The sequence below is a fragment of the Anomaloglossus baeobatrachus genome, chromosome 2 (genome assembly GCF_048569485.1).
Source record: "Anomaloglossus baeobatrachus isolate aAnoBae1 chromosome 2, aAnoBae1.hap1, whole genome shotgun sequence".
In the NCBI taxonomy this organism is placed as follows: Eukaryota; Metazoa; Chordata; class Amphibia; order Anura; family Aromobatidae; genus Anomaloglossus; species Anomaloglossus baeobatrachus.
In genome coordinates, this window is record NC_134354.1 from 4,529,946 (window position 1) to 4,602,034 (window position 72,089).

The following is a 72,089-nucleotide window of genomic DNA, read 5'->3' on the forward strand; positions in this document are numbered from 1 at the left end:
GTATGTGAACCCCTTAAAGATTCACAGATAATTTAACCCATTCACGACCTTTTATTTAAACTACCATGATGTCAGATAGGGGTTCACGACTTATGACGTAAACTTATGTCATGGTGATCGCGCAGGCACGGGAGCAGCACACACGCAATGGCCGCTGGGAGCTCAGCGTAAGTGATCATCAAGCTCCTGCTGTCACAGCCAGGAATGGTCCCCGGGCTGCCTCTGGCTGTTTAACACCCTGAATGCCGAAATCAATAGCGATCACAGCATTTGGGGGCTGGGAGAGGGAGTGAAAGACCTGATCACGGGAGCCCGATCATTGCCATGGTAACATGAGGTCAAATAACAACCTCTGGGTCAGGCAGCTATGGCAAGCCTGTTATACCATGTCAGGAGCAGGGTCTAAGAAGCTTCTGATAGGTATACTGTACTGCAATGAATTATACCAGCGATAAGACTAAAGGGCCATTTACACACTGCGACATCGCTAACGATATATCGTCGGGGTCACGGTGTCTGTGACGCACATCCGGCGTCGTTAGCAACATCGCAGCATGTAACACCTATGAGCGACCTTAAACGATCGCAAAAGAGACAAAAACCGTTGGTCTGTGACACGTCGTTCATTTATCAAAAATCGTTGTCTGGTCAGTAGCGAGGTTGTTTGTCATTCCTGCAGCTCCACACATCGCTACGTGTGACACCGCAGGAGCGACGAACATCTCCTTACCTGCGTACACCGTCAATGAGGAAGGAAGGAGGTGGGCGACATATTCCGGCCGCTCATCTCCGCCCCTCCTCTTCTATTGGACGACCGTTTTGTGATGTCATTGTGACGCCGAACGCACCTCCCCCTTGAAGGAGAGATTGTTCGGCATCAACAGCGACGTCGCAGGACAGGTAAGTACGTGTGACGCTGCCGTAGCGATAATGTTCGCTACAATATCGCACCACCGACGGTGGCGGGTGCTATCGCTCGCGACATCGCTAGTGATGTCACAGCGTGTACAGCACCCTTAATGCTAGAGTCACACTTGAGTGGTAATCCTCGGATCGTCCGCCGGCTCTCCTGACCGGAGCGGATCAGCTGCATAGAAATACATGCTCCTGCCTGAAGGGCCACCGGTTAAAACAAACATAAACAAAAAAAGTACAAATATTTGGTATCGCTGCATCCATAACAACCCGATCAGTAGTTACCCCTGTCAGTGAAAACCGTTAAAAAAATGTAGCAAAAACTCTGTCTTTTCATCATACAGCTGACAAAAAAGTGGAATAAAATGCAATAAAAAAGTCATATAGTATGTAAATAAAAATTATACCCCTGAAAACATCACCTTGTCCCACAAAAAAACAAATTACCATACAGCTGCATCATTGAAAAAATAAAAAGGCTATAGCTCTCAGAACACAGCAATGCAAAAACTACAGGATTTTCTTTCTATAAAATTGTTTTTATGGCGTAAAAATGACAAAACATAAAAAACAATATCAATCTGGTATTGCTGTAATCGTACTGACCTGAAGAATAAAACCACCTCATTTATTATCCTGCACAGTGAACGGCGTAAAAAATTAACAAATAAAGCCAATTCTTTACTTACTGTTGATCGGTTCATTCTGCCTCCCACAGATCGCAGTACGGTGCGGCTCACATTTATCCTGCGCTCTACACTGAGCACTTACACAAATTACATTGGCGGGCAACAGCTAATATTAGGGATCACCTTCACTTACCATAAAGAAATCAATATAATATAAAGAAAAGGTGGTTTGTATATATCAAAGGGATCACCATAGAAATATATTTGTTATTAGAAAAACAACATGTAAAGAAACAGAAGCTAAAAACAATTAATAGGGCACACAGGCTGTATAATAGATCAGGCCTAATCTGTATATGAAATGCCCTTCCCCCCTTCATGTCTAGACCCTGGAAGAGGGGGCTGAAAATACAGAGGACATCATGTAGGTACAAGGTTGTTAGCCATAAAGTGCAGATGATGCTAGATGCAAATTACACCTACAAAACAGGAAAAGAAATGATAAGGTGTCCAGAGGAATCCATAGAGAGCACAGCGCCAAGACGAGACTAGGGAGCCAAGATGAGGGAGCCGAGACGAGGGAGATGAGAAGAGGGAGAAGAGACAAGGGAGATGAGAAGAGGGGGAAGAGATGAGGGAGCCAAGATGAGGGAGATGAGAAGGAGAAGAAATGAGGGAGACGAGACGAGGGAGACGAGACGAGGGAGACGAGACAAGGGAGACAAGACGAGGGAGACGAGACGAGGGAGAGGAGGGAGCCAAGACAAGGGAGACGAAACGAGGGAGATGAGAAGAGGGAGAAGAGACGAGGGAGAGGAGAAGAGGGAGAAGAGATGAGGGAGCCAAGATGAGGGAGATGAGAAGGAGAAGAGATGAGGGAGACGTGACGAGGGAGATGAGACGAGGGAGCCGAGACAAGGGAGACGGGACGAGGGAGCCGAGACGAGGGAGCCGAGACGAGGGAGACGAGACGAGGGAGATGAGAAGAGGGAGAAGAGACGAGGGAGCCAAGATGAGGGAGATGAGAAGAGGGAGAAGAGACGAGGGAGAAGAAACGAGGAAGACAAGATGAGGGAGATGAGAAGGAGATGAGACGAGGGAGATGAGGGAGCCGAGATGAGGGAGCCGAGATGATGCAGACGAGACGAGGCAGACGAGACGAGGGAGACAAGATGAGAGAGACGATACGAGGGAGACGGGACGAAGGAGAAGAAACGAGAGAGACGAGATGAGGGAGTCAAGATGAGGAAGATGAGAAGGAGAAGAGATGAGGGAGATGTGACGAGGGAGACGAGACGAGGGAGACAAGACAAGGGAGCCGAGACGAGGGAGATGAGAAGAGGGAGATTAGACGAGGGAGATGAGAAGAGGGGGAAGAAACAAGGGACCCAAGATGAGGGAGATGAGAAGGAGAAGAGACGAGATAGACGAGACGAGGGAGACGAGACGAGGGAGCTGAGACGAGGGAGATGAAAAGAGGGAGAAGAAACAAGGGAGATGAGGAGAGGGAGAAGAAGCGAGGAAGCCAAGATGAGGGAGATGAGAAGGAGACGAGACAAAGGAGACGAGACGAGGGAGATGAGACAAGGGAGAGGAGGGAGCCAAGACGAGGGAGACGAGACGAGGGAGATGAGAAGAGGGAGAAGAGACGAGGGAGATGAGAAGATAGAAAAGAGATGAGGGAGCCAAGATGAGGGAGATGAGAAGGAGAAGAAATGAGGGAGACGTGATGAGGGAGATGAGATGAGGGAGCCGAGACAAGGGAGACGGGACGAGGGAGCCGAGACGAGGGAGCCGAGACGAGGGAGACGAGACAAGGGAGATGAGAAGAGGGAGAAGAGACGAGGGAGCCAAGATGAGGGAGATGAGAAGAGGGAGAAGAGAAAAGGGAGAAGAGACGAGGAAGCCAAGATGAGGGAGATGAAAAGGAGAAGAGACGAAGGAGATGAGACAAGGGAAACGAGATGAGGGAGATGAGACGAGGGAGATGAGGGAGCCGAGATGATGCAGACGAGACGAGATGAGGGAGACAAGACGAGGGAGACGATACGAGGGAGACGGGACGAAGGATAAGAGACGAGGGAGACGAGACAAGGGAGTCAAGATGAGGAAGATGAGAAGGAAAAGAGATGAGGGAGATGTGATGAGGGAGACAAGATGAGGGAGACAAGACAAAGGAGACGAGACGAGGGAGCCGAGACGAGGGAGGGAGATGAGAAGAGGGAGATTAGACGAGGGAGATGAGAAGAGGGGGAAGAAACGAGGGAGCCAAGATGAGGGAGATGAGAAGGAGAAGAGACGAGATAGACGAGACGAGGGAGACAAGATGAGGGAGCTGAGACGAGGGAGCTGAGACGAGGGAGATGAGAAAAGGGAGAAGAGACGAGGGAGATGAGGAGAGGGAGAGGAGGCAAGGAAGCCAAGATGAGGGAGATGAGAAGGAGACGAGACGAGGGAGACGTGACGAGGGAGAAGAGACGAGGGAGCTGAGACAAGGGAGCTGAGACGAGGCAGACGAGACGAGGCAGACGAGACAAGGGAGACAAGGCGAGGAAGACGAGATGAGGGAGACGAGACGAGGGAGTCAAGATGAGGGAGATGAGGAGAAGAGATAAGGAAGACATGATGAGGGAGACGAGACAAGGGAAACGTGACGAGGGAGACGAGACAAGGGAGACAAGACGAGGGAGATGAGACGAGAGAGACGAGACAACTGAGAGGAGGGAGATGGAGACATGTTATTTCATGAAGCCTAATATTGATAAAATGTAGAAAAAGTTAAAACCAACATCTTCATATAATGAGTTAAATAAAAAAAAATCCAGCAGCTCACCGATATAGTGCAAGCGAGTAGATAAATCGGGCCGTGCAAGGTCAGCTGTCCAGGTTGTAAGATTTGTAGAAGGAGATCCAGTAACATGCTCTGGTGGATTTAAAAATTCACCTTATTAGAATGATTTAAAACATGGTGAAAACAATGTATCTGGGGCTGGGGCTCCTCCTGCCTCATATTGCGGAGGATACAAACAGAGGCTCCATTAAAGGGCACCAACCACCAGGGTTTTCCCTTATAACTTATGGCCAGTGCTATACTGGCACTATCAGGCTGAATCTATACATAAATTTAGTTGTTAACTTGGATGTATAGTTTTTGAAACGAAAGCAAGTAAAGTGTGTGAAATGAGCAGCTTTTTGATTGGCAGCAGCTACCAAGCAGCTCATAGCTGGGGTGGGTTTTGATAGTGATTCCCGTCCCCCTGCCTGTCCATCCTCCCCCTATCTTTTATTTATGCTAATTCCATTATAGAGGCATTTTACTAATGATTGTGACCAAATCAAAGTGACTAAAAGAATCTTACTGATATCATAACCATGTGACCAGATGGGGCGGGGAATCAGTCAACAGTAAAATAATGTGGCTTCCTAGTATCAGCTATGTTGGCTGAGGCCCTGCCCCTTCCAGTTTATCCTTGTGCTCTTGAAGTAATGTTCCTATCCTTGTCGCCTTGCAGTAATGGGCCCATCCTTATCCTCATCCAGTACTAATATGCCCAACTTTGTCCTCATCTTGTACTAATTTACCCATCCTTGTCCTCATCCTGTAGTAATGTGTCAATCCTTGTCCTCATCCTGTACTAATGTTCCCATCCTTGTCCCCATCTTGTAGTAATGTGCCCATCCTTGTCCCCATCTTGTAGTAATGTGCCCATCCTTGTCCCCATCTTGTAGTAATGTGCCCATCTTTGTCCCCATCCTGTAGTAATGTGCCCATCTTTGTCCTCATCTTGTAGTAATGTGCCCATCTTTGTCCTCATCTTGTAGTAATGTACCCATCTTTGTCCTCATCTTGTAGTAATGTGCCCATCCTTGTCCACTTCTTCTAGTAATGTGCCCATCCTTGTTCCCATTTGGTAGTAATATGCCTATCCTTGTCCCCATTCTGTAGTAATGTGCCCATCTTTGTCCTCATCTTGTAGTTATGTGCCCATCTTTGTCCACATCTTGTAGAAATGTGCCCATCCTTGTCCACTTCTTGTAGTATTGTGCCCATCCTTGTCCCCATTCTTTAGTAATGTGCCCATCTTTGTCATCATCCTATACGAATGTGCCCATCCTTGTTCCCATTCTGTAGTAATGTGCCCATCTTTGTCCTCATCTTGTAGTAATGTGCCCATCTTTGTCCTCATCTTGTAGTAATGTGCCCATCTTTGTCCCCATCCTGTAGTAACGTGCCCATCTGTCATGATTGACTCCTGGCTCAGCTGGAGCTGAGCCTTTTTTTTTAGTTTCACTTCTGATGCAGGTCACGTTAGGGGTTAATCCTTTCTGCCTCGTTCTGGAGGTCAGGCTGCTTTATTAGGGCACTGTTTCTCTTGGACTTCGCCAGTGATACTTCTGGCTCTGCTGTGTTCTGCTCTTGAGTGACCTGTTGTCTGCCCTGCCCCCTCCTGACCTCCATGTTCACCTGACCTGTTAACCTCCTCTGTTGTCTGTCTCCATCAGTGTCTCTCCCACTGTCTCCCTGTTCGTTCCTTATCTGTTTACCTTAATTCTGTCTTGTCTTCCCACTCCCCCTCGCTTCTAGGCTCTGATTTCCCGGCTACTGACTATTTGCTTCCCTCTGACTACGTTTAGACTTTGCCCTTGTGTACTTACAAGACCTCATGTTGTGACATGGCTTTCTGACGATTCTACTGCCATCTGGTGGGCTTGACTAGTATTACCTCTGCTAGGGAATTCCCTGCTCATTCGTTTCCTCCACTTTTACGCCCCCTAGTGGTTTACCAGCTAACTACCTTCTCAGATAGTTTCAGGAATCCTCTCAGTCACACATTACTGCGCTGTACTGCTATTGTACATCTTAGAGTACAGCGTGACACCATCTTTGTCCTCATCTTGTAGTAATGTGCCCATCTTTGTCCTCATCTTGTAGTAATGTGCCCATCTTTGTCCTGAGTTTGGAGTTGTGCGCATGCGTGGGACACCGTTCACGATTACACGCTTCCTGGTATTGCTGCATGTGGGGGCTGGGGCATTTTCATTCCTCCATGCACCTCCACAGTGATTGGGAAGTGATGTTTGGTTCCCACCTCCTTCCACTGTGCATGTGTGGGTTACCTTTCATGATTGCACACTTCCCGTATGCACAGAACGCTTCATACATGTGTTGTACCGGTGGACCTACTGTTACCAACATTTCCCTGGACCTCCATCTCACCACACACAGGTGATTCTTATAATTGATTTTAACACAGTTACTGAAACATTATAAAGAGCACATATAGGCTCATTGGCACACACCCCATCCCCCTGAGGAAGCCGCCATTGTGCGTGGTGATACGCGTAGGGACGCTTTCTTCCATCCTGCATGGTCATATAGATTCATTCTCTGTGGTTGGTGTCGGGCACGGGATATATTATCTGTGTTCATGTCTGACATGGTTTTGCATGACGTATTACTAATCCTGCTATTTTGAAGTGGTTCTCACAGCTTTCTATTTATTGCCTGTTATTACCACCTAGACGTTGCTTATTATTTTTTGTATTGCTGGAGAAGGGATTAGGGGTCACATTTTTATTAAATGTAACCCCTGGTATTTGTATACAGTGAGGCCGGGCTGGGCTGGACACTGAGGCCAGGTGAGGCTGGACGCTGAGGCCTGGTGATGCTGGACACTGAAACCGGACAGGGCTGAATATTGAGGCCGGGCAGGGCTGCACACTAAAGCCGGGCGGTGCTGCACACTGAGGCCGGGCGGGGCTGCACACTGAGGCCGGGCGGTGCTACACACTGAGGCCGGTCGGGGACGCACATTGAGGCCGGGCGAGGCCGCACACTGAGGCTGGACGGGGCTGGACACTGAGGCTTGGCGGGGCTGCACACTGAGGCCGGGCGGGGCAAGACACTGAGGCCGGGCGGGGCTGCACACTGAGGCCGGGCGGTGCTACACACTGAGGCCGGTCGGGGACGCACATTGAGGCCGGGCGAGGCCGCACACTGAGGCTGGACGGGGCTGGACACTGAGGCTTGGCGGGGCTGCACACTGAGGCCGGGCGGGGCAAGACACTGAGGCCGGGCGGGGCTGCACACTGAGGCTGGGCAAGGCTGCACACTGAGGCCGGGCGGGGCTGGACACAGAGGCCGGGGCGGGGCTGGACACTGAGGCCGGGCAGGGTAGGACACTGAGGCTAGGCGGGGCTGGACACTGAGGCCGGACGGGGCTGGACACTGAGGCCGGGCGGAGCTGCACACAGAGGCCGGGCGGGGCTGCACACTGAGGCCGGGTGAGGCTGCACACTGAGGCCGGGTGGGGCTAGACACTGAGGTCGGGCGGGGCTGGACACCGAGGCCAGGCGGTGCTGGACACTGAGGCCGGGTGGGGCAGGACACTGAGGCTGGGCAAGGCTGCACACTGAGGCCGGGCGGGGCTGGACACAGAGGCCGGGGCGGGGCTGGAAACTGAGGCCGGACGGGGCTGGACACTGAGGCCGGGCGGGGCTGCACACAGAGGCCGGGCGGGGCTGCACACTGAGGCCGGGTGAGGCTGCACACTGAGGCCGGGTGGGGCTAGACACTGAGGTCGGGCGGGGCTGGACACCAAGGCCAGGCGGTGCTGGACACTGAGGCCGGGTGGGGCAGGACACTGAGGCTAGGCAGGGCTGGACACTGAGGCCGGGCGGGGCTGCACACTGAGGCCGGGCGGGGCTGGATACTGAGGCTGGGCAGTGCCAGCTCTGACTGTGAAGTTCGGCAAAAAAGCACAGGAAGATGTCAAGTTTAGTTGAGCCGCAGGTAAATAAAGTGCGTGCAGAGAATAAAGTGATAACTTGAGAAAAAAAGTTAGAACCCCCTGTGGCGACATGGACTCTCATGGGTTAAAGTTTCTTAAAATTCAGCCAGACAGTGGGATAGATTGTTTATAGACGGGGGGGGGGGGGGGGGGGAGAGAGAAGTCCCTCACTCATTGGTATTACAAGACTCTTGTTGACTCAATGTAATTGTGTTGGCCACTGAAAGCCAGACTATTGTTCTTATGTGTGCTAAGTCATGTTTGCTTAGCTATTGCTCTCCAGACTCTTCCAGTAATCATTGTATTGTAGTTGTGTATTGATAATGTAATTACCTTAGTAGCCATTGTCTAGTCGGTGACTTGCCGACTCGATGTAGATATACTGAGTCTTTCTATGCACATCATTTAAATGAACATTATCCATGCAGCTTGAAATTCATCCAATGGGAGAAGCAATCTTGTCCAACCAATCGATGAGGACGCAGTGTATCCTAAGGGAAGGTTATGGCTATAAAAGGGACTTCTTTAAGCCACCAGGGTTGATGAAGGTTGATGGATGCTGATGGATCCAGTCTAAGCTCTTTGGAGCTGACTAGAGGATCAGGATATCTTATGGCTTCAATCTAGGGACCCCGGTTCCGGTTGGAGACCATATCCACAGCCTAGGGATTTCAACTGCGGCTGCCAGGATTGTAACATCAAACCAGGACTACCTAAGGAGGACACTCAGGTTGGGACAGTTCAGTCACCTGTTACAGACTTTGCAGACCTCACACAGCTTCCTGAATCTGGCATTATTCCTTTCTCAGTGGGTGCCCGCCAAAAGCGGGGTGCTGCTGGACTGGAGTAAGCGGCCCTGGAAGCTCTGAGGCATGGAAATTCTAAATCCCTGGTGAGCCAGCGGAAGGGTGAGACTCTGTTGCCTGTTACATTTGTGTTTTGCTGGTTATGTGTTATGTGCCGTTAATTGTTTGGGGATCCAATAAAGTCTAATTATTGTGGTTCCCTCATCCTGTGTTGTCTGAGTAGTGTTACGCCCACGGTTAAGGAGGCCGGCGTTCAGTTGGGATGAGCCCTGAGCCACGCTGTGTTTCTAAAGGCGGCGGGTTTTAGTGGACGAGAGCACCCACTGAGCCCCGTGTCTCCACAATTGGTGGCAGCGGTGGGATACTACTCAGCCTGGTTTACCCAGGGGAGCTGCAGCGGACTGTATTTTTCGGACACCGTCCAGGGCTCAACAACCAGGGAGCCACATAAGCACACCCAGCAGGCCATAGGGGAGACATTCAGGTTTCAGACGCTGCCATGTCCAACCCCACCAGCTCAGCCATGGGACAAGGACAAGAGAGGAGTTACGACCGCTGCAGTAAATGGATGCTACAGGATCTGTGCCAGAGGCGAAAGATTATCTACTGGAACGCTGAGACTCGGTCAGCCTTGATCCAGAAATTAGTCCGTTGGGATACCCAGAATGATGCAGGGGACGATGAGGATCCCGCCGATATTGACCCAGAGGATTTAAACTATGTGCCACATTATGGATCTAGTGACAATCGGGAATCAACTGTGTCCAAAATGGCCCAAGCCTCAGCATTGTTGGATGCATTGGGGCCTAGATCCTCAAGAGAAGAGAGGGCTTATGTTCTGGAATATGTTTATGGGATTCCAGCTGCCGTACTGCTAGCACCAGCCGGTCGAGAAGGATGGTCCCGCTACCCAGCAGAAGCTGCACCAAAACAAAGGACTACAAACAGGGCCTGTGACTCGCCCAATCTATGGCGCTGTTATACATGTGGGCGCCATGGACATATAGATAAAGATTGTCTCCAAAACCGAGGCCGCATGCTTGGAGCACGTCTGCCACTCCAACCAGTCAACATATGCCGTGATGAACCAACGAGACCTGAGGAATGCTACTCCCAAGAAACACCAACAGCTGAGGAAGTGGTTTATCCAGTCCACACCCTACGGCAGGCCGGACACCGTACACCAGCCAACCTCCATCCCCACATCCAGACGGTCAAGGTCGGTGCTATACAAGCTCTGGGACTTCGAGACATTGGATCTTCCATCACTCTGGTAAGCCCAGTTATTGTTTCCCCAGAAGACCCTGTACCAGATTCCCAATTATCCATCTCCCTGACTGAGGGCCAGTGCTCAGACGTCCCTCTGGCATGTGTGCAGTTGGACCTAAGGACCGACCAGGGAGAGGTCGAGGTGGAGCTTGTGGACAGCCTCCCCACACCTGGTATTTTGGGGACCAACCAGGAAGTGATCGATGTGGGGATTGTGAACAGCCTCCCCATACCTGACATTGTGGAGACTGACCAGAGCAAGGCTGATGTGGAGCTTATGGACACCATCCCCACACCAGTTATTTCGGGAAAGGACCAGGGAGAGGTTGATGTGAGACTTGTGAACAGCCTCCCCACACCTGTCATTGTGGAGACTAATCAGAGCAAGGCTGATGTGGAGCTTATGGACACCGTCCCCACACCAGTTATTTCGGGAAAGGACCAGGGAGAGGTTGATGTGAGACTTGTGAACAGCCTCCCCACACCTGTCATTGTGGAGACTAATCAGAGCAAGGCTGATGTGGAGCTTATGGACACCGTCCCCACACCAGTTATTTTGGGGTCTGACCAGAAAGAGGTCCATATGGAGTTTATGGACAGCCTCCCCACACCTGTTGTTTCAGGGACTAGCCAGGAGGAAGTTGAAGTGGGGTTCATAGATGGCCCCACCAAGCCTGTTGTTTCGATTACGACTCAAAGGGAAGTGAAAGTGGGGCTTGTGAATTACCTGCTCACACCAGTCATTTTGGAGAATGACCTAGGACAAGGACTATCCAGTCAGTTTGAAGCAGCCATCACCCACCTCCATGCCAAGCAGGACCCTGATGTGGATCTTTCTAACATCTTTTCCAGGGATGGTTTGCATTCCCGGTCTCCATCATCCACTTCTGAGCCAAGAACCGTGAGTAAGCCTAACCACACTGTGGCTATTGACTGGGGAGGGATTGATAGTGGGAGATTTGTACAGGCCTTACTCATGGACCCCACCTTAGGGCTTCTCCGCAATATGGCTGCTCAACTTGGGGGAGGTAATCAGGGGGAGGTGTATAGATGCAAGCCTCTGTTGCTGACCTCACCATTAAAAAGGACAATCCCGACAAGAGGAGAAGGATGATCGGAAGCCTATCATGTCTGGCTAATATTAAGAAGGGGGAGGAATGTGACGACATGGACTCTCATGGGTTAAAGTTTCTTAAAATTTAGCCAGACAGCAGGATAGATTGTTTATAGATGGGGGGGGGGGGGGGGGAGAAGTCCCTCATTGTTTTTACAAGACTCTTGTTGACTCAATGTAATTGTGTTGGCCACTGAAAGCCAGACTATTGTTCTTATGTGTGCTATGTCATGTTTGCTTAGCTATTGCTCTCCAGACTTTTCCAGTAATCATTGTATTGTAGTTGTGTACTGATAATGTAATTACCTTAGTAGCCATTGTCTAGTCGGTGACTTGCCGACTCCATGAAGATATACTGAGTCTTTCTATGCACATCATTTAAATGAACATTATCCATGCAGCTTGAAATTCATCCAATGGGAGAAGCAATCTTGTCCAACCAATCGATGAGGACGCAGTGTATCCTAAGGGAAGGTTATGGCTATAAAAGGGACTTCTTTAAGCCACCAGGGTTGATGAAGGTTGATGGATGCTGATGGATCCAGTCTAAGCTCTTTGGAGCTGACTAGAGGATCAGGATATCTTATGGCTTCAATCTAGGGACCCCGGTTCCGGTTGGAGACCATATCCACAGCCTAGGGATTTCGACTCCGGCTGCCAGGATTGTAACATCAAACCAGGACTACCTAAGGAGGACACTCAGGTTGGGACAGTTCAGTCACCTGTTACAGACTTTGCAGACCTCACACAGCTTCCTGAATCTGGCATTATTCCTTTCTCGGTGGGTGCCCGCCAAAAGTGGGGTGCTGCTGGACTGGAGTAAGCGGCCCTGGAAGCTCTGAGGCATGGACATTCTAAATCCTTGGTGAGCCAGCGGAAGGGTGAGACTCTGTTGCCCGTTACATTTGTGTTTTGCTGGTTATGTGTTATGTGCCGTTAATTGTTTGGGGATCCAATAAAGTCTAATTATTGTGGTTCCCTCACCCTGTGTTGTCTGAGTAGTGTTATGCCCACGGTTAAGGAGGCCGGTGTTCAGTTGGGATGAGCCCTGAGCCACGCTGTCTTTCTAAAGGCGGCGGGTTTTAGTGGACGAGAGCACCCACTGAGCCCCGTGTCTCCACACCCCCCCAAAAAAATATAATATAGGGGTGTTCTAGGGAACAATATAGCACAGATTAGCTTAAAATCAAATCAAAAGCAATATAGCTCAGTATTTTACCTCAGTATTTGTAGCCAAAACCAGGAGTGGGTAAAGAATGCAGACATGGTGCCCTTGTTTCTATTATACTAATCCTCTGATTGTTCCTCTCCTGGTTTTGGCTACAAATACTGCTGTAAAATAGTCACAAAATACTCAACTTGTGCACATGGCCTTATGGGACCTTTTATACCTATTCCCCTTGTGAAAATTGAAACTCTGGGGCTAAAACGGCATACAGCATTTCATGATCGAAATAGGGATTGCTACTTGTAGTGCCTGATAAAGATTTGCCAGTGAAGCATGTAAATAGGTATTGCTACGTATTGCTGCCTGCTCAAAAGTATGCAAACACATGTATAGGTATTGGTAGTTAGCCGTGCGTGGCCTAGTTGCTAGGGAAGTATCTAAAAAGTGGTTCTTGGCAATTTTAATTGCCTGCTGAAAATTCTGCAGGGAAATACATGTATAGGTATTGTTAGTGGTGCTTACTGAATATTGGCTATTGAACAAGCTAAAAAGGTCTTCTTGGCACTTTTCCGTGTCTGTTCCAAATTACGCAGTGAAATACATTTCTAGGTAGTTGAACTTTTTAGAGCCTTCACAATATTGCCAACTCAGGCAGGAAATAAATTATTTATCTTTTGTGTCAGGTGTCTGAAAGGTGTGGTCGCAGGGTTGTGAAACATCTGTTTGAAAGGGGTAGGGCACATTAACAATGATATGCAGGTCAAACACCCCCCAAAAAAGAACCCCCAAAGATTCAAATGAAAGGGATAGTGACAAATTAATAATAAAAAATATACATTTTTATTAATTTTTAACATGAAAAATATCACGTGCAGAATAAAAAAACATAAATACTGGACTGGATAAATTTCCCAAATATTAGCCGCGGATTAACAGGTTTTGTAAAGTGCCTAGTACAGTGACCAGATGGTAAAAGTTATGTATATCTTAGATGTAAATATGATTAAAAGTCATCCCCAAGCTTAACAAGTGGCAAAAATATATGGATAAGTCCAAATTATATAAATCATTATAGGGGCTCAATACCTTAGGATGGTCACAAGTCCTGAATACCGCTATACCCCGACGCGTGTTTCAAGCAATGTTTTCCTCAGGGGCGCTTTTTTAATGAATTTAATTTAATCGTCTTCATTTTTAAAATTGAAATGCCGGGCCACAGCCTGTGTGTTGCATGGACCGTACCTCCCTGCTCTTTTAAAGCCCTATGGGGAGGGGGGAAATTGATGCTACAGTACTGCTGTCTACCTGAAAGGTTTTTAAATCTCAACACTCTAAGTCGGTTTTCAACATTCTCTTTTGACTGCAGTTTCAGAGGTCGGGGAGGAAGAGGCCTACGCCTTTCTTTTATCTTGCTGTCTTTGGTGAAGGCAAAAATGTTGGTTTAGGCCTTGTTACAGTGCCGGTCCCACGCAACCAGGTTGCTTAGTTGGCCTATTTGTAGAGTGCACCAATTGTTGCCACTTTTCCTCTTGCCTGACTTTAATTTTTAGAAATGTGGAGACTCCAAGTAGGGTTTCCAAGTTGGTTGTTGTCTGTAGTGCCAGGGGTATGAGAGCACCAGCCCTACACCTGTCACTCATTCATCTCTTAATTTTTAAAATGAAAAAGCCAGGCCACATTCTGTGTAAAAGTCAATGCTATCAGGCAGTGCTTAAATGACTATGCATTGGAGAACGCGGTGACACAGCTGCAGAGTTGTGACCCACTGTCCAGGCCGAGTTTGATCAATAGCTGTCTCCACTGAACCTGGAGCCAGGGAAGGCCATGTGCAATAATGGTGCAAACCTGGTGCTTACACTATGCTTGGGTGACATTACATGTGCATTGCATGGCTCACATGCTCAACCTGGTTGCACAGAAACTTCTAGGGCACTATTCCAGCCTGGATGTGCTGCTGCAGAAAGCACGGTTGCTGTGTGCTCACTTTTTAAAATGGAAATGCCAGGCCACATCCTGTGTGTTGCATGGACCACACCTCCCTGCTGTGCAAAAACACTATGGGGAAATGGGGTAGGGGTAATTGATGCTACTGTCCTGCTGTCTGCCTGAAAGGTTTATAAATCTCTAGACTCCAGGATAGGTCTCCAAGTTGTGTCTTGTCTGTACTGGCAGGGGTTTGGGAGCACCAGCCCTACACCTGTCTCTCATCCACCTCCCGAGACAGAGACAAGAGGCAGAGAGACAGAGACAAGCAGTTGACTCATTGCAGACAGAGACAAGCAGCAGACCCCCCATATATCTAGAGACAAGCGGCTGACCCTCCCGAGACTGAGACAAGCAGCAGACCCTCCTGAGACAGAGATAAGCAGCTGACTTATTGCAGACTGAGACAAATAGCAGACCCTCCTGAGACAGAGACAAGCAGCTGACCCTCCCGAGACAGAGACAAGCAGCTGACTTATTGCAGACTGAGACAAGCAGCAGACCCTCCTGAGAAAGAGACAAGCAGCTGCAGATCACAACAGCCTCCAGCACCCGTAAAATAAAATAAATTACATTTTATTAGTGATGAGCTAGAATAACAGGACTTCTCTGTACCCATCAGATCTTCCATATGTCGGATTATCCCTCTCACTGAATGACGGGACCTCCCTGCAGATACCACTTGGTTTTCAGACCCAGGACCCTCCATTTCTGGTGCTGTGGAAAAAAGAGGGGGCGCTGAAAGGCAGAATCCGCAGGGGACAATGTACATATGGCTGCAGTGAGACGTCCTACGTGTTCTCCAATGGGAGTCTCTTCCTGGAGCGTGTACGGAGAGATGATGAGGGCACATACATGGCTGATGTGTATGACAAGTCTGGAGTCCTCGTCCACCATGCTGAGATCCTGCTGCAAGTTGTAGGTAGGTACCTGAGGGGTCTACTGGCCATGGACCTCGGAGGGCACTGCGCCATGACCACAGAGACAGACCAGATCGGCTCATGCTGTGCAAGATACAAATATATGTGTCGACTGTCCTCATCCTCGGGGTCCATCACAATGTGTCAGAGTAGTGTGGCCCCGCAGGAGCTGAGACATTGGCCCCATGCACAAGAACCCTGAAATCTCCCATCATTGACTTATGCATTATGTTTAGATGTCTTTACAGATCATGTGATTGACCTCAACCTGGAGAGCACGTCCTCGGATCACCCAAAACAGGTTGTGTGGAGCAAGGGAGAAGAGGAGGTGGGCTATGTGTCCATGGGGGTGTGCATCCTCGGCTGCACCAGGCGATCTCATGTCTTCAGTAATGGCAGCCTCTTCTTACGGCATATACAGAAAGCAGATGAAGGGATATACTCAGCGCGGACCCTCAACTCTTCCCTGTCCCCCATCCTCTACAGCGGTATCTTCTTGTACGTCAATGGTAAGATTTACAGACCGCTCTACAATGTCATCCGGTGAGGTACGAACCCCTAAAGTGACCATAAGAGGCACCCAGTCACCGCCCCCTCTACAGTGTGACCCCACAGGGCACACAGTCACTGCCTCCTCCACAATGTGACCCCGCGTGGCACCCAGTCACTGCCCCCTCTACAATGTGACCCCGCGTGGCACCCAGTCACTGCCCCCTCTACAAGGTGACCCCGCAGGGCACACAGTCACTGCCGCTCTACAATGCGACCCTGCGAGGTACACCGTCACTGCCTCCTCTACAATGTGAGCCTGCGGGCCCCACAGTCACTGTCCCCTTTACAATGTGACTCCGCGGGACACACAGTCACTGTCCCCTCTATAATGTGACCCCGCAGGGCACACAGTCACTGCCGCTCTACAATGTGACCCCGCGTGGCACCCAGTCATCGCCCCCTCTATAATGTGACCCCGCAGGGCACACAGTCACTGCCGCTCTACAATGTGACCCCGCGTGGCACCCAGTCATCGCTCCCTCTACAATGTGACCCCGCGAGGCACACAGTCACTGCCCCCTCTACAATGTGACCCCGTGTGGCACACAGTCACTGCCCCCTCTACAATGTGACCCCGCGAGGCACACAGTCACTGCCTCCTCTACAATGTGAGCCTGCCGGGCACACAGTCACTGCCTCCTCTACAATGTGACCCCGCGAGGCACACAGTCACTGCCCCCTCTACAATGTGACCCCGCGTGGCACACAGTCACTGCCCCCTCTACAATGTGACCCCGCAGGGCACACAGTCACTGCCGCTATACAATGTGACCCCGCGTGGCACCCAGTCATCGCCCCCTCTACAATGTGACCCCGCGAGGCACACAGTCACTGCCTCCTCTACAATGTGAGCCTGCAAGGCACACAGTCACTGTTCCCTCTACAATGTTACTCCGCGGGACACACAGTCACTGCCCCCTCCACAATGTGACCCCACCGAGCACACAGTTACTGCCTCTTCCACAATCTGACCTCCCTGCGGCACACAGTCACTGCCTCCTCTACAATGTGACCCCGCGAGGCACACAGTCACTGCCTCCTCTACAATGTGAGCCTGCCGGGCACACAGTCACTGCCCCCTCTACAATGTGACCCCGCGAGGCACACAGTCACTGCCCCCTCTACAATGTGACCCTGCGTGGCACACAGTCACTGCCCCCTCTACAATGTGACCCCGCAGGGCACACAGTCACTGCCGCTCTACAATGTGACCCCGCGTGGCACCCAGTCATCGCCCCCTCTACAATGTGACCCCGCGAGGCACACAGTCACTGCCTCCTCTACAATGTGAGCCTGCAAGGCACACAGTCACTGTTCCCTCTACAATGTTACTCCGCGGGACACACAGTCACTGCCCCCTCCACAATGTGACCCCACCGAGCACACAGTTACTGCCTCTTCCACAATCTGACCTCCCTGCGGCACACAGTCACTGCCTCCTCTACAATGTGACCCCGCGAGGCACACAGTCACTGCCTCCTCTACAATGTTAGCCTGCCGGGCACACAGTCACTGCCTCCTCTACAAAGTGAGCCTGCGGGGCACACAGTCACTGCCGCTCTACAATGTGACCCCCGAACACACGGTCACTGCTGCCTCCACAATGAGACCCCCCCGGGGCACACAGTCACTGTCCCCTCTACAATGTGACTCCGCGGGACACACAGTCACTGCCCCCTCCACAATGTGACCCCCTCTCCGAGCACACAGTTACTGCCCCCTCCACAATGTGACCCCCTCCGGGGCACACAGTCACCGCCTCCTCTACAATGTGAGCCTGCGGGGCACACAGTCACTGCCTCCTCTACAATGTGACCCCGCGAGGCACACAGTCACTGCCCCCTCTACAATGTGACCCCGCGTGGCACACAGTCACTGCCCCCTCTACAATGTGACCCCGCAGGGCACACAGTCACTGCCGCTCTACAATGTGACCCCGCGTGGCACCCAGTCATCGCCCCCTCTACAATGTGACCCCGCGAGGCACACAGTCACTGCCTCCTCTACAATGTGAGCCTGCAAGGCACACAGTCACTGTTCCCTCTACAATGTTACTCCGCGGGACACACAGTCACTGCCCCCTCCACAATGTGACCCCACCGAGCACACAGTTACTGCCTCTTCCACAATCTGACCTCCCTGCGGCACACAGTCACTGCCTCCTCTACAATGTGACCCCGCGAGGCACACAGTCACTGCCTCCTCTACAATGTGAGCCTGCCGGGCACACAGTCACTGCCCCCTCTACAATGTGACCCCGCGAGGCACACAGTCACTGCCCCCTCTACAATGTGACCCTGCGTGGCACACAGTCACTGCCCCCTCTACAATGTGACCCCGCAGGGCACACAGTCACTGCCGCTCTACAATGTGACCCCGCGTGGCACCCAGTCATCGCCCCCTCTACAATGTGACCCCGCGAGGCACACAGTCACTGCCTCCTCTACAATGTGAGCCTGCAAGGCACACAGTCACTGTTCCCTCTACAATGTTACTCCGCGGGACACACAGTCACTGCCCCCTCCACAATGTGACCCCACCGAGCACACAGTTACTGCCTCTTCCACAATCTGACCTCCCTGCGGCACACAGTCACTGCCTCCTCTACAATGTGACCCCGCGAGGCACACAGTCACTGCCTCCTATACAATGTTAGCCTGCCGGGCACACAGTCACTGCCTCCTCTACAAAGTGAGCCTGCGGGGCACACAGTCACTGCCGCTCTACAATGTGACCCCCGAACACACGGTCACTGCTGCCTCCACAATGAGACCCCCCCGGGGCACACAGTCACTGTCCCCTCTACAATGTGACTCCGCGGGACACACAGTCACTGCCCCCTCCACAATGTGACCCCCTCTCCGAGCACACAGTTACTGCCCCCTCCACAATGTGACCCCCTCCGGGGCACACAGTCACCGCCTCCTCTACAATGTGAGCCTGCGGGGCACACAGTCACTGCCTACTCTACAATCTCACCCCGCGAGGCACACAGTCACTGCCTCTTCTACAAATTGACCCCACAGGGCCCACAGTCATCGCCCCCTCCAAAATCTGATCCCGCATGGCACACAGGCACTGTCCCCTCCACAAACTGACCCCGCAGGGCACACTGGCACTGTCCCCTCTACAATGTGACTCCGCGGGACACACAATCACGTCACTGCCCCCTCCACAATGTGACACCCCCCCCCCCAGGGCACAGAGTCACTGCCTCCTCTACAATCTGACCCAACGGGGCACACAGTCACTGCCTCCTCTACAATGTAACTCAACAGGGCACTGTCCCCTCTACAATGTGACGCCGCAGGGCACACAGTCACTGCCTCCTCTACAATATGACCCCGCAGAACACACAGTCACTGCCTCCTCTACAATATGACCCCGCAGAACACACAGTCACTGCCTCCTCTACAATGTGACGCCGCAGGACACACAGTCACTGCCTTCTCTACAATGTGACTTCACGAGGAACACAGTCACTGCCTCCTCTACAATGTGACACCGTGAGGCACACAGTCACTGCCTCCTCTACAATGTGACTCCGCAGGACACACAGTCACTGCCTCCTCTACAATGTGACTCCACGAGGAACACAGTCACTGCCTCCTCTACAATGTGACACCGTGAGGCTCACAGTCACTGCCTCCTCTACAATGTGACCCCGCAGGACATAGTCACTGCCTCCTCTACAATGTGACGCCGCAGGACACACAGTCACTGCCTCCTCTACAATGTGACCCCGCAGGACACACAGTCACTGCCTCCTCTAAAATGTGACCCCGCAAGGCACACAGTCACTGCCTCCTCTACAATGTGACCCCGCGAGGCACACAGTCACTGCCCCCTCTACAATCTGACCCCACAGGGCACACAGTCACTGCCTCCTCTACAATGTAACTCCACGAGACACACAGTCACTGCCTCCTCTACAATGTGACTCCACAGGGCACACAGTCATCGCCCCCTCCACAATCTGACCCCGCAGGACACACAATCACAGCCCCTTCACAATCTGACACCTTAGAGCACCCAGTCTTCGCCCTCTCTACAATGTGACCCTGCAGGATACACAGTCACTGCCTCCTCTACAATGTGACCCTGCAGGACACACAGTCACCGCCTCCTCTACAATGTGACCCCGCAGGACACACAGTCACTGCCTCCTCTACAATGTGACCCCGCAGGATACACAGTCACCGCCTCCTCTACAATGTGACTCCACGAGGAACACAGTCACTGCCTCCTCTACAATGTGACCCCGCAAGACATACAGTCACTGCCTCCTCTACAATGTGACCCCGCAAGACATACAGTCACTGCCTCCTCTACAATGTGACCACGCAGGACACACAGTCGCTGCCTCCTCTAAAATGTGACCCCGCAAGGCACAGTCACTGCCTCCTCTACAATGTGACCCCGCAAGACATACAGTCACTGCCTCCTCTACAATGTGACCCCGCAAGACATACAGTCACTGCCTCCTCTACAATGTGACCACGCAGGACACACAGTCGCTGCCTCCTCTAAAATGTGACTCCGCAAGGCACAGTCACTGCCTCCTCTACAATGTGACCCCGCGAGGCACACAGTCACTGCCTCTTCTACAATCTGACCCCACAGGGCACACAGTCACTGCCTCCTCTACAATGTGACCCCGCAAGACATACAGTCACTGCCTCCTCTACAATGTGACCCCGCAAGACATACAGTCACTGCCTCCTCTACAATGTGACCACGCAGGACACACAGTCGCTGCCTCCTCTAAAATGTGACCCCGCAAGGCACAGTCACTGCCTCCTCTACAATGTGACCCCGCGAGGCACACAGTCACTGCCTCTTCTACAATCTGACCCCACAGGGCACATAGTCACTGCCTCCTCTACAATGTGACTCCACAGGGCACACAGTCATCGCCCCCTCCACAATCTGACCCCGCAGGGCACACAGTCACAGCCCCTTCACAATCTGACCCCGCAGGGCACACATGCACTGTCCCCTCTAAAATGGGACACCTTAGAGCACCCAGTCTTCGCCCCCTCTACAATGTGACCCCGCAGGATACACAGTCACTGCCTCCTCTACAATGTGACCCTGCAGGACACACAGTCACCGCCTCCTCTACAATGTGACTCTGCAGGACACACAGTCACCGCCTCCTCTACAATGTGACCCCGCAGGATACACAGTCACTGCCTCCTCTACAATGTGACCCCGCAGGATACACAGTCACTGCCTCCTCTACAATGTGACCCCGCAGGACACACAGTCACTGCCTCCTCTACAATGTGACCCCGCAGGATACACAGTCACTGCCTCCTCTACAATGTGACACCGCAGGGCACACAGTCATCACCCCTCCATAATGTGACTCTGCAGGGGGACACACAGTCACCTTCGCCTCTACAATCTGACCCCATGGGGCACACAGTCACCGCCCCTCCACAATCTGACAGCGGGGAACACACAGTCATTGCCCCTCCACAATCTGGCCCCACGGGTACACAGTCACTGCTCCTCTACAATCTGACCCCATGGGGCACACAGTCACCGCCCCTCCACAATCTGACAGCGGGGGCACACAGTCATTGCCCCTCCACAATCTGACCCCAAGGGCACACAGTCACTGCTCCTCTACAATGTGACCCCACGGGGCACACATATATACATGACACTGACTGCAAAACCAAATAAATGAGCTGCGGTTAATATCTGTGCAGGTGCTCATTCACACTGTGACAAACAGAACCTAACAATGAGCAGAGACAGTGCAGTAAATAACATCGGGGTCTTCGCTGACAGTATTATGATGAAAAGAGTGTAAAATCCAACACCCCCCCACAACAAGGAGCCCCCATCAGAATGGACCCTCAATCTTGTACCTCCCCATGCTGTGTACATAGATAAGAGTCAAGGGGATTTGTTTATCTTGTCTGTTAGTGTCCGCAGTGTGAATCTACTCCTACACTCTGCACTTACAGCTTCTTGTGCTCTGGCCAGTGTGAACGCGTTCCTACACTGTGCACTTCCAGCTTCTTGTGCTCCGGCCAGTGTGAACGCGCTCCTACACTCTGCACTTACAGCTTCTTGTGCTCTGGCCAGTGTGAACGCGCTCCTACACTCTGCACTTACAGCTTCTTGTGCTCTGGCCAGTGTGAACGCGCTCCTACACTCTGCACTTACAGCTTCTTGTGCTCTGGCCAGTGTGAACGCGCTCCTACACTCTGCACTTCCAGCTTCTTGTGCTCCGGCCAGTGTGAATGCACTCCTACACTCTGCACTTACAGCTTCTTGTGCTCCGGCCAGTGTGAACGCGCTCCTACACTCTGCACTTACAGCTTCTTGTGCTTCGGCCAGTGTGAACGCGCTCCCACACTCTGCACTTACAGCTTCTTGTGATCTGGCCAGTGTGAACGCGCTCCCACACTCTGCACTTAGGGTATGTGCGCACGTTGCTTTTTACCTGCTTTTTACCTGCTTTTTTGCTGCTTTTTCTTCTGCGCTGTTTAATGCCAAAATGGATGTGTTCTTCTATTCAAGCAAAGTCTATGGGAATTTGGGTTTCTTGTTCACACTATGTTGTTCAAAATGCTGCCTTTTTGAGGCAGAACTTTGGTCAAAAACTCAGCTTTTCAAAGAAGCAACATGTCAATTGTTTTTGCCATTTGGGTTTTGCACTGCAAAGCTGAGTTTTTGACCAAAGTTCTGCCACTAAAAGGCAGCATTTTGAACAACATAGTGTGAACAAGAAACCCAAATTCCCATAGACTTTGCTTGAATAGAAGAACACATCCATTTTGGCATTAAACAGCGCAGAAGAAAAAGCAGCAAAAAAGCAGGTAAAAAGCAGGTAAAAAGCAACGTGCGCACATACCCTTACAGCTTCTTGTGCTCCGGCCAGTGTGAACGCGCTTCTACACTCTGCTCTTACAGCTTCTTGTGCTCTGGCCAGTGTGAACGCGCTCCTACACTCTGCACTTTCAGCTTCTTGTGCTCCGGCCAGTGTGAACGCACTCCTACACTCTGCACTTACAGCTTCTTGTGCTCCGGCCAGTGTGAACGCACTCCTACACTCTGCACTTACAGCTTCTTGTGCTCTGGCCAGTGTGAACGCGCTCCTACACTCTGCACTTACAGCTTCTTGTGCTCCGGCCAGTGTGAACGCGCTCCTACACTCTGCACTTACAGCTTCTTGTGCTTCGGCCAGTGTGAACGCGCTCCCACACTCTGCACTTACAGCTTCTTGTGATCTGGCCAGTGTGAACGCGCTCCCACACTCTGCACTTACAGCTTCTTGTGCTCTGGCCAGTGTGAATGCGCTCCTACACTCTGCACTTACAGCTTCTTGTGCTCTGGCCAGTGTGAACGCGCTTCTACATTCTGCACTTACAGTTTCTTGTGCTCTGGCCAGTGTGAACGCGCTCCTACACTCTGCACTTACAGCTTCTTGTGCTTCAGCCAGTGTGAACGCGCTCCTACACTCTGCACTTACAGTTTCTTGTGCTCTGGCCAGTGTGAACGCGCTCCTACACTCTGCACTTACAGTTTCTTGTGCTCTGGCCAGTGTGAACGCGCTTCTACACTCTGCACTTACAGCTTCTTGTGCTCTGGCCAGTGTGAACGCGCTCCTACACTCTGCACTTACAGCTTCTTGTGCTCTGGCCAGTGTGAATGCGCTTCTACACTCTGCACTTACAGCTTCTTGTGCTCCGGCCAGTGTGAATGCGCTCCTACACTCTGCACTTACAGTTTCTTGTGCTCTGGCCAGTGTGAACGCGCTCCTACACTCTGCACTTACAGTTTCTTGTGCTCCGGCCAGTGTGAACGCGTTCCTACACTGTGCACTTCCAGCTTCTTGTGCTCTGGCCAGTGTGAACGCGCTTCTACACTCTGCACTTACAGCTTCTTGTGCTCTGGCCAGTGTGAACGCGCTTCAACACTCTGCACTTACAGCTTCTTGTGCTCTGGCCAGTGTGAACGCGCTCCCACACTCTGCACTTACAGCTTCTTGTGCTCTGGCCAGTGTGAACGCGATTCTACACTCTGCACTTACAGCTTCTTGTGCTCTGGCCAGTGTGAACGCGCTTCAACACTCTGCACTTACAGCTTCTTGTGTTCTGGGCAGTGTGAACGCGCTCCTACACTCTGCACTTACAGCTTCTTGTGCTCTGGCCAGTGTGAATGCACTCCTACACTCTGCACTTACAGCTTCTTGTGGTCCGGCCAGTGTGAACGCGCTCCCACACTCTGCACTTACAGCTTCTTGTGCTCCGGCCAGTGTAAATGTACTCCTACACTCTGCACTTACAGCTTCTTGTGCTCCGGCCAGTGTGAACGCGCTCCTACACTCTGCACTTACAGTTTCTTGTGCTCTGGCCAGTGTGAACGCACTCCTACACTCTGCACTTACAGCTTCTTGTGCTCTGGCCAGTGTGAACGCGCTCCCACACTCTGCACTTACAGCTTCTTGTGCTCCGGCCAGTGTAAATGTACTCCTACACTCTGCACTTACAGCTTCTTGTGCTCCGGCCAGTGTGAACGCGCTCCTACACTCTGCACTTACAGTTTCTTGTGCTCTGGCCAGTGTGAACGCGCTCCCACACTCTGCACTTACAGCTTCTTGTGCTCCGGCCAGTGTAAATGTACTCCTACACTCTGCACTTACAGCTTCTTGTGCTCCGGCCAGTGTGAACGCGCTCCTACACTCTGCACTTACAGTTTCTTGTGCTCCGGCCAGTGTGAACGCGTTCCTACACTGTGCACTTCCAGCTTCTTGTGCTCTGGCCAGTGTGAACGCGCTTCTACACTCTGCACTTACAGCTTCTTGTGCTCCGGCCACTGTGAACGCACTCCTACACTCTGCACTTACAGCTTCTTGTGCTCTGGCCAGTGTGAACGCGCTTCAACACTCTGCACTTACAGCTTCTTGTGCTCTGGCCAGTGTGAACGCGCTCCCACACTCTGCACTTACAGCTTCTTGTGCTCTGGCCAGTGTGAACGCGCTTCTACACTCTGCACTTACAGCTTCTTGTGCTCTGGCCAGTGTGAACGCGCTTCAACACTCTGCACTCACAGCTTCTTGTGTTCTGGGCAGTGTGAACGCGCTCCTACACTCTGCACTTACAGCTTCTTGTGCTCTGGCCAGTGTGAACGCACTCCTACACTCTGCACTTACAGCTTCTTGTGCTCCGGCCAGTGTGAACGCGCTCCCACACTCTGCACTTACAGCTTCTTGTGCTCCGGCCAGTGTAAATGTACTCCTACACTCTGCACTTACAGCTTCTTGTGCTCCGGCCAGTGTGAACGCGCTCCTACACTCTGCACTTACAGTTTCTTGTGCTCTGGCCAGTGTGAACGCACTCCTACACTCTGCACTTACAGCTTCTTGTGCTCTGGCCAGTGTGAACGCGCTCCCACACTCTGCACTTACAGCTTCTTGTGCTCTGGCCAGTGTGAACGCGCTCCCACACTCTGCACTTACAGCTTCTTGTGCTCCGGCCAGTGTAAATGTACTCCTACACTCTGCACTTACAGCTTCTTGTGCTCCGGCCAGTGTGAACGCGCTCCTACACTCTGCACTTACAGTTTCTTGTGCTCTGGCCAGTGTGAACGCGCTCCCACACTCTGCACTTACAGCTTCTTGTGCTCCGGCCAGTGTAAATGTACTCCTACACTCTGCACTTACAGCTTCTTGTGCTCCGGCCAGTGTGAACGCGCTCCTACACTCTGCACTTACAGTTTCTTGTGCTCTGGCCAGTGTGAACGCGCTCCCACACTCTGTGTGATGCCCTGGCAAAACCAGGTAGTCACAAAAAAGGGGTCCACCCTCCTTGATACCACCAAAAACCCACACCCAGGTACAACACACAGCCATTAAAGCCTAGCCACCCCCTCATGATAATAAGAAGACACTAGTGGGTGGGATCAGGCGGATGAGAATGCCCACCATGGGGTCCTGAGATGTCAGGGGCGGGAACACAGTAGATGAAGTTTGAGTTTGAACGGTGGAGGAGTTGTAGGGGAGTGGAAGTGAAGTGCAGGCATAGAATTGTAGTCAGGGGTAGGGGCCCTTGGACTACCCGGCTAGGTGGCAGACAGTAAAGGGCCACAGGCGACGGAGATCCGGTCGCGAGAGACCTTAAGTGGACCGGGGCATGGTTGTAGCCCGTCGGTGCCGACAGCGGGAATCCGGTCCGCAGGCTATGCACAGACGGGGTACCTGGACCCTAGGACAAGGAAGATTGCATGCCCCTTGTTAATCTACCAGCAGAGGACTAGGTTTCAGGCCTTGTTCTCCAGAAGCCCAGAGAGCGAAACGGAAGCCCAACGCGGGGGATAGGGTGTCCGCCAGAACCCACAGAAATCCCAAGGGTCAGATTTCGCGGGCCACAGCTCCCAAACATACACAGTACTGGGAGTGGACTTCCCCGTTCCATGCGGAGTCATCCCACAGAAGAGACAAACACAGAGTGCAGGAGGAAGGGACACCTGTTTACTACATCCGGGTGTGGGATCCGAATACACCCAAAAAAAGGCGACCGGTCACTGGCAACTTGGTTTACCACTGGACTCGTGTGTGATTACTGAACTGTGAGTGCACCATTGATCCCCGGTCCAACCCGGCACGCCACCTCCAGCAGCCATTACTCCTGGGTACAGACAACGGGCCCCGGGACTACACCTCCCCTACCCGTGGAGGGGATTCCATCTTGATGCCCCGCTCCATCAGCCCCGGGCGCCCCATCACCAGGCAGCGGCGGTGTCACCATTCCTCATCGCAACCCACAGGTGGCGTCAAAGACACATCAAATCCTCTGTAAATATTTCCCCTTCCGACGGTTGTGAGGATGGACGGCCGTGCGAACCCGGATCCAAGCGGAACCAGAAGCGGCAGCGGCCCCCACCCGCAACAACCCGAACCTGGCATCACGAACAGGATTCCTACCCCATCTATAGACTTGGATGACGTGCGCCTTCTTTTGAATCGTAGACCGTGAACCGTTGCCAAATTTTGAACCGCCGCCATCTTGCCCGCCATCTTTGTCACCAAGAACAACAACATTGTCAACTTCTTCTTTGAAAAAGGCGCGAAGTTGAACCCCGCCCCCTAAGAACGCGGGGCGGAACCCGGTGACTCCCAAAGCAGGAAGTTGAAAAGGACAGTGGGTCCCGAGAGACTACTGTCGAAAACCAAGGGGGAGGGCAGGAAGGAGCGGCTTGTGATCCGAGAGGATAAAGGGCAGGGACACCACGATTCTGCAAAATTCCGTTCCTGGACACCAAAGTGGCAGGATGTCTCAGCGGTCCGGCAACCAGCATGTGGAGTGTCCCGATCCCGGGACTGCCGACTGGATTGAGGAGCAGACGGAGAAGATGTGCTGAAGGATCCAGGCCCAAGCTCACTTCATCCTGACGAGTTGGATGACTGAGATGAAGGGCCTGGCTGCAGCTGTCCGGGCACGCAAGATGGAGATGGCCTCGGAGGAGTGGGTAAGCAATGACCCTCACACCTATGTTCCTCAGGAACCGGACGTCCCGGCTGAGGGGTCCGGCCTGCCCATGTTCGCCACATCGCCTCCCTCGTCACCTGTGTCCACGGCCAGTGCCCCAATCGCTCTGCTATCCCAACTTGCGGTGGCGGAACCCGACTTGTCTGCGGAGGAGGACCCAACAGCAGGGACCTCGGGCCTCGCTTGTACCACCGATCCGGCACCTGTTCCGGCCCCGAGCCAGGCCGCAACCCTGATGACATTCCATCTGGCCTGAGCCAGGCCGCAACCCCGAGGATGTCTTCCCCAGCCCCGGCAGTCTGCCGGCGCAACAGTGATGACGTCGGCTTCAGCAGTCCGCCCGGCCGCAACAGTGATGACGTCGGCTCCGGCAGTCCGCCCGGCCGCGACATTGATGACGTTGGCTCTGGCAGTCCGCCCGGCCGCAACAGAGGCGGCACCCGACCGGAAGTCTAACCCAGCTGCGGCGCCAGCCACTCCCAGGCTGTGGAGCAGCCGGAATGTACCTGCAGAGAGGCGGAGCAGGCCACCGATCGATGGGGCCCACGGCAATGTGAAAGGCTGGTCGTCACCGGCGCCGAGGGCATCCGAGTGGGCCTGGCTCCTGAGCAGGAGGCGGAGCACGGAACCCGTGCCCCGTACTGGGAGCGGCAACAGCATCTGCGCAGGGAGATCGCTGTCAGGGAAAAGCATAAAGCGGATGTGCTTGCCCGCACTTATAAGGAGAAAGACCACTTGCCTGGACCCTAGGATGAGGAAAGTTGCATGCCCCTTGTTAATCTACCAGCAGAGGACGAGGTTTCAGGCCTTGTTCTCCAGAAGCCCAGAGAGCGAAACGGAAGCCCAATGTGGGGGATAGGGTGTCCGTCAGAACCCACAGAAATCCCAAGGGTCAGATTCGCGGGCCACAGCTCCCAAACATGCACAGCATTGGGAGTGGACTTCCCCGTTCCATGCGGAGTCGTCCCACAGAAGAGACAAACACAGAGTGCAGGAGGAAGGGACACCTGTTTACTACACCCGTGTGTGGGACCTGAATACACCCACCAAAGTCGACCGGTCACTGGCAACTTGGTTTACCACTGGACTCGTGTGTGATTACTGAACTGTGAGTACACCATTGATTCCCGGTACAACGCGGCACCCCACCTCCAGCAGCCATTACTCCCGTGTACAGACAATGGGCCCCGGGACCACACCTCCCCTACCCGTGGAGGAAATCCCATCTTGCTGCCCCGCTCCATCAGCCCCGGGCGCCCCATCACCAGGCAGCGGCGGTGTCACCATCCCTCAATGCAACCCACGGGTGGCGCCACCGACACATCAAATCCCCTGTAAATATTCCCCATTCCGACGGTTGTGAGGACGGACGGCCGTGCGAGCCCGGGTCCAGTCACCACTCGAGCCACAGCAGCGAACCCAGATACGAGCGGCCCCAGAAGTGGCAGCGGCCCCCGCCCGCAACATCTACACTTACAGCTTCTTGTGCTCTGGCCAGTGTGAACGCACTCCTACACTCTGCACTTACAGCTTCTTGTGCTCCGGCCAGTGTGAACGCACTCCTACACTCTGCATTTACAGCTTTTTGTGCTCCGGCCAGTGTGAACGCACTCCTACACTCTGCATTTACAGCTTTTTGTGCTCCGGCCAGTGTGAACACACTCATACACTCTGCATTTACAGCTTCTTGTGCTCCAGCCAGTGTGAACGCACTCCTACACTCTGCATTTACAGCTTTTTGTGCTCCGGCCAGTGTGACTGCGCTAATACACTCTGCCCTTACAGCTTCTTTTGTTCCGGCCAGTGTGAATGCGCTCCTACACTCTCCACTTACAGCTTCTTGTGCTCTGGCCAGTGTGAATGCAGTCTGTTGTGAATGTCAGTTATGCTTTTGCTGCTGTGAGGCTCCCTCTTGTGCCAGGAATGGTTTGGACAGAGATCAGGTGTGCTGGAGCAATGGGCGTTTCCATTGCTAACTCTCTGCCTATTTAATCCTTGGTCTCCTGGCTGTCTGGGCCGGTTATCATTTGTTCTGTGCTTTACCAGCCTTTTCATCTTGCTTCTGACCACATCTACCCAGATAAGTGCTTGGTTCTTTCTTATGTTGTTTTTTTCTTTTGTTCTTATCTGGGTTGTCATTTACTGTGGTTGTTTTCAGTTTATTTGCTTGCAGGAATCTTCCCTCTGTTGCTTAGCTGGGAAGCTCCCTGCAGCTATTTTTGGAGTATTGCTCCTATAAGTCCAAGTGTTTGTTGCTTCTTGAATTTGTAATTGTTCCTGTTTTCTGTTCAATGGTTTGACAAGAGCGCCTGATATAGGACGGAGTGCAGATCGAGCAATCTGAAGACCTTTTTGTACTATCAGGTATTTTGGTTTTTGTAGGGTTTTCTCTGGCCACCATCAGCCCCTTTCCTATCCTTTCCTATTTAGTTAGTGGGGCCTCACCTTTGCTAATCCTATCATCTATCTGTGTATTGTGTTTTCCTATATCACCGTAGTCTTTGAATGTGGGGGACTTGCTATACCTTTTGCGGTCTATTTCTGAGGCAGAGAGTTATTCATCCTTCCTTCCTTTAGGATAGCTAGTTCTCCGGCTGGGTCCGCGGTGCATAGGATGTTAGTTCACCCCTCAGCTACTTCTGGTGTTGATGGTTAGTAAGGGGATGGCGGCCAGATTAGTTGCCAATGCTGTTGTCATCTTTTTTGCAAATGATACATTGTGATCTTCCATGGTTCCAGATAATCACAGCACTCCTACACTCTGCACTTACAGCATCTTGTGCTCTGGCCAGTGTGTTTGCGCTCCCACACTCTGCACTTACAGCGTCTTGTGCTCTGGCCAGTGTGAATTTGCTCCTACACTCTGCACTCACAGCTTCTTGTTCTTCAGCCACTGTGAACGCACTCCTACACTCTCACTTACAGAAAAAACAAAAAGCCAGCACCAAATGTGCACTTCAGCACTAAACATTCCAAACTGTACTTATTATAAAAATTTTGAGATTTTTGGCAAAAAATTGCAATTTCTTGAGCTGCCTCGCCACATCACGGCAAATCTCATTTGAGGCAGTCCTACACTAAAATATTTTTATAAAATGTGCCATACGGCCTCACATATGAATAGTAGAACTGCTCTTAGCAGCACTCACCTGGTCTATTTCAATCCCGTACCCAGGGCCGTATTTGCCATTAGGCACTTGAGGGCACGTGCCTAGGGCGGCGCCTTCCAGGGGGGCGGCGCCCAAACCAAAATTTAAAAAAAAAAATTTTTTTTTTTAAAATCTTCCTCCCTCCTCCAAACTCTTTATTAAATCCGGCGCCTTTTTGGAGGAGGGAGGGGGCGCACAGTCATTTATAGTCGCGTCTGTAACGCGCGAATATAAATGAAACTGTGAGCGTGCCGGCACTTACTTCCGGGGTCAGAGGAGCTGTAATCAGCTCCCCGCCCCGACGTGCTGCCGTGCGCTCACTGTGCAGAGGTCACAGGAGCGTGAGGCAGCGCCGCGCAGAGGAGGACGGGACATGGAGCCTCCGCCGAGGAAGATGTCCAGAGGAGGACGGGACATGGAGCCGCCGCCGAGGAAGAACGGGAGGTGCAGCCGCCGGAGATGCCGCCTGGAGCAGGTAAGCGCTTTACAGCCGAAGACAGCGCCGAACAAGCAACCCGGGGGGGGGGGCGCAACATGGAGGATGGGGGGATGGAACATGATATGGGGGCGCAACATGGAGGATGGGGGGATGGAACATGATATGGGGGCGCAACATGGAGGATGGGGGGATGGAACATGATATGGGGGCGCAACATGGAGGATGGGGGGATGGAACATGATATGGGGGCGCAACATGGAGGATGGGGGGATGGAACATGATATGGGGGCGCAACATGGAGGATGGGGGGATGGAACATGATATGGGGGCGCAACATGGAGGATGGGGGGATGGAACATGATATGGGGGCGCAACATGGAGGATGGGGGGATGGAACATGATATGGGGGCGCAACATGGAGGATGGGGGGGATGCAGCATTATGTGGGGGCGCAACATGGAGGATGGGGGGGATGCAGCATGATGTGGGGGCGCAACATGGAGGATGGGGGGGATGCAGCATTATGTGGGGGTGCAACATGGAGGATGGGGGGGGATGCAGCATGATGTGGGGGCGCAACATGGAGGATGGGGGGGATGCAGCATGATGTGGGGGCGCAACATGGAGGATGGGGGGGATGCAGCATGATGTGGGGGTGCAACATGGAGGATGGGGGGGATGCAGCATGATGTGGGGGTGCAACATGGAGGATGGGGGGGATGCAGCATGATGTGGGGGCGCAACATGGAGGATGGGGGGGATGAAGCATGATGTGGGGGCGCAACATGGAGGATGGGGATGATGAAGCATGATGTGGGGGCGCAACATGGAGGATGGGGGGGGATGAAGCATGATGTGGGGGCGCAACATGGAGGATGGGGGGGATGAAGCATGATGTGGGGGCGCAACATGGAGGATGGGGGGGATGAAGCATGATGTGGGGGCGCAACATGGAGGATGGGGGGGATGAAGCATGATGTGGGGGCGCAACATGGAGGATGGGGGGGATGAAGCATGATGTGGGGGCGCAACATGGAGGATGGGGGGGATGAAGCATGATGTGGGGGCGCAACATGGAGGATGGGGGGGATGAAGCATGATGTGGGGGCGCAACATGGAGGATGGGGGGGATGAAGCATGATGTGGGGGCGCAACATGGAGGATGGGGGGGATGAAGCATGATGTGGGGGCGCAACATGGAGGATGGGGGGGATGAAGCATGATGTGGGGGCGCAACATGGAGGATGGGGGGGATGAAGCATGATGTGGGGGCGCAACATGGAGGATGGGGGGGATGAAGCATGATGTGGGGGCGCAACATGGAGGATGGGGGGGATGAAGCATGATGTGGGGCGCAACATGGAGGATGGGGGGGATGAAGCATGATGTGGGGGCGCAACATGGAGGATGGGGGGGATGAAGCATGATGTGGGGGCGCAACATGGAGGATGGGGGGGATGAAGCATGATGTGGGGCGCAACATGGAGGATGGGGGGGGATGAAGCATGATGTGGGGGCGCAACATGGAGGATGGGGGGGATGAAGCATGATGTGGGGGCGCAACATGGAGGATGGGGGGGATGAAGCATGATGTGGGGGCGCAACATGGAGGATGGGGGGATGAAGCATGATGTGGGGGCGCAACATGGAGGATGGGGGGGAAGAAGCATGATGTGGGGGCGCAACACGGAGGATGGGGGGGATGAAGCATGATGTGGGGGCGCAACACGGAGGATGGGGGGGATGAAGCATGATGTGGGGGCGCAACATGGAGGATGGGGGGGATGAAGCATGATGTGGGGGCGCAACATGGAGGATGGGGGGGATGAAGCATGATGTGGGGGCGCAACATGGAGGATGGGGGGGATGAAGCATGATGTGGGGGCGCAACATGGAGGATGGGGGGGATGAAGCATGATGTGGGGGCGCAACATGGAGGATGGGGGGGATGAAGCATGATGTGGGGGCGCAACATGGAGGATGGGGGGGATGAAGCATGATGTGGGGGCGCAACATGGAGGATGGGGGGGATGAAGCATGATGTGGGGGCGCAACATGGAGGATGGGGGGGATGAAGCATGATGTGGGGGCACAACATGGAGGATGGGGGGGATGAAGCATGATGTGGGGGCGCAACATGGAGGATGGGGGGGGATGAAGCATGATGTGGGGGCGCAACATGGAGGATGGGGGGGATGAAGCATGATGTGGGGGCGCAACATGGAGGATGGGGGGGATGAAGCATGATGTGGGGGCGCAACATGGAGGATGGGGGGGATGAAGCATGATGTGGGGGCGCAACATGGAGGATGGGGGGGATGAAGCATGATGTGGGGGCGCAACATGGAGGATGGGGGGGATGAAGCATGATGTGGGGGCGCAACATGGAGGATGGGGGGGATGAAGCATGATGTGGGGGCGCAACATGGAGGATGGGGGGGATGAAGCATGATGTGGGGGCGCAACATGGAGGATGGGGGGGATGAAGCATGATGTGGGGGCGCAACATGGAGGATGGGGGGGATGAAGCATGATGTGGGGGCGCAACATGGAGGATGGGGGGGATGAAGCATGATGTGGGGGCGCAACATGGAGGATGGGGGGGATGAAGCATGATGTGGGGGCGCAACATGGAGGATGGGGGGGATGAAGCATGATGTGGGGGCGCAACATGGAGGATGGGGGGGATGAAGCATGATGTGGGGGCGCAACATGGAGGATGGGGGGGATGAAGCATGATGTGGGGGCGCAACATGGAGGATGGGGGGGATGAAGCATGATGTGGGGGCGCAACATGGAGGATGGGGGGGATGAAGCATGATGTGGGGGCGCAACATGGAGGATGGGGGGGATGAAGCATGATGTGGGGGCGCAACATGGAGGATGGGGGGGATGAAGCATGATGTGGGGGCGCAACATGGAGGATGGGGGGGATGAAGCATGATGTGGGGGCACAACATGGAGGATGGGGGGGATGAAGCATGATGTGGGGGCGCAACATGGAGGATGGGGGGGATGAAGCATGATGTGGGGGCGCAACATGGAGGATGGGGGGGATGAAGCATGATGTGGGGGCGCAACATGGAGGATGGGGGGGATGAAGCATGATGTGGGGGCGCAACATGGAGGATGGGGGGGATGAAGCATGATGTGGGGGCGCAACATGGAGGATGGGGGGGATGAAGCATGATGTGGGGGGCGCAACATGGAGGATGGGGGGGATGAAGCATGATGTGGGGGCGCAACATGGAGGATGGGGGGGATGAAGCATGATGTGGGGGCGCAACATGGAGGATGGGGGGGATGAAGCATGATGTGGGGGCGCAACATGGAGGCATGGGGGGGATGAAGCATGATGTGGGGGCGCAACATGGAGGATGGGGGGGATGAAGCATGATGTGGGGGCGCAACATGGAGGATGGGGGGGATGAAGCATGATGTGGGGGCGCAACATGGAGGATGGGGGGGATGAAGCATGATGTGGGGGCGCAACATGGAAGATGGGGGGGATGAAGCATGATGTGGGGGCGCAACATGGAGGATGGGGGGGATGAAGCATGATGTGGGGGCGCAACATGGAGGATGGGGGGGATGAAGCATGATGTGGGGGCGCAACATGGAGGATGGGGGGGATGAAGCATGATGTGGGGGCGCAACATGGAGGATGGGGGGGATGAAGCATGATGTGGGGGCGCAACATGGAGGATGGGGGGGATGAAGCATGATGTGGGGGCGCAACATGGAGGATGGGGGGGATGAAGCATGATGTGGGGGCGCAACATGGAGGATGGGGGGGATGAAGCATGATGTGGGGGCGCAACATGGAGGATGGGGGGGATGAAGCATGATGTGGGGCGCAACATGGAGGATGGGGGGGATGAAGCCTGATGTGGGGGCGCAACATGGAGGATGGGGGGGATGAAGCATGATGTGGGGGCGCAACATGGGGATGGAGCATGATGTGGGGGCGCAGCATGGGGGATGGAGCAGAATGGGAAAATGGGGGGGGGGAGGGAAAATGAGGGAGGGTGGTGGACAGTATAGCAAATGGGAGTTACAGCATGGAGAATGAGAGGCATGGTATGGAGAATGGGGTAGCACGGGGGGGGGGCATGGTATGGAGAATGGGGTAGCACGGGGGGGGGGCATGGTATGGAGAATGGGGTAGCACGGGGGGGCATGGTATGGAGAATGGGGTAGCACGGGGGGGGCATGGTATGGAGAATGGGGTAGCACGGGGGGGGGCATGGTATGGAGAATGGGGTAGCACGGGGGGGCATGGTATGGAGAATGGGGTAGCACGGGGGGGGCATGGTATGGAGAAAGGGGTAGCACGGGGTGGGGGCATGGTATGGAGAATGGGGTAGCACGGGGGGCATGGTATGGAGAATGGGAAAGCATGGGGGGGTACTCTGTATGGAAGGGGAACCATGGTGGGCTCGGTATGGAGGGGGCTTGATATGGAGAAGGGGCAGCATGGGGAGCGCTCAGTTAGGAGCCTGGAAGGGCTGGGTATACAGAATGTGAAGCAGAAGGGTTCATAATAGAGTGGGGACATCATGAGGGGGGCAGTGAAGTGGGGGCTGCATGGAGAGGTGGGGGCAGTGGGGGGGGGTTTCATGTGAGGGGGCAGTGTAGTGGAAATGTTATAGGAGAGAATGTGGAGGCTGTATACTATAAGTGACGCGGTGTGAGGTCATTCTTTGTGCTGTGAGCTCAGTGATGGGCAATTATTTATTCTTGGGCACAGTCTTGGGCTTACTTAGGGTGGTTACTCTTTAGTGAGAATTATGAGTCTGTCACCAGGTTTTTGCCACCTAATTTGAGAGCAGCATAATGTAGGGGCAGAGATCCTGATTCCAGTGTTGTCACTTACTGGGCTGCTTAGTGTAGTTTTGATAACTACTGCTGATTAAACAGTGATGTTATCATTACAGGACTACTTGGTGTGCTGCAGGTAGTCCAGCATATTCATGAGCTCTGTATAACTGCGAGATCTGCAGCAGAGAAAATGACAGCAAACAGCTCAGTAAGTGACACATTGCTGGAATCAGGGGCTCTGTCTCTACATTATGCTGCTCTCAGATGGGGGAGCAAAACCTGGTGACAGATTCCCTATACGGGCACCATTGCAGTGTGTGCTGCAGCAGACCAGACAAGAGGGGAGTCCTGGGAGACGCAGGACAATGTGTTGCTAAGAGCGATGACATTTTACTTTTACTCCCAAAATGCCAATTAATCTGCAGACACTTATACAGGGGACGTCGCTCTGGCATGTACAGTTTTAACTTAATATTATATATATGCAGACTGTTCTGTCCCCCCTGGTGCGGCCGATGTCTTGGTGCAGATGTGCACCGTCCTATTTGCATATTAAAGACAGTCCCTCGCCCTTAGGTGAGAGTCAGTGCTGTCTAAAAATCACTTAGCATTTCTGCACGTGTCCTGACACTGGAGGAGCAGAGTAGCACTCCAAGTGTCAGTGTGGGTGCGCATGCAATGTGACTGCAGTGTCCGCGTGGGTGCGCCTGCAGTGTGACTGCAGTGTCCACGTGGGTGCGCCTGCAGTGTGACTGCAGTGTCCGCGTGGGTGCGCCTGCAGTGTGACTGCAGTGTCCGCGTGGGTGCGCCTGCAGTGTGACTGCAGTGTCCGCGTGGGTGCGCCTGCAGTGTGACTGCAGTGTCCGCGTGGGTGCGCATGCAGTGTGACTGCAGTGTCCGCGTGGGTGCGCCTGCAGTGTGACTGCAGTGTCCGCGTGGGTGCGCCTGCAGTGTGACTGCAGTGTCCGCGTGGGTGCGCCTGCAGTGTGACTGCAGTGTCCGCGTGGGTGCGCCTGCAGTGTGACTGCAGTGTCCGCGTGGGTGCGCCTGCAGTGTGACTGCAGTGTCCGCGTGGGTGCGCCTGCAGTGTGACTGCAGTGTCCGCGTGGGTGCGCCTGCAGTGTGACTGCAGTGTCCGCGTGGGTGCGCCTGCAGTGTGACTGCAGTGTCCGCGTGGGTGCGCCTGCAGTGTGACTGCAGTGTCCGCGTGGGTGCGCCTGCAGTGTGACTGCAGTGTCCGCGTGGGTGCGCATGCAGTGTGACTGCAGTGTCCACGTGGGTGCGCCTGCAGTGTGACTGCAGTGTCCGCGTGGGTGCGCCTGCAGTGTGACTGCAGTGTCCGCGTGGGTGCGCCTGCAGTGTGATGCAGGTACGTTCTGACACCTGGTTGCTGCCTGTATTTGACTGCAGATTCAATGAGGAAGGTTGTTGAAGTGAGCAGACAGCACATCACAGCGCCGTGTCCCCCTCCTCACTGTGCTCCTCCTGTGTTGTGTGCACACCCGCACTGACGCTTGGAGTGTGCCGCTGTGCTCCTCCTGTGTTGGATGCACACCCGCACTGACGCTTGGAGTGTGCCGCTGTGCTCCTCCTGTGTTGTGTGCACACCCGCACTGACGCTTGGAGTGTGCCGCTGTGCTCCTCCTGTGTTGGATGCACACCCGCACTGACGCTTGGAGTGTGCCGCTGTGCTCCTCCTGTGTTGTGTGCACACCCGCACTGACGCTTGGAGTGTGCCGCTGTGCTGCTCCTGTGTTGTGTGCACACCCGCACTGACACTTGGAGTGTGCCGCTGTACTCCTCCTGTGTTGTGTGCACACCCGCACTGACGCTTGGAGTGTGCCGCTGTGCTCCTCCTGTGTTGTGTGCACACCCGCACTGACGCTTGGAGTGTGCCGCTGTGCTCCTCCTGTGTTGGATGCACACCCGCACTGACGCTTGGAGTGTGCCGCTGTACTCCTCCTGTGTTGTGTGCACACCCGCACTGACGCTTGGAGTGTGCCGCTGTGCTCCTCCTGTGTTGGATGCACACCCGCACTGACGCTTGGAGTGTGCCGCTGTACTCCTCCTGTGTTGTGTGCACACCCGCACTGACGCTTGGAGTGTGCCGCTGTGCTGCTCCTGTGTTGGATGCACACATGCACTGACACTTGGAGTGTGCCGCTGTGCTCCTCCTGTGTTGGATGCACACATGCACTGACGCTTGGTGTGTGCCGCTGTGCTCCTCCTGTGTTGGATGCACACATGCACTGACGCTTGGAGTGTGCCGCTGTACTCCTCCTGTGTTGTGTGCACACCCGCACTGACGCTTGGAGTGTGCCGCTGTGCTGCTCCTGTGTTGGATGCACACATGCACTGACACTTGGAGTGTGCCGCAGTGCTCCTCCTGTGTCGTGTGCACACCCGCACTGACGCTTGGAGTGTGCCGCTGTGCTCCTCCTGTGTTGGATGCACACCCGCACTGACGCTTGGAGTGTGCCGCTGTGCTCCTCCTGTGTTGTGTGCACACCCGCACTGACGCTTGGAGTGTGCCGCAGTGTTGGGTGCGGTGCAGCAGGAGATCTGGTGTTACGGTGCTCACTCTCACCAATGGATCACTATTAATCAAGACACAGGCCTGGCTAGTATTTTCCTATATTAGGTGGTATCGGTGCACCAGGCTTAGGCCGCGCAGAAATGTCCTCATTTTCATATCAAATGTGGCTTTTTCAGTGAACATTAAAGGGAACCTGTTACACCCTTTTTCAATTCTAAACTGCCCCCCCCTCTTGTTAGTGACGCAACGTTAAGTGATGCACATTTTCTGACTAACAAGACAATGGAGCAGTTTAATATTAAAGGTTGTGACCAGTTCCTTTTAAGCTGAACTATATGGGTGGGATTATTTCTCCACAGATCATGTCCCCCATATAAATATTTCCGCAGTCTAGGTGTCATTTTGGGGTGACAGATTCCCTTTAAGTCAGCTTAAAAATCATCTCACCTGACGAATGAGTTTTTTGCTCGTGCATCGGGTGATGGACACTGTTTAGATAAATCAGTTTCCCATCTTTGGCTGCAGTGTGAATGCTGCTTTTAAAGGGGTTTTCTCACATTGGGAACTTACCCCCTATCCTTGGGATGGGGAATAACTTTCCAATCGCTGGGGGTCCGACTACCGTGGCCCCGAGTGTTTCCCAGAACCAGAACATGCAGACAGAATGGATTCCGGGAGTAAAATTTCATAGTCCTGTCTCCTGAGCTGTGCACTTAAGAGGTCTTTTGAGCAATTGGTGGAGGTCTCAAGTCCCACCCCATGATGCCCCTTCTCCCTACTGAGCCCACCTCTGCCCTACTAATCTCCTCAGAATTAATGGACCTAAACCTATAAGATCTCGTCCAAAAGTTAAGTCTACTGCCTGGGACTAATCAGTATTGTGGTTCTTATATGGTCCACAGTCTAATGATGGCTGGTAACAACTACCAGCATCTCCTTACCATTGTTAAGGACATACTGAGAGTTGTACGTTAATGCAATACATAGATGTATATGGGTCTAACCTGACACTGCACTTGATTGCTGTGTGAAGTTGGCAATGTATTCATGTACTAATGGTGGTTTTGGCGATGTATTGTCTTCAGGGTGGGTTTGGTGATGTATTATTGTATTTAGGGTGGTTTTGGTGATATTACTGTATTGACAGTAGTTCTGTTGATGTATTACTGTACTAACTGTGGTTTTGGTTACGTATTCTTGTATGTAGTGTGGTTTTAGTTATGTATTACTGTACTGATGGTGGTTCTGGTGATAGTCATGTGGCTGTTGTAATCTTTACCTTATCAGTCTTGATCCTAAAACATAGGGTCAGCGTGCTGGACTAAAATACAGCTATCTGCATGTCTGTCAGCCGAATAAGTAATAGACTAAAGCCCCCATACACTATAGTCTGATTTTTAGGCCGGCAGCTATCTTGCTCGGCTCTCCCATATACAGGAGCACTCATTCTGCCAAGTGTTTCTGTGTTCTTTATTAGAGCCGCTGCTGGACATCTCCGACAGCAGCTTATCATTTAGAGGATAATAGGATCTACACTCCATAATTGGACATTCTGGATCCTTATTCCCCTGACAATCAGAAGTTAGAGCCCCCATTCACATTGGGCTATCAGCAGAACCTGTCGATATTGGCGGGTTTAGACAACTTTAGGTTAATGTGTATGGAGGTCTTAACTACTATCTGAAGGCTCTGGGCTCTATCAGGGAATGTGCACACGTGTTGTAGATGTCTGTGAACCCCCGGAATTATTCAGACAGAAAACACTTTAGGACAGTCATCATTTTATCCTGAAGCAAATATTTATTTTTTTTTTGCTGTTGCTTCTTGGTTGTTTTTTCCAACATCTTTTAGCTACTGGATTTTACTTATTTTTTAAATGAAGTAGTAAGCGGCATCCAAGCAGCAGCCGCCATATAATGGACCGGTCACAACTAGTAACCAGCATCCAAGCAGCAGCCGCCATATAATGGCCGGTCACAACTAGTAACCAGCATCCAAGCAGCAGCCGCCATATAATGGACCGGTCACAACTAGTAAGCGGCATCCAAGCAGCAGGCGCCATATAATGGCCGGTCACAACTAGTAAGCGGCATCCAAGCAGCAGCCGCCATATAATGCACCGGTCACAACTAGTAAGAGGCATCCAAGCAGAAGCTGCCATATAATGGCCGGTCACAACTAGTAAGAGGCATCCAAGCAGAAGCCGCCATATAATGGCCGGTCACAACTAGTAAGCGGCATCCAAGCAGCAGCCGCCATATAATGGCCGGTCACAACTAGTAAGCGGCATCCAAGCAGAAGCTGCCATATAATGCACCGGTCACAACTAGTAAGAGGCATCCAAGCAGAAGCTGCCATATAATGCACCGGTCACAACTAGTAAGAGGCATCCAAGCAGTAGGCGCCATATAATGGACCGGTCACAACTAGTAAGCGGCATCCAAGCAGCAGCCGCCATATAATGCACCGGTCACAACTAGTAAGAGGCATCCAAGCAGAAGCTGCCATATAATGGCCGGTCACAACTAGTAAGAGGCATCCAAGCAGTAGGCGCCATATAATGTACCGGTCACTGTCAGCCGCTTCATGTCTGAGGAAACCTGACGCGCTTAAAAAAAACTCCAAAGACTGAACATATGGACAGCAAGTTGTTTTACACTGCAGTGTATGAGTTCATTTCTTTAATATTTAGAGTTTGGGTTTTTTGGGCGGGTTATAGGGCGGACCTGTCTAAAAAAAAAAAAAAAAAAGCTGTGTGCACATACCCGTAATCTGACTGATCAGAAGGGGGCGCCACCACTGACAGTGCCTAGGGCAGCAAAAACCCCAAATACGGCCCTGCCCGTACCCATGACTGAATCATGGCTGTGGGCGGGACAGGTCCAAGCAAATGCTGCATGAAGTAAATAGACTCTGCACTTACAGCTTCTTGTTCTTCAGCCACTGTGAACGCACTCCTACACTCTGCACTTACAGCTTCTTGTTCTTCAGCCACTGTGAACGCACTCCTACACTCTGCACTTACAGCTTCTTGTGCTCTGGCCAGTGTGAACGCACTCCTACACTCTGCACTTACAGCTTCTTGTGCTCTGGCCAGTGTGAACGCACTCCTACACTCTGCACTTACAGCTTCTTGTGCTCCGGCCAGTGTGAACGCACTCCTACACTCTGCACTTACAGCTTCTTGTGCTCTGGCCAGTGTGAACGCACTCCTACACTCTGCACTTACAGCTTCTTGTGCTCCGGCCAGTGTGAACGCACTCCTACACTCTGCACTTACAGCTTCTTGTGCTCCGGCCAGTGTGAACGCGTTCCTACACTCTGCACTTACAGCTTCTTGTGCTCCGACCAGTGTGAACGCACTCCTACACTCTGCACTTACAGTTTCTTGTGCTCTGGCCAGTGTGAACGCACTCCTACACTCTGCACTTACAGTTTCTTGTGCTCCGACCAGTGTGAACGCACTCCTACACTCTGCACTTACAGCTTCTTGTGCTCTGGCCAGTGTGAACGCACTCCTACACTCTGCACTTACAGCTTCTTGTGCTCCGGCCAGTGTGAACGCACTCCTACACTCTGCACTTACAGCTTCTTGTTCTTCAGCCACTGTGAACGCACTCCTACACTCTGCACTTACAGCTTCTTGTGCTCCGACCAGTGTGAACGCACTCCTACACTCTGCACTTACAGCTTCTTGTGCTCCGACCAGTGTGAACGCACTCCTACACTCTGCACTTACAGCTTCTTGTGCTCCGACCAGTGTGAACGCACTCCTACACTCTGCACTTACAGCTTCTCATGCTCCGGCCAGTGTGAACGCACTCCTACACTCTGCACTTACAGCTTCTTGTGCTCTGGCCAGTGTGAACGCACTCCTACACTCTGCACTTACAGCTTCTTGTGCTCCGACCAGTGTGAACGCACTCCTACACTCTGCACTTACAGCTTCTTGTGCTCTGGCCAGTGTGAACGCACTCCTACACTCTGCACTTACAGCTTCTTGTGCTCCGACCAGTGTGAACGCACTCCTACACTCTGCACTTACAGCTTCTTGTGCTCCGGCCAGTGTGAACGCACTCCTACACTCTGCACTTACAGCTTCTTGTGCTCTGGCCAGTGTGAATGCACTCCTACACTCTGCACTTACAGCTTCTTGTGCTCTGGCCAGTGTGAACGCGTTCCTACACTCTGCACTTACAGCTTCTCATGCTCCGGCCAGTGTGAACGCGCTCCTACACTCTGCACTTACAGCTTCTTGTTCTTCAGCCACTGTGAACGCACTCCTACACTCTGCACTTACAGCTTCTTGTGCTCTGGCCAGTGTGAACGCGCTTCTACACTCTGCACTTACAGCTTCTTGTGCTCTGGCCAGTGTGATTGCGCTCCTACACTCTGCACTTACAGCTTCTTGTGCTCTGGCCAGTGTGAACGCGCTCCTACACTCTGCACTTACAGTTTCTTGTGCTCCGGCCAGTGTGAACGCACTCCTACACTCTGCACTTACAGCTTCTTGTGCTCTGGCCAGTGTGAACGCGCTCCTACACTCTGCACTTACAGCTTCTTGTGCTCCGGCCAGTGTGAACGCGCTCCTACACTCTGCACTTACAGCTTCTTGTTCTTCAGCCACTGTGAACGCACTCCTACACTCTGCACTTACAGCTTCTTGTTCTTCAGCCACTGTGAACGCACTCCTACACTCTGCACTTACAGCTTCTTGTGCTCCGACCAGTGTGAACGCACTCCTACACTCTGCACTTACAGCTTCTTGTGCTCTGGCCAGTGTGAACGCGCTCCTACACTCTGCACTTACAGCTTCTTGTGCTCTGGCCAGTGTGAACGCGCTCCTACACTCTGCACTTACAGCTTCTTGTGATCTGGCCAGTGTGAACGCGCTCCTACACTCTGCACTTACAGCTTCTTGTGCTCTGGCCAGTGTGAACGCGCTCCTACACTCTGCACTTACAGCTTCTTGTGCTCTGGCCAGTGTGAACGCGCTCCTACACTCTGCACTTACAGCTTCTTGTTCTTCAGCCACTGTGAACGCGCTCCTACACTCTGCACTTACAGCTTCTTGTGATCTGGCCAAATGCACTCCTACACTCTCTACTTCTTGTCTTCCGGCTTTTTTGCTTTGGTTTATTGTTGGCGGGTATCACCTCTGTATAGCTATTCCCAGAGAGGCCTGGTCCAGCTTTGCCCCATCTATGGAGGATCGCTGACACATAGTGCAGTGAGGTACAAGTGTGAGGGCCCATGCCAATAAGGGTCACCTTGTCATTTGGGGGATCTTACCCTCTTTTGATCAGAATCATGTCAGCTGCTATGTACCTGTATTATGACTATTACTAGTTACTCCTCCGCCGGCCCACCAGGCCTAAACTTACCATCATGTGTGACGCAGCCTCCTCTCACTGCTGACTTTCATTAGTTTCAGATGTCGGGACTAACAGTGATGATGGGAGTACCGATGGGAGGACCGATGGAAGCAGCTCTAAGTCCTCCATCTTATTCATCAGTATAATAAGCATTTCCTGCCTGGGAGTACTCACCTTTATTACACTGGGACGATTCCTGAGGAAGAAGGGAAAGATGGAAAAAACAGGTAACAGCAACTGGGGCATTACACAGTGGAATAAAGTGTAATCCCACCGACACGACATAAATAGCGACCCCACCCGACGCAGCGTAAAGAGCGACCCGACTCGGCGTAAAGAGCGACCCCGCCCGACCCGGCGTAAAGAGCGGCCCCGCCCGACACGGCGTACAGAGCGACCCCTCATAACCCGGCGTACAGAGCGGCCCCGCCCAACACGGCGTACAGGGCGGCCCGGCCTGACACGGCGTACAGGGCGGCCCCTCCCAACCCGGCATACAGAGCGGCCCCTCCCGATGCGGCGTAAAGAGCGTGACTCGCCCACCCCAGGGCTATGGGACACCCGGTGCCGGGCCGGACTAGTCCGGGAGTCATCAGTGGTGGAGGGGCCCGACTCCGTTACCCTGGTGGGTGTCAGTTTAAATATGGCTGAAGAATTAAAGTTTGTGTTCGTGACGCCACCTGTGGCATGCTAAGCCGCCGCTGCTGTGTAAGGCCTCCGGGGTGATGATATGGCAGCAATGATAGTACTGCTCCCCACAGGTGGAGCAATGCCCCGGGACACTGTTGGTGCTTGTGAGAGTCTATGGTTTAGTGAAAGTCTAAGCAGACGGAATAACAGAGGCAACTCCAAGGGTGCAGTTTCAAGTTCTTTACTCACACGTCCTGGTAGGAGCTCACTGGTGCCCTCAGACGACTGGAACCCACTGTCAGGGACCTCCGCCGTTTCTGGGTGATTCTCGGAGTAAAAACCGGTACCCTTCTCTCTAAGGTGTCTCTGTCTTCAGCTGTCTTCCTAAGCCTAGCTCTTTTAGGATGAACCTGCTCGGCCTCCACTACAGCCTCCAGGCTGGGGTGTCACCTGTCGGATGAGTCTCCCTTTTCTAGAGGTTCTGCTGTGGGCTGTGGCCCGGGGAGTTTACAACTTTCCCTGGGCCTCGGTTTTTACTGTTTGTAGATTTTGCACTCCTCCGGTTTCTAGGGACCGTCCCCTGTTGCAGCTTGATCCCTCCACCGATGTTCCTGTGGAACAGGCCACCACAGCTCTACAGCTATCCGTGGCCCTGGAATCCCTTCTTTTCTCTGCTTGGTGTCACCTGGACCCTCTGAGTCCCAGGATCTTCACCAGGAAGCGTCTCTTTCTTCTTCTCAGCTCCTGACTGACTTGGAGCTGTCTTTCCTTCTCTCCTCCTTGCCTGCCTCCTGCAGACCTCCTCCTCCTTCCCCACTCTCTCTCCTTCTCTGTTGCTTTCTTTCTCTGTGCGGACACTCTGAGCTCACAGAGCTCCTTTCTCTTTCACAGCTAAATGCTGTCTCCTCACTCTCTCACTCTCTGAGGTAAACTGAAACTAACTTGACCTTCCTTTCTCTGACTGCTCTCTGGTGGCTCCTCCCACCTCCCCAGTTGCTAAGCTGTACCCTATAGGAGCAGGGATGGGTCTTACGGCCCCTCCCAGCATGCAGCATGGGAGGGTTACTGCCACTGTCCCTGGTCCCAGTATGTACCTAACAATGGGTGTTGTGTAGATTTACCAGTGGACCGGTGTTCACTCCTTTCCTCACCCAGAATGGGGCATCACACCGCTGGATGGGGTGCAATGTCCTGTGGCGACAGAAGCCTCAGGGGCGCCACACTCCCCCACAGCGAATCCCAGCACATCCTCGAGCTGAAAAACAACAAGAAATGTGGGAGGAAACTGCAAAAACATTTTTGGTATGCATACATAAAACAATAAAACTTTTCTTCCCTTTATGGGAGGCACAGATTCTTGAACGTTGCAAACTTTCTTATAAAGAAACTCTATATGTGCACTTCCAGTCCATTGCATGGTTTGGGCACATCCCCCATAATTCTGGTAGGGGGCACAACTGGTGCATCTATATACATCTTGGCTACAACAAGTCCAGTAGCCTGGCAGTTCTTTCAGCTTTCTTAAGCTACAAAGGAAAAAGACAAAACCAGCCACTAAGTCCAGTGGCCTGGTTACACAGGACACATTACACATTCACATTCACCGGGGACCACATTCCAGTTCCGTGGCCCGGTACATATAAACATGGGGGGTGACATCTTCAAAAAGTACAAGGGGCAGTAAGGCAGGAAAGGTGTCATCTTCAAAAAGCACATTCGGGCAAAACAAAAGGGACATCTTCACAAAGGATGAGGGGCAGACAGGGGCTATATACAGTTCAGCTTCTTCACTTCACTCTTCATTCTTACTTCTTTACATGTATGGATTCTTCTCCGGCTCCCCACCTGGCAGCAGGTAGACAGCGGTCAGCACAGTCTGCGTCTGCTGGTCTTGGCGGGTCGCGCCTGGCATGGCGGCGGCCTGTATTGGAGTCGCTGCTGTGACCGATTCTTGACGGGCCGCACCTGGCGTGGCTGCGGCCTGGGCTTGGCGGGCCGCATCTGCGGCGTGGATTAACGTGGCCGCTGCGGCGGGATCTTGCTTGTCCGAGCGGGGTATCGCTGCTGGGGCCTGAGCTGGACGGGCCGGGCTTGGCGTCGCTGCTGTGGTGTGGATGGCCGTCGCTCCGGCGGCAAAATCTTGGCGGGCCGCACCTGGCGTGGCTGCGGCCCGGATCGGCGTCGCCATGCCGGGCATCTCTCCAGGGACCGCGGGCATGGTAGCGGGGGTTGGGGCACTCGCGCCAGCAGGGGCATTAAATGACTCACCCCTCAGTAGCATCTCCGGTGTTCTGGCGGTCGCTGCTCCGCGCGTCCCTTGCCGTATCTGCTGCATCACCTCCGCCTGCAGCCTTTCACAACACTGGTCCATCTCCCAGCCCCACCAGTCAGCGGAGTCTAGCTCTGGATCGCTGCGTGTGGACGCCATTCTCTCTGCGTCTCCTTCTGCACGATCTCCCAGCAGCAGGCTCGTCGCTTCTTCTAGTAGCAGACTTTTGATGTTGCTCAGCAGCAGGCTGGTAACTTCCCGCTCCTTCATCCTGTCAGCCATCCTCCCGACCTCAGTCTTCAGCTCAGCGGCGGTCACAGGCCTGATCCAGGTGAGCTCTTCCTGGCCTCCGCTTACAGGAGCCATCTTCTCTCTTCCTCTAGGCAGCATTCTTAGCGCGCCATTTTTTATCCGCTGCTCTGCATAGCGGGCACTGCTTCGCGCTCTTTTCTTAGACAAGGGGGTGGGGCTTCTTTTCGCGCTCTTTCTGCAGGCACGCCCCCCTTCGTCCCGCTCTCAGCAGCGCTAATGGCGGCGGTTTCCACAGTAAAACACATTCTTTTAAGCACTGTTTTGTCACACGGTTCTTCAGGCGCACAGTACCCGGTGGGACCGGGCACGAAATCCTGTTCGTGACGCCAAAGTTGACTCGCCCACCCCAGGGCTATGGGACACCCGGTGCCGGGCCGGACTAGTCCGGGAGTCATCAGTGGTGGCGGGGCCCGACTCCGTTACCCTGGTGAGTGTCAGTTTAAATATGGCTGATGAATTAAAGTTTGTGTTCGTGACGCCACCTGTGGCATGCGGCTATTAAGCCACCGCTGCTGTGTAAGGCCTCCGGGGTGATGATATGGCAGCAATGATAGTACTGCTCCCCACAGGTGGAGCAATGCCCCGGGGCACTGTTGGTGCTTGTGAGAGTCTATGGTGTAGTGAAAGTCTAAGCAGACGGAATAACAGAGGCAACTCCAAGGGTGCAGTTTCAAGTTCTTTACTCACACGTCCTGGTAGGAGCTCACTGGTGCCCTCAGACGACTGGAACCCACTGTCAGGGACCTCCGCCGTTTCTGGGTGATTCTCGGAGTAAAAACCGGTACCCTTCTCTCTAAGGTGTCTCTGTCTTCAGCTGTCTTCCTAAGCCTAGCTCTTTTAGGATGAACCTGCTCGGCCTCCACTACAGCCTCCAGGCTGGGGGGTCACCTGTCGGATGATTGTCCCCTTTCTAGAGGTTCTGCTGTGGGCTGTGGCCCGGGGAGTTTACAACTTTCCCTGGGCCTCGGTTTTTACTGTTTGGAGATGATTTTGCACTCCTCCGGTTTCTAGGGACCGTCCCCTGTTGCAGCTTGATCCCTCCACCGATGTTCCTGTGGAACAGGCCACCACAGCTCTACAGCTATCCGTGGCCCTGGAATCCCTTCTTTTCTCTGCTTGGTGTCACCTGGACCCTCTGAGTCCCAGGATCTTCACCAGGAAGCGTCTCTTTCTTCTTCTCAGCTCCTGACTGACTTGGAGCTGTCTTTCCTTCTCTCCTCCTTGCCTGCCTCCTGCAGACCTCCTCCTCCTTCCCCACTCTCTCTCCTTCTTCTGTTGCTTTCTCTGTTGCGGACACTCTGAGCTCACAGAGCTCCTTTCTCTTTCACAGCTACATGCTGGCTCCTCACTCTCTCACTCTCTGAGGTAAACTGAAACTAACTTGACCTTCCTTTCTCTGACTGCTCTCTGGTGGCTCCTCCCACCTCCCCAGTTGCTAAGCTGTACCCTATAGGAGCAGGGATGGGTCTTACGGCCCCTCCCAGCATGCAGCATGGGAGGGTAACTGCCACTGTCCCTGGTCCCAGTATGTACCTAACAATGGGTGTTGTGTAGATTTACCAGGGGACCGGTGTTCACTCCTTTCCTCACCCAGAATGGGGCATCACACCGCTGGATGGGGTGCAATGTCCTGTGGCGACGGAAGCCTCAGGGGCGCCACAGAGAGTCCTTGTCCGACACGGCGTAAAGAGCGTCCCCGCCTGACATGGAGTAAAGAGCGTCCCCGCCCGACACGGCGTAAAGAGCGTCCTTGCCCGACACGGCGTAAAGAGCGTCCCCGCCCGACACGGAGTAAAGAGCATCCCCGCCCGACACGGCGTAAAGAGCGTCCCCGCCCGACATGGCGTAAAGAGCGTCCCCGCCCGACACGGCGTAAAGAGCGTCCCCGCCCGACACGGCGTAAAGAGCGTCCCCGCCCGACACGGTGTAAAAAGCGACCCCGCCCGACACAGCGTAAAGAGCGACTCCGCATGACACGGCACTGCGTAAAGAGTGACGCCGCACGACAAGGTACTGCGTAAAGAGTGACCGATATAGTAATCTCTTTCACCCAAGCACTGGCACCTGGAGAGGTCGGGGGGGAGGGGGGTTTATCATAACCTTTATATTATGTATCAGAGGCTGAGGGGGTGAGGATGATGACAACGGCGGACGGTGAGAGTAGTGATGATAACAAGCAGGAACACAATATCAATCATGTGTCTTCAGATGGAAACTCCAGCGTCTCCTACACGGAGATCCGAAGGAAGAGCACCCGAAATACTGCTGAAAGGAGCAGCCCAAGTAATGTGACAGGTAGGAGGGGCCAAAGCACAAAATACCACAGGGGGAGGGGCCAGAGCACAAAATACCACAGGGGGAGGGGCCAGAGCACAAAATACTACCGGGGGGGCAGAATACAAAATAAAACAGGGGGAGGGGTCAGACCAGAAAATATCACAGAAGGAGGGGCCAGAGCACAAAATACCACAGGGAAGAGGGTCCAGAGCACAAAATACCACAGAGGAGAGGGTCCAGGGCACAAAATACCACAGGGGAGAGGGTCCAGAGCACAAAATACCACAGGGAAGAGGGTCCAGAGCACAAAATACCACAGAGGAGAGGGTCCAGAGCACAAAATACCACAGGGGAGAGGGTCCAGAGCACACAATACCACAGGGGAGAGGGTCCAGAGCACAAAATACCACAGGGGAGAGGGTCCAGAGCACAAAATACCACAGGGGAGAGGGTCCAGAGCACACAATACCACAGGGGAGAGGGTCCAGAGCACACAATACCACAGGGGAGAGGGTCCAGAGCACAAAATACCTCAGGGGAGAGGGTCCAGAGCACAAAATACCACAGGGGAGAGGGTCCAGAGCACAAAATACCACAGGGGAGAGGGTCCAGAGCACAAAATACAACAGGGGAGAGGGTCCAGAGCACAAAATACCACAGGGAAGAGGGTCCAGAGCACAAAATACCACAGGGGAGAGGGTCCAGAGCACAAAATACTACAGGAAGAGGGGCCAGAGTACAAAATACCACAGGGGAGAGGGTCCAGAGCACAAAATACCACAGAGGAGAGGGTCCAGAGCACAAAATACCACAGGGGAGAGGGTCCAGAGCACAAAATACCACAGGGGAGAGGGTCCAGAGCACAAAATACCACAGGGGAGAGGGTCCAGAGCACAAAATACCACAGGGGAGAGGGTCCAGAGCACAAAATACCACAGGGGAGAGGGTCCAGAGCACAAAATACCACAGGGGAGAGGGTCCAGAGCACAAAATACCACAGGGGAGAGGGTCCAGAGCACAAAATACCACAGGGGAGAGGGGCCAGAGCACAAAATACCACAGGGGAGAGGGTCCAGAGCACAAAATACCACAGGGAAGAGGGTCCAGAGCACAAAATACCTCAGGGGAGAGGGTCCAGAGCACAAAATACTACAGGAAGAGGGGCCAGAGCACAAAATACCACAGGGGAGAGGGTCCAGAGCACAAAATACCACAGGGGAGAGGGTCCAGAGCACAAAATACCACAGGGGAGAGGGTCCAGAGCACAAAATACCACAGGGGAGAGGGTCCAGAGCACAAAATACCACCGGGGAGAGGGTCCAGAGCACACAATACCACAGGGGAGAGGGTCCAGAGCACAAAATACCACAGGGGAGAGGGTCCAGAGCACAAAATACCACAGGGGAGAGGGTCCAGAGCACAAAATACCACAGGGGAGAGGGTCCAGAGCACAAAATACCACAGGGGAGAGGGTCCAGAGCACAAAATACCACAGGGGAGAGGGTCCAGAGCACAAAATACCACAGGGAAGAGGGTCCAGAGCACAAAATACCACAGGGGAGAGGGTCCAGAGCACAAAATACCACCGGGGAGAGGGTCCAGAGCACACAATACCACAGGGGAGAAGGTCCAGAGCACAAAATACCACAGGGGAGAGGGTCCAGAGCACAAAATACCACAGGGGAGAGGGTCCAGAGCACAAAATACCACAGGGGAGAGGGTCCAGAGCACAAAATACCACAGGGGAGAGGGTCCAGAGCACAAAATACCACAGGAAGAGGGTCCAGAGCACAAAATACCTCAGGGGAGAGGGTCCAGAGCACAAAATACTACAGGAAGAGGGGCCAGAACACAAAATTGCACATGTAACAGGGACCAGGGAGCAAAATGTCCCAGGTGGGAGGGACCGGTGTGCAAAATGTCCCAGGTGGGAGGGATCAGTGTGCAAAATGTCCCAGGTGGGAGGGACTGGTGTGCAAAATGTCCCAGGTGAGAGGGACCGGTGTGAAAAATGTCCGAGGTGGGAGGGACCGGTGTGCAAAATGTCCCAGGTGGGAGGCACCGGTGTGCAATATGTCCCAGGTGGGAGGGACCGGTGTGCAAAATGTCCCAGGTGGGAGGGACCGGTGTGCAAAATGTCCCAGGTGGGAGGGACCGGTGTGCAAAATGTCCCAGGTGGGAGGGACCGGTGTGCAAAATGTCCCAGGTGGGAGGGAGCCGGTGTGCAATATGTCCCAGGTGGGAGGGACCGGTGTGCAATATGTCACAGGTGGGAAGGGCTGTAGCGCAAAGTGTCACAGGAGGAGGGACCAGAGCACAAAATGTCACAAGGGGAGGAGTCAGGGTGCAAAGTGTCACAGGGGGTGATGTGTGCTCCTCTCATTAATATTTGCCCTGCACTGGTAGTGGGGAAAGCCTCCTGCAGGTCCCTGGATGCGTATCTTCTCTTCTGGAACTCTTCTTGCTGTAATCACCTGTTGTAGAGAGTATTTGAGACAATTTTGTAACAAAAAATAAATAAGTACACTCTCAGGAAATGTCTTCCTTAGATGTAATCTACTGCAGCAGAGTGTAGTCCTCTATGGTAGTGGCACATGGAGGGGGCACTTACTTTTTACCAGGACTGTATGGCCACTATTCTCTGCACCCCAGGAGGACCGGGACTTTTCTGCTTGTTTATGTTTTAGGTCCTTGGGCTGAGATGGGAGGAAATAAAGAGGAACCTGGTGAAGTAGGGACGGTCTTCACCTTCCAGTGTACTGAGATATGAGGAGCAATGGTCACAAGGACTGTCGGGTGGAAGACGATCAGCAATATCTGTTCAGCCAGGACTCCGAGCAGGACAATTGGCCGAACCTTGGGGTCCTTCCATATAGCACTGACTGGTGACCCCACGGTCATGTCCTCCACCAGTCTACGGACTCTGCATCCACCGGGACCATGTCACAACTTTACATGGATGTTGGCGCCCTGGAGAATAAATCAGTGACCATGTGACACGCGGTGAGATATCAGCAATGGTGGATACATACAGTATATATGTTATATGGCTGGATAAATGAATAAATCACTCACTGTGCAATGAATGATCCGTCTTTTCTATACAATGGCCGCCGTGTCAAATATCTCTGACCGGCAGAAAAGATACCAACAAGCCGGTCAAAAGACTCTAAAGGTAGGTGTGACGGGGTCCTTCTCCCATATCACACAATCAACAGAGCGAGAGGTGACTCACAATACAATAAGCATTTATTCCAAGCAAATCAAAACTGTTCATAAGATAATCCACAAAACAGAGGGTAAAATTAGTCCAGAAATACGAATATAATCCAATAAGCGATAAATGTCCTTTTCTCTCTGAGAAGCCGCAGCTTTTCCCTCAGAGGTTCAATCTTCTTCCTTCTCTCTTCAAGTTCTCAAACAGACTGAGTTTACAGTAGGTGGATCCCAGGCCCCTTCCCCCCAGACTTAGGGCCAGGAACACTACAGGGGGTGATTACCTACAGACAATACAATGTACACACAAGCAATACAAATAATGGACAGTGAACCAAGTGTAAAATACAACCTACACAACATATCCCACCATCACAGTGGGTATCTGTCCTAAAGTCACAAAACCTATAGAAGAAAGAGCTCCATATAGCAAAAATAACAAACCTAATTCTTTATTCCATTATTAGTATTAAAAACATTAGTAAAAATAGAAGAGAAGAAAACAGAAAAAAGCTCCATATGGAAATGAACATCTCAAAATATAGATATCATCTTTAGATATGTGTCATTCAATAATATATGAAAATAGATGTATACATAATCTAAACAATAGGTCAGCACCAAAATACAATATAGTATTGACAATGACTTCACTAAACCAGTATACTGTATATGTTAAGTCGTTTCAGATAGCAACAATATATAATTAGTTAATGCCCATACTCATAGGATACTTATTAAATTTTACCAATATATGTTGTATTAACCAGGGGTAGGCAGTAGATGGCAGTAAATCAGCTATTAGAAAAAAGCAGCTATATACAATAGAAGTGTTGTATGGATCGTGGGATGAATACCCAAGAATCTCATAGTACATAAGAGCATACGTAAACACAAATGCCAATGGACCTCATAGTGCATGCAAGCAGTAAATGAGCAGAGGTATCAAGGATAATTACTGTAGGGACCCCTTGACGCACGTTTCGCCGTCGTACCTTCCTCAGAAGGGGCGTGACACAAGATATGAATGGCAGGTATTTTAAATGGGAGTAAGCCAATCAGCTGTCTCCCAATGCATGTGCTGCCGAAGGTCATGCTCATGCCAGATCCGGCGCAGCGTTTAATGTACAGGAGGTACACCCTCCAGTGATGCGCCCGGGACACATCTCTGAGAAAAGGGATGTCTCCCAGACAGCGGAGGCCGCGCTGCCATGAAAGGCATGATGTGAGGCACATGTGAGCGCTCAGCTGTGCGCTGCAGAGAAATAATGTCTGGGCACATGTAAACAGGTAGCACAGGGGGCACTGTAGGCGTGGCTACATGTGTCATGCGACCCCCTGACCCCATTCACAGACAGACGATCGGGCCCGTGAACATTTGGGCTTCGCGCATTTACTTGCCTCCTCGGGACTCTGTTCCTTCTGTAATTCACTTTCATCAGGCGGGAGACTTCTTTCTATCAATTTCGTTCTCTCTTCCGGTGCCCGCTGGCACTATTCTGCAGTTAACAAAGCATTCAACTGAAATTGTTTTATATTTTATTCATTGATCTGTGTAATTATTAAAGACGTTTCGGTCATCCGACCTTCATCAGTTTACACTACAATAAAAAGATACATAAAAGATTTTTAAGTATACAGAAATAATGGCATTATACAATCATGGTAACCTTTTTGTTACCATGATTGTATAATGCCATTATTTCTGTATACTTAAAAATCTTTTATGTATCTTTTTATTGTAGTGTAAACTGATGAAGGTCGGATGACCGAAACGTCTTTAATAATTACACAGATCAATGAATAAAATATAAAACAATTTCAGTTGAATGCTTTGAGTGCTGGATTTTTTTCAATTTTTTGATCTGGGGTGGGACCCTATCCAAGCACCAGCGACTATAGAAGGAGTGCCACATTTCTATATTTTATATACTATTCTGCAGTTACCCTGACTGCCTCTGCTCGCCAGGCTGCACTCAGTGACTAGTGAATATAGGGGCTTCGTCTCTCACCCGGGCCCTCACTCTTGATCTCATCCTGTACTTTTAGCTGTTCTGAGTTGTTCGGCTGCACTCAGTGACTAGTGAATATAGGGGCTTCGTCTCTCACCCGGGCCCTCACTCTTGATCTCATCCTGTACTTTTAGCTGTTCTGAGTTGTTCGGCTGCACTCAATGACTAGTGAATATAGGGGCTTCGTCTCTCACCCGGGCCCTCACTCTTGATCTCATCCTGTACTTTTAGCTGTTCTCTGTTGTTCGGCTGCACTCAATGACTAGTGAATATAGGGGCTTCGTCTCTCACCCGGGCCCTCACTCTTGATCTCATCCTGTACTTTTAGCTGTTCTGAGTTGTTCGGCTGCACTCAGTGACTAGTGAATATAGGGGCTTCGTCTCTCACCCGGGCCCTCACTCTTGATCTCATCCTGTACTTTTAGCTGTTCTCTGTTGTTCGGCTGCACTCAATGACTAGTGAATATAGGGGCTTCGTCTCTCACCCGGGCCCTCACTCTTGATCTCATCCTGTACTTTTAGCTGTTCTGAGTTGTTCGGCTGCACTCAGTGACTAGTGAATATAGGGGCTTCGTCTCTCACCCGGGCCCTCACTCTTGATCTCATCCTGTACTTTTAGCTGTTCTGAGTTGTTCGGCTGCACTCAGTGACTAGTGAATATAGGGGCTTCGTCTCTCACCCGGGCCCTCACTCTTGATCTCATCCTGTACTTTTAGCTGTTCTGAGTTGTTCGGCTGCACTCAGTGACTAGTGAATATAGGGGCTTCGTCTCTCACCCGGGCCCTCACTCTTGATCTCATCCTGTACTTTTAGCTGTTCTCTGTTGTTCGGCTGCACTCAATGACTAGTGAATATAGGGGCTTCGTCTCTCACCCGGGGCCCTCACTCTTGATCTCATCCTGTACTTTTAGCTGTTCTCTGTTGTTCGGCTGCACTCAGTGACTAGTGAATATAGGGGCTTCGTCTCTCACCCGGGCCCTCACTCTTGATCTCATCCTGTACTTTTAGCTGTTCTCTGTTATTCGGCTGCACTCAGTTAGCAGCCGACTTTTCCTTCCCTTTGTGGCTGATGGGCCACTACAACACTTGCAGTCCTTTTAACTACTGACGACGCAACCGGCATCATTTGATAAACGATAGTGCAACAGGCACTTCATCAAACCCAGGAGCTGGATTTCTTCACTTAGACTCTTCAATCCGCACATAAACTGCCAAATGGGCAAAATGGAACGCCGACAAAGCCCCACCTGAGCCATTGCTCTCTGAGTCACTGCTGAAGGTTCCGTCACGGGTGCTTGATGGGGGGCTGGAGACCGGCATCTCAACCGCTGGAACATCAACGGGTGGTTCTGGGGTGGTCATGTCACGCCCCTGGACTATCAGGTTGTCACAGGGTATTGCACAATCTGCCCTCCCGTGCAGTATCCACCTCCCTCTTGGTTACGGGTCCCTAATCAAGTGGTGTTGCCTACATCAGCTAATCAAATCCTAGATACACCCTGCACCACACCCACCTGACACACCAGTGGACGGCTTGAGTGGAATAGAGTCGCCCACCTGGGGTGTTGGGGAGGGGAGGTCAGGAGTGTAGTCAGTTAGTGAGTCAGTCAGTAGTGAGTGGCGGTTTAAAGTAGCCCTCGAGCTGTGAGGAACTCTGAGGAGGTCGGGAGTGGGGACTCCCATACGGAAACTGTCTAGGTAGCAGACGGTGGTCTGGGCCTAGAGGAGATGGACCCCCGGTCGCAGGGGATCATGGCAAGGGGCTTGGGTCTGTCGAGCAGGACGGCCGGTGGCCTTGCACCATCACCGGGCTGGGACCAAGGCACAACGGGGTATGTGGACTCTAGGTCGGGGAGTAGCTGCATGCAACCCAATAATTTAACCGTGGAGAACGGAGCCTTGAAGATTCGTTCCCAACCACTCCAAAATCGGGGTACTACGAGGGGGATAGGACTTTCCACCCAAAATGGTCCAGAAAATCCCAAGCGTGAACCCTAAGAGCAAGGTCCCACACTTAGCCCTAGTGGGGAGCGTGACCCGGCAAGTTTCACACTACCGGGACCACTAGAGAAGTAAACTTAGTACCAGGAGGCAGGTCACGGATCACCAGGCAGCACCATTGGGGACGGGACCCGAACTAGCTCTCCTCAGCGGCGTCCAGAGACTTGGTTTATCCAGTTGTCGGTGTCTACTTAATGGACTGAGTGAGTACAAGATTGACCCCTGCATCCCACGGCCTTTTCCCCACACAGAGTCCCGGGGCATCCCCCCTACCCGTGGAGGGTTTTAACACCTTGCTGCCCCGTTCCATCACCTCCGGGTACTCCCAACTGCAGCGGTGGTACTTCTAATTACCACACACCACGGGTGGCGTCACAAACTCTAAAATCCCTTGTAAATACCCCCCTTCATTTGAGAGGCAGCACGACCCCCGGGTCCGGAGACCTTCGAGCCACTGCGAATCCAGATCCGAGCAGATCGGTTGCTGACACAGGGCCGTCACAGTCACCTTCTTCTCCCACCATGAGTCGGAGGACACAGCTCCGGCGGCACGGATCCGAGCCTGATACTCTGCCACTCTCTGTCGGAGCTTCTCCCTCCGTCCACACGGTGTCACCAGGGCGATGGGTTTCAGCTCCAGCTTGCTGGTTTTCATTGGGCCAGAGTCGTCTGCTTGCTTCATTACCTCAGGTGTAGGAGGAGGTGTTCGCCACTGTTGTAAACCTTCTGGACAGCGGGAAAATTCTTCAGTCTCCTGCAGCTTCTCTTCCCACGTATGGGCTCTTACCCTGGAGGGGATTGTGTGGAAGCCCATCTTCGTCTCGCTCTGCTTCCAGTATGGCTGCAGCTTCCTCCTTTGAAGGTAAGTCTCTGTCACAGGCCGCGCTTTCCAGGGATGCTCTCTAGCCTTTGGCCCTCCCCGAGGCTGGACACAATTTCGCGCTTCAACGCATTCACCACGCCCATGACAGGCAGGTCTTCGCCTCCTGGTGGCAGCGGCCATTTTCTTTAATTTTAGCCGGATACGGTCTGCGGCTTGCCATTTCTTCTTCTTTGGGCCCATGGGGCCAGGACACGCAGATGCACCCTACTCGCAGCGCCACTTGAAGAGGGGAGCCGTGTGATGGCCGACCTTGCTTCCCCTGACTTCTGTAGATATGGATGAGTGCAGATGTGTCTTTACCTTTGAGGGTGACCCCATGTGTCCTTGCAGGACTCCTCGTTGTAGATCAGGAGGGGACAACAATAGCCACACGACAGTCTTAATAAAAATAACTAGATTCCTTTATTGTTGCATGTTCGGTATCCGATCTGCTGGTCCATAGGCCCCCTGTGCTGTGTCCTTCTGTCCTCAGGAGAAACCTCGGCTGACTTGCCCTAGGAAGCTTCCTCTAGCAGCTAAGTGCTGTAACTTTATCTTCCCCCGGTATCCATTCCGTATGCGGCTGCCGTGTCTCACTCGTGCCCGTGCCCCGGATGCGCAACCTTTCCTGGCACCAGTACGAGGTCCCACTGAAGTTGGCAGGCTACAGTGCACCACCGGTCCAAAGTCGATTTGCCGCCGGTGAGCCGGGTGAGGTCTTGACACCTTGTGAAGGGATTCCCTCCTTGCTCAGGCTAGCTCCAGCATTGTTCCTGACTGACTCTATCCTTTCCTCACACATACTGTACCCTCTGCTCACCCCCCCATCTTAGCTCCGTATCAATAACCACCTTTCTGTCTGCTCTGTCCTCTGCTCCTTGTGTATTTCCTATAGGTGACGAATCTACTCCATCCTCCACCACCGGCTGCTTGTTCTCTAGTTCCACTAAGACTATGTAAGATCTGTCCTATCCTATTACTAATACTATACCTAACCTTACATCTATACCTGGCCCTGTACTATATCCCCTACCGAACACAGCACGAGGGAGCGGTACATATTATACACGGTATTTACAGTATATAAAGCTACACCAGCGGTGACCACCAGAAGGAGCTGAGCAGCGCGCCCGTACAGCTCTGCTACATCTCATCTTTACCTTACACTTGCAATTCCTATTTACACCACCTTCGTAGGAGAGGGCGCTATTCACTGTCCTCTAACAATTGCATTACATTATAACACATATAACTACATTACAAATCCTCTCCATAAAATATCACATTAATAAAGACATCTTCAGGGGGAGGTCTGCGGTCCTCGTCACCTCCTTACACTCCTGGGAATGGGAGTCTGAATGTTCCTCTCCTACACTAATATATCGTTCATGCACATAGACCTCCAATAGAAAGGTCACCAACAAATACAGTCATATATTAAACTGATAATTAATGTGAATATATATATACCATATATATATATATATATATATATATATATATATATACATAATAACCAAATATGTCATTAAATAATCCCATTTATATCCACAAACCTAGTGTCATATAAGATATATGATAAAAAAAATATTTATAAAATGTGTTATTATTTATGTGTAAAATGATAATAGTGACTGTATGTATGTATGAAAAAATAAGAAAAAAGAAAAATCTATACATGAACTGAGTGTAAACATAATTGCCAAGAATTTATAAACATAACATTAGCAAATATAGAATGAGAGGGCGAGAGGAATAGTGTGCATAAAAAGAAAAAGTGCGTGTGCAGAATAAAATAATAAATCCCCAAACCTACTGACGTAAAATAAAAAATAAAAAAGTAATAAAAATATATGGTGTGAGCCAGTGTTAATTATTCATGTGTAGTGAATCTATTCATGTATAAAAAATATATTAGAAGAATTTGAAAAACTAAAGAATAAAAAGCAATAATTGTTATAATAAAATATGAATAAATAGAGAAAGCTGAGAGTGAATATACACGTATAACAAATGGATACAAATGTAAAAATAAAAAAATTCAAATATGAATGGAAAAAAAGAGAGAAACAATGATAAGGTGCAAGAACAGAAATAATATTGATACATATGAATATATAATGTGAATGTGCAGCAATAAAAGTGACTGAAAAATACATTTGCATTTCCAAAAAGGCAAGAAATCGTGAAAAACAATCAAAAAAATTATTACTACCCATATACAGTACCTACAAGTAGTATTCAACCCCCTGCAGATTTAGCAGGTTACACATTCGGAATAACTTGGCATTGTGACATTTGGACTGTAGATCAGCCTGGAAGTGTGAAATGCAGCAAAAAAGAATGTTATTTCTTTTTTTTTTTTTTTTTTTTAAATTATGAAAAGTTTATTCAGAGGGTCATTTATTATTCAACCCCTCAAACCACCAGAATTCTGTTTGGTTCCCCTAAAGTATTAAGAAGTATTTCAGGCACAAAGAACAATGAGCTTCACATGTTTGGATTAATTATCTCTTTTTCCAGCCTTTTCTGACTAATTAAGACCCTCCCCAAACTTGTGAACAGCACTCATACTTGGTCAACATGGGAAAGACAAAGGAGCATTCCAAGGCCATCAGAGACAAGATCGTGGAGGGTCACAAGGCTGGCAAGGGGTACAAAACCCTTTCCAAGGAGTTGGGCCCACCTGTCTCCACTGTTGGGAGCATCATCCGGAAGTGGAAGGCTTATGGAACTACTGTTAGCCTTCCACGGCCTGGACAGCCTTTGAAAGTTTCCACCCGTGCCGAGGCCAGGCTTGTCCGAAGAGTCCAGGCTAACCCAAGGACAACAAGGAAGGAGCTCCGGGAAGATCTCATGGCAGTGGGGACATTGGTTTCAGTCAATACCATAAGTAACGTACTCCACCGCAATGGTCTCCGTTCCAGACGAGCCCGTAAGGTACCTTTACTTTCAAAGCATCATGTCAAGGCTCGTCTACAGTTTGCTCATGATCACTTGGAGGACGCTGAGACAGACTGGTTCAAGGTTCTCTGGTCTGATGAGACCAAGATCGAGATCTTTGGTGCCAACCACACACGTGACGTTTGGAGACTGGATGGCACTGCATACGACCCCAAGAATACCATCCCTACAGTCAAGCATGTTGGTGGCAGTATCATCCTGTGGGGCTGTTTCTCAGCCAAGGGGCCTGGCCATCTGGTCCGCATCCATGGGAAGATGGATAGCACGGCCTACCTGGAGATTTTGGCCAAGAACCTCCGCTCCTCCATCAAGGATCTTAAGATGGGTCGTCATTTCATCTTCCAACAAGACAACGACCCAAAGCACACAGCCAAGAAAACCAAGGCCTGGTTCAAGAGGGAAAAAATCAAGGTGTTGCAGTGGCCTAGTCAGTCTCCTGACCTTAACCCAATTGAAAACTTGTGGAAGGAGCTCAAGATTAAAGTCCACATGAGACACCCAAAGAACCTAGATAACTTGGAGAAGATCTGCATGGAGGAGTGGGCCAAGATAACTCCAGAGACCTGTGCCGGCCTGATCAGGTCTTATAAAAGACGATTATTAGCTGTAATTGCAAACAAGGGTTATTCCACAAAATATTAAACCTAGGGGTTGAATAATATACCCGATCTACCAATCCAATCTACCCGATGCGGCGCAATTTGCAATGCATGCCTATGGATGCCACATGCGTTTTTTTCCACTGTGCATGCTCAGTAGCCTGCCGCAAGCGGCAAAAACCGGACGGGCCGCATGTAAAAACTTATGCAAAGGATGTGGTATTGTCGCCGCATCCATTGCATAGGTTTTAGAGCCGGATTGGCCGGCTCTGCAAAACCGGAGGTGTGAAAGCCGCCTTACACAGCGAAACCAGAACCGGAGAGAAGATCCGGAGCAAAACACGTCACCAGACAATAGCGAGTGCCATCACGCCCGCGCCTCATTATATATCTGCTAATATCGGCTTTATAAACTCTGGCAGTTACATCTTCACACTCACTTCATGTGTAGAATTTTATGTTTTCATACAACATAGAGTGACTATTATTTTTTCACACATGAATAATGAACGCACACACCATTTGTATTTTGGATTTTTTATAAATAATTATTTTATTATATATCTTATATGTCTCTAAGTTTGTCGATATAAATGGTATTATTTAATGACATATTTGGTTATTTTTTTTATATACAGTGGGTTCAGAAAGTATTCACACCCCTTCACATGTTTCACTCTTTGTTACATTGCAGCCATTTGGTAAATTCTCATTAATGTACACTCTGCACCCCATCCCCCATCTTCCCATCCCCCATCTTCCCATCCCCCATCTTCCCATCCCCCGTCTTCCCATCCCCCGTCTTCCCATCCCCCATCTGCCCATCCCCCATCTGCCCATCCCCCATCTTCCCATCCCCCGTCTTCCCATCCCCCGTCTTCCCATCCCCCGTCTTCCCATCCCCCGTCTTCCCATCCCCCATCTGCCCATCCCCCATCTGCCCATCCCCCATCTGCCCATCCCCCATCTGCCCATCCCCCATCTGCCCATCCCCCTCTGCCCATCCCCCATCTTCCCATCCCCCGTCTTCCCATCCCCCTTCTGCCCATCCCCCATCTGCCCATCCCCCGTCTTCCCATCCCCCGTCTTCCCATCCCCCGTCTTCCCATCCCCCATCTGCCCATCCCCCGTCTTCCCATCCCCCGTCTTCCCATCCCCCGTCTTCCCATCCACCGTCTTCCCATCCACCGTCTTCCCATCCACCGTCTTCCCATCCCCCGTCTTCCCATCCCCCATCATCCCATCCCCCATCTTCCCATCCCCCATCTTCCCATCCCCCGTCTTCCCATCCCCCGTCTTCCCATCCCCCATCATCCCATCCCCCGTCTTCCCATCCCCCGTCTTCCCATCTCCCATCATCCCATCCCCCATCATCCCATCCCCCATCTTCCCATCCCCCATCATCCCATCCCCCATCATCCCATCCCCCATCTTCCCATCCCCCATCTTCCCATCCCCCGTCTTCCCATCCCCCATCATCCCATCCCCCATCATCCCATCCCCCATCTTCCCATCCCCATCTTCCCATCCCCCATCATCCCATCCCCCATCATCCCATCCCCCGTCTTCCCATCCCCCATCTTCCCATCCCCCGTCTTCCCATCCCCCGTCTTCCCATCCCCGTCTTCCCATCCCCCATCATCCCATCCCCCATCTTCCCATCCCCCATCTTCCCATCCCCCATCTTCCCATCCCCCATCATCCCATCCCCCATCTTCCCATCCCCCGTCTTCCCATCCCCCATCATCCCATCCCCCATCTTCCCATCCCCCGTCATCCCATCCCCCGTCTTCCCATCCCCCATCTTCCCATCCCCCATCTTCCCATCCCCCGTCTTCCCATCCCCCGTCTTCCCATCCCCCATCATCCCATCCCCCATCTTCCCATCCCCCATCTTCCCATCCCCCATCATCCCATCCCCCATCTTCCCATCCCCCATCTTCCCATCCCCCATCATCCCATCCCCCGTCTTCCCATCCCCCATCTTCCCATCCCCCATCTTCCCATCCCCCGTCTTCCCATCCCCCGTCTTCCCATCCCCCATCATCCCATCCCCCATCTTCCCATCCCCCATCTTCCCATCCCCCATCATCCCATCCCCCATCTTCCCATCCCCCGTCTTCCCATCCCCCATCTTCCCATCCCCCGTCTTCCCATCCCCCATCATCCCATCCCCCATCTTCCCATCCCCCATCTTCCCATCCCCCATCATCCCATCCCCCATCTTCCCATCCCCCGTCTTCCCATCCCCCATCTTCCCATCCCCCATCATCCCATCCCCCATCATCCCATCCCCCATCTTCCCATCCCCCATCATCCCATCCCCCGTCTTCCCATCCCCCATCTTCCCATCCCCCATCTTCCCATCCCCCGTCTTCCCATCCCCCGTCTTCCCATCCCCCATCATCCCATCCCCCATCTTCCCATCCCCCATCTTCCCATCCCCCATCATCCCATCCCCCATCTTCCCATCCCCCGTCTTCCCATCCCCCATCATCCCATCCCCCATCTTGACAGAAAAAAAACAGAAATGTAGAAAATTTTACAAATTTATTGAACAAGAAAAACTGAAATATCTCATGGTCATAAGTATTCAGCCTCTCTGCTCAGTATCTCACATAGTGATAAGTATTCAGCCCCTTTGCTCAGTATATCCCATGGTCATAAGTATTCAGCCTCTCTGCTCAGTATCTCACATAGTGATAAGTATTCAGCCCCTTTGCTCGGTATATCCCATGGTGATAGGTATTCAGCCCCTTTGCTCAGTATATCCTATGGTGATAAGTATTCATCCCCTTTGCTCAGTATATCCCATGGTGATAAGTATTCAGCCCCTTTGCTCAGTATATCCCATGGTGATAGGTATTCAGCCCCTTTTCTCAGTATATCCTATGGTGATAAGTATTCATCCCCTTTGTTCAGTATATCCCATGGTGATAAGTATTCAGCCCCTTTGCTCAGTATTGAGTAGAGGCACCCTCCCTTTTGAGCTAGTAAAGCCATGAGTCTTCTTGGGATCCTGGATTTGGGGATCCTCGGCCATTCTTTCTTGCAGATCCTCTCCAGTTCCATCAGGTTGGATGGTGAAAGTTGGTGGACGCCATTTTCAGGTCTCTCCAGAGATGCTCAATTGGGTTTAGGTCAGGGGTCTGGCTGGGCCGGTCAGGAATGGTCACAGAGTTATTCTGAAGCCGCTTCTTTGTTCTTTTAGCTGTGTGCTTAGGGTCATTGTCTGGTTGGAAGGTGAAGCTTCGGCCAAGAATGAGGTCCAGAGCATCTAGAAGAGGTTTTCTTCCAGGATATCTCTGTACTTGGCCGCATTCATCTTTCCTTCAATTGCAGCCAGTCGTCCTGTCCCTGCCCCATAGCAAGATGCTGCCTCCACCATGCTTCACTGTGGGGATTGTATTGGGCAGGTGATGAGCAGGGCCTGGTTTTCTCCACACATACCGCTTAGAATTATCACCAGAAAGTTCTATCTTGGTCTCATCAGACCAGAGAATCTTATTTCTCATAGTCTGGGAGTCCTTCATGTGTTTTTTTGCAAACTCTATGTGGCTTTCATATGTCTTGCACTGAGGAGAGGCTTCCGTCGGGTCACTCTGCCATAAATGCCCGACTGGTGGAGGCTGCAGTGATAGGTGACTTTGTGGAGCTTTCTCCCATCTCCCTACTGCATCTCTGGAGCTCAGCCGCAGTGATCTTGGGGTTATTCCTTACCTCTCACCAAGGCTCTTCTCCCACGATTGCTCAGTTTGGCTGGATGGCCGGGTCTAGGAAGAGTTCTGCTGGTCCCAAACGTCTTCTATTTAAGGATTATGGAGGCCACTGTGCTCTTAGGAACCTTGAGTGCTACAGAAATTCTTTTGTAACCTTGGCCAGATCTGTGCCTTGCCACAATTCTGTCTCTGAGCTCCTTGGGCAGTTCCTTTGACCTCATGATCCTCATTTGGTGTGACCTGCAGTGTGAGCTGTGAGGTCTTATATAGACAGGTGTGCGCCTTTCCAAATCACATCCTATCAGTGTAATTACACACAGCTGGACCCCAATGAAGGAGGAGAAACCTCTCAAGGAGGACCACAAGGAAATGGACAGCATGGGACTTACATATGAGGGTCTGAGCAAAGGGGCTGAATACTTATGACCATGTGATATACTGAGCAAAGGGTCTGAATACTTATGACCATGTGTTATACTGAGCAAAGGGGGTGAATACTTATGACCATGTGATATACTGAGCAAAGGGTCTGAATACTTATGACCATGTGTTATACTGAGCAAAGGGGGTGAATACTTATCACCATGTGTTATACTGAGCAAAGGGGGTGAATACTTATGACCATGTGATATACTGAGCAAAGGGGCTGAACACTTATGACCATGTGATATACTGAGCAAAGGGTCTGAATACTTATGACCATGTGTTATACTGAGCAAAGGGGGTGAATACTTATCACCATGTGTTATACTGAGCAAAGGGGGTGAATACTTATGACCATGGGATATACTGAGAAAAGGGCTGAATACTTATCACCATGTGATATACTGAGGAAAGGGGCTGAATACTTATGACCATGGGATATACTGAGCAACGGGGCTGAATACTTGACCATGAGATATTTCAGTTTTTCTTCTCAAATAAATTTGCAAAAATTTCTACATTTCAGTTTTTTTCTGTCAAGATGGGGGATGGGCGCAGAGCATACATTAATGAGAATTTACCAAATGGCTGCAATGAAACAAAGAGTGAAAAATTTAAAGGGGTCTGAACACTTTCCATACCCACTGTATATTCACATTAATTAATTATTAATTTAATATATGTATTTATTGGTGATATTTCTATTGGAGGTCTATCTGCATGAACGACACATTAGTGTAGGAAAGTAACATTCAGACTCCCATTCCCAGGAGTGTGCCCAGACACTTTCTCTGCAGCGCACAGTTCACATGTGCCTCACATCATTCCGTTCATGGCAGCGCGTCCTCCGCTGTCTGGGAGACATTGCTCCCCTTTTCTCAGTGATGTGTCCCGGGTGCGTCACTGGAGGGTGTACCTCCTGTCCATTGGACGCTGAGCCTGATCTGGCATGAGCCTGACCTTCAGTAGCACGCGCATTGGGAGACAGCTGATTGGCTTACTCCCATTTAAAAGACCTGCCATTCACATCTTTTGTCACACCCCTTCTGAGGAATCTACGATGACGAAACGTGCGTCAAGGGGTCCCTACAGTAATTATCCTTGATACCTCTGCTCATTTACTGCTTGCATGCACTATGAGGTCCATTGGCATCTATTACACACAGTTACAGTCAGACACACAGTAAGACAGTCAGTTTCAGTTACACACATTTATAGTTAGACATACAGATCGAGAGTCAGATACATAGTTAAAGACATGAAGTCATTCATGACAAAAGTTAAACATAAAAATAATCATATCCAGACAAAGTCTCATTCAGTCAGACACACAGGAAGACTTTCAGAGTCAGACACACCGTTACAGTCATTCATGCAGTCAATAAGAGAGTTTCCGTTAGACACACATTTGGTCATTCACAGTCATGGTCAGGCAGTCACTCACAGTCTCAGTGAGATACACACAGTTTGACTAAAGGGTGCTTTACACGCTGCGACATCGCTAACGATATATCGTCGGGGTCACGGTGTTTGTGAATCACATCCGTCCGGCGTTGTTAGTGACATTGCAGTGTGTGACAGCTAGGAGCGACGATCAACGATCGCAAAAACGGCAAAAATCGTTGATTGTTGACACGTCGCTCCTATTCATAATGTCATTGGTGCTTCATTCCGCAGGTTGTTCGTCCTCCATGCATCACCAAACATCGCTGTGTGTGACACCGCAGGAACGACGAACATCATCCTACCTGCGTCCACCTGCAATGCGGAAGGAAGGAGGTGGGCGGCATGTTCCGGCCGCTCATCTCTGCCCCTCCTCTGCTATTGGGCAGTCGTTTTGTGACACCACAGTGACGTTGCTGTGACACCAAACGCACCTCCCCCTTGAAGGAGGGATTGTTCGGCGGTCACAGCGATGTCGCTGAACAGGTATGTGCGTGTGACACTGCCGTAGCAATATTGTTCGCTACGGCAGCGATCACCACATGTCGTACGACCGACGGGGGTGGGTGCTATTGCTTGCGACATCGCTAGGGACTACCAGTATGTGTGTAAATGGCACAATGTAACTGCAGGATAACAAGGGACAGGGGGCTTCTATACTGTTCCTCACGCTGAGGGACCCTAGCCTATCCCTAACCTCAGGATTACCCTTAGCAGTGGAGATGCCAGAGTCCTGTGCTTTACTATTCTCCTGACCAGAACTAAACTGCCCCCCCCCCCCCACCCTACAGAAGAAAAGGGGCAGGAGTGTGATGGCAACACAGACAAAGACAGACAGGGAAAACCCCAAACTCAGACACACTATAAAATCAAAGGAACAAATAGCAAGAGACTAATGCAGGCGTCACACGGGACGATCTATCGTGCGATCGCACGAGCGATCGTACCCGCCCCCGTCGTTTGTGTGTCACGGGCAATTAGTTGCCCGTGGCGCACAAAGTCGTTAACCCCCCGTCACACGCACTTACCTCCCGGACGACGTCGCTGTGGGCGGCAAACATCCACTTCCTGAAGGGGGAGGGACGTGCGGCGTCACAGCGACATCACACAGCTTCCGGCCAATAAAAGCAGAGGGGCGGAGATGAGCGGGAAATAACATCCCGCCCACCTCCTTCCTTCCGTATTTCCAGCGGGATGCAGGTAACCAGTGTTCGTCATTCCCTGGGTGTCACACGTAGCGATGTGTGCTGCCTCAGGAACGATGAACAACCGGCGCAGAGAAGAAGAAATGACATTATGAAAATGAGCGACGTGTCAACGAGCAACGATAAGGTCAGTATTTTTGCTCATTCATAGTCGTTCGTAGCTGTCAGATGCTACCATATGTCAAACGATGCCGGATGTGCGTCACTAACGCACGATATATCGTAGCGTGTGACGCCAGCATAAGGAGAAAAGCAAGAGAAGTAAGGCAGCAACAAAAAGACAACAAGGGTAACATCATCACTGCTCACAGCAATGAAGTACTACAACCACCAGTAAGTTTGGATCACAACACCTCACCAGACCAGTATAGAGAAACATATATAGGAGGGGAGTGACTGGTTCCCCCACAGCATGTGACCAAAGGAGACTAACAAGCAGCCCAGCAGGGATTAACTCTTGCTAGCCTGCCCATGAACCACAGGTCTGTGAGTTAATATTGGTGATATTTCTAACACCTCCTTGTGACAGTAGTCATACACAGCCACACACACAATCAGCCACAGGCACGGTTCCAGGTAGACATACAGCACATTTGGTCACAGACACAGTCATCTATCTTCAGGTAGTCACACAGTCACACACAGGCTTAATTACACACATACTGGTAGTCGGTCACAGTCAGTCTTTCACAGTCAGACTTCTCAGATATAACTTAAAGTGAAGCGGTCAGGTCCCCCGTGCCCTCAGGACCACCAGCCGTTGTATCTACCTATCTAAATATCCTGCCTAACAGTCCCTATATTACATTGGACACATAAACACATCTTTAGAAAACATTTTTTTCCTAAAGTCCATTTATGATATGCAAATGAGCCCTTTGACTAGTTGATAGGGCACTAGATCCCCAGACTAGTCGGCCGTCCATGTCGGCATGATAACATGACTTACGAGATCCAGCATCCTCACCAGCCCTCTACAAATCTCCTGCATGCTCCCTCACATCATTGAGTCCCTGATGCTGAGTGTGCACGTCCTGGCTTCAGAGAGACGCACTGCGCATGAGCAGAAGTCTTCTGAATGATGTCAGGGCGACCTGACCGCTTCCCTTTAAATAAAACTTGTTGATCAGGGGTCGGTCACAGCTTCAGTTATAGTTTTGAAAGCCACATGAATATTCCATGTTTCCCTGGGCGCAGGTGTACCAGCCAAAGTACTCTCCTCTGACGTCCACCATCCCCCTTCATCTATAACATTATTAGACCTGATGATGATAAAACGTCCGCAAAAGAAAATGATGCAAAAATCTTGCACTTGATTGAACATGCGGGGTGTTGCATGCATGCCATCTCTTGCTAAGTGCCATCATTGCGAAGTGCTGGGCAGTTACCTCAATGGCAGTGGAATAACTTCCGTCTTCTCTCTCTCTTCACACAGGTATATAACTCTGCTTCCTGTCAAGTGAATTGTCTGTTCCCCACTGCATTGGCTGAATATGTGTTCTGGTATAGAACTCTGCTTCCTGTGATGTATGCTATGTCATTTTCATAATCTATGTAATACTCACTGATGTATGACTGTATATTCCTCTTTGTAAATGTTATCTGATGGTGGATGGTGTAAATCTGTGTAGACTGGAAGTCCGGGTGGGTGTCAAATGTCCTGATCCCTTTGATTCCTTAATCATCCCCTGGTGTGATCAGCATTTGTTGATTTCCCTTAACAAGCTGAGCTCCCATAATCCCACTCACTTACCCCTCTAGTCAGTCCTATATATTTGTGTCTTTCTTAAGGGGTGCATGCATGCGGGGTGTTGCATGCATGCCATCCCTTGCTAAGTGCCATCATTCCGAAGTGCTGGGCAGTTACCTCAATGGCAGTGGAATAACTTCCGTCTTCTCTCTCTCTTCACACAGGTATATAACTCTGCTTCCTGTCAAGTGAATTGTCTGTTCCCCACTGCATTGGCTGAATATGTGTTCTGGTATAGAACTCTGCTTCCTGTGATGTATGCTATGTCATTTTCATAATCTATGTAATACTCACTGATGTATGACTGTATATTCCTCTTTGTAAATGTTATCTGATGGTGGATGGTGTAAATCTGTGTAGACTGGAAGTCCGGGTGGGTGTCAAATGTCCTGATCCCTTTGATTCCTTAATCATCCCCTGGTGTGATCAGCATTTGTTGATTTCCCTTAACAAGCTGAGCTCCCATAATCCCACTCACTTACCCCTCTAGTCAGTCCTATATATTTGTGTCTTTCTTAAGGGGTGCATGCATGCGGGGTGTTGCATGCATGCCATCTCTTGCTAAGTGCCATCATTGCGAAGTGCTGGGCAGTTACCTCAATGGCAGTGGAATAACTTCCGTCTTCTCTCTCTCTTCACACAGGTATATAACTCTGCTTCCTGTCAAGTGAATTGTCTGTTCCCCACTGCATTGGCTGAATATGTGTTCTGGTATAGAACTCTGCTTCCTGTGATGTATGCTATGTCATTTTCATAATCTATGTAATACTCACTGATGTATGACTGTATATTCCTCTTTGTAAATGTTATCTGATGGTGGATGGTGTAAATCTGTGTAGACTGGAAGTCCGGGTGGGTGTCAAATGTCCTGATCCCTTTGATTCCTTAATCATCCCCTGGTGTGATCAGCATTTGTTGATTTCCCTTAACAAGCTGAGCTCCCATAATCCCACTCACCTACCCCTCTAGTCAGTCCTATATATTTGTGTCTTTCTTAAGGGGTGCATGCATGCGGGGTGTTGCATGCATGCCATCTCTTGCTAAGTGCCATCATTGCGAAGTGCTGGGCAGTTACCTCAATGGCAGTGGAATAACTTCCGTCTTCTCTCTCTCTTCACACAGGTATATAACTCTGCTTCCTGTCAAGTGAATTGTCTGTTCCCCACTGCATTGGCTGAATATGTGTTCTGGTATAGAACTCTGCTTCCTGTGATGTATGCTATGTCATTTTCATAATCTATGTAATACTCACTGATGTATGACTGTATATTCCTCTTTGTAAATGTTATCTGATGGTGGATGGTGTAAATCTGTGTAGACTGGAAGTCCGGGTGGGTGTCAAATGTCCTGATCCCTTTGATTCCTTAATCATCCCCTGGTGTGATCAGCATTTGTTGATTTCCCTTAACAAGCTGAGCTCCCATAATCCCACTCACTTACCCCTCTAGTCAGTCCTATATATTTGTGTCTTTCTTAAGGGGTGCATGCATGCGGGGTGTTGCATGCATGCCATCTCTTGCTAAGTGCCATCATTGCGAAGTGCTGGGCAGTTACCTCAATGGCAGTGGAATAACTTCCGTCTTCTCTCTCTCTTCACACAGGTATATAACTCTGCTTCCTGTCAAGTGAATTGTCTGTTCCCCACTGCATTGGCTGAATATGTGTTCTGGTATAGAACTCTGCTTCCTGTGATGTATGCTATGTCATTTTCATAATCTATGTAATACTCACTGATGTATGACTGTATATTCCTCTTTGTAAATGTTATCTGATGGTGGATGGTGTAAATCTGTGTAGACTGGAAGTCCGGGTGGGTGTCAAATGTCCTGATCCCTTTGATTCCTTAATCATCCCCTGGTGTGATCAGCATTTGTTGATTTCCCTTAACAAGCTGAGCTCCCATAATCCCACTCACTTACCCCTCTAGTCAGTCCTATATATTTGTGTCTTTCTTAAGGGGTGCATGCATGCGGGGTGTTGCATGCATGCCATCTCTTGCTAAGTGCCATCATTGCGAAGTGCTGGGCAGTTACCTCAATGGCAGTGGAATAACTTCCGTCTTCTCTCTCTCTTCACACAGGTATATAACTCTGCTTCCTGTCAAGTGAATTGTCTGTTCCCCACTGCATTGGCTGAATATGTGTTCTGGTATAGAACTCTGCTTCCTGTGATGTATGCTATGTCATTTTCATAATCTATGTAATACTCACTGATGTATGACTGTATATTCCTCTTTGTAAATGTTATCTGATGGTGGATGGTGTAAATCTGTGTAGACTGGAAGTCCGGGTGGGTGTCAAATGTCCTGATCCCTTTGATTCCTTAATCATCCCCTGGTGTGATCAGCATTTGTTGATTTCCCTTAACAAGCTGAGCTCCCATAATCCCACTCACTTACCCCTCTAGTCAGTCCTATATATTTGTGTCTTT

The 72,089-nt window shown here is 51.6% G+C and overlaps 1 protein-coding gene across 1 annotated transcript; it reads left to right on the forward strand.

The window, feature by feature from the left end:
- Positions 1-15,302: 15,302 nt before the first annotated feature.
- On the forward strand, positions 15,303-52,539 carry LOC142280581 (uncharacterized). Its single transcript, XM_075332755.1, has 5 exons — positions 15,303-15,597; positions 15,832-16,104; positions 44,031-44,204; positions 49,397-49,483; positions 52,153-52,539. The coding sequence occupies exons 1-5, from the start codon at positions 15,531-15,533 to the stop codon at positions 52,233-52,235; spliced, it is 684 nt and encodes a 227-aa protein (XP_075188870.1). The 5' UTR covers positions 15,303-15,530; the 3' UTR covers positions 52,236-52,539.
- The last annotated feature ends 19,550 nt before the right edge of the window (positions 52,540-72,089 follow it).

Excerpts from the sequence above, each read along its gene's own strand:
- LOC142280581 (XM_075332755.1), top strand. The coding sequence starts at position 15,531 with ATGGCTGATGTGTATGACAAGTCTGGAGTCCTCGTCCACCATGCTGAG. Across the intron at positions 15,598-15,831 it reads GATCCTGCTGCAAGTTGTAG|ATGTCTTTACAGATCATGTG; the intron begins GTAGGTACCTGA and ends CATTATGTTTAG. Across the intron at positions 44,205-49,396 it reads GGGAAAGATGGAAAAAACAG|ATGGAAACTCCAGCGTCTCC; the intron begins GTAACAGCAACT and ends ATGTGTCTTCAG.